Here is a 60948-nt window from a genome sequence, read left to right on the forward strand (position 1 = left end):
CTACCAAGACCTGTTTGATCAAGGTCTTGTCTGTGTCCTGTTGTTTCCGGATGGCCCAGCAAACAACCTTCCTTCCCTTTGAAGCCCTGGACCCCTATCCCCGTCTCCTTAGTCCAAGATGACACATAGTCTCGTCCTGCCTGTCTTTGGAACCTCTCAGGTGGATGCCTGGTTAGGTGCATAATTAAATTTGATTTTCTCCCGTTAATCTCTGCCATTCCAATTTGATCCTTAGACCAGCCAGAAGAATCTTGGAAGGACAGAGAAAAATGTTTCCTCCCCAACACGATAATATCATGTACCCGCTTATAATCTGCCACCCCTCTCTTCCCCTGCAGCCTGATTAACAAAGTAAGAACGTTGCATGTGAGGTGATGTACAGTCAGTATACAGGTGAGCCTCATATGTTTCCATAGTCGTGTGTATAATTCCACATGCATTGCATAAAAGCACAACAGCACATCAAACTCATCCCTTCAATCGAAATGTGAAGTTTCTTGGAAATATTGTGCTTAAAAATTTCCTTCCTAAAAATATTTAAGTGAACAGCACATTTTTTTAATTGTTTTTTAACGTTGTATTAGTTTTTGAGAGAGAGAGAGACAGAGACAGAGACGGAGCGGGGGAGGGGCAGAGAGAGAGAGAGGGAGACACAGAAGCCGACACAGGCTCCAGGCTCTGAGTTGTCAGCACAGAGCCTGATGCGGGGCTCGAACTCACAGACCACGAGATCATGAGCTGAGCCGAAGTCTGATGCTCAACCGATGGAGCCACCCAGGTGCCCCACAGTGTATTTTAATTTAAAGAGAAAACAACAACTTTAAGTAAACAGTACTGATATTATGTGTGGGGGAGGAAGAATATTTCTCCTCTACCCTTCTAGATTTTTGGCTGAGACCCCCCTATAATAAAAGATAGATTAACAGGAGAAAACCAAAGAGGGATTTCATAAAATGTATACCTCCTGTATACACAGGCGATACCCAGGAAAACTAAGCAGCTTCCCCATACGGGGGTTACCAAGCCATCACCTTATATACCATTCCCAGCTTAAGACAAAAGATGTTGGGGACAGACGAACCAGTTATGGGGGGTCACCAGGAAAAGAAAACACAGTAAAGAAGGCTAAGGCTATGGTACAGATGTAGATCCTTCTCTTGTGCATTGAGAAGAATTTCTGGAGAGGGAGAGTCATCTTTCTGCGCCCGGTACAGAGAGGAAAACACTCTTACAAACAGAGATTTCTCTCATAAACGTAAATTTCCTCTACTCAGTTTTCAGGGCTTTTTCTACGTCTGCTGTTTCTTAAAAATAATCAGCCTCAAACAATCCTTATGGCAAAGAGGCACCTTTTGGGGTGGTATATTCTGCTCTCCTTTATAAGTATATAGAGAAATATCATGGAAGATGGTACTTGAATGGCTGAAATTGGGTTTTGGAAGCACTGACCTATAGGAGAATGTCTGATACTGGAACATCTTAAATGCCCATCACAGCCTGGTCCGCTTTAAGGTTCCCAGTCCCACCTAATGCCGCTAATCACCATGTGTTTCAGAAGACGGTTTGGCTTTCTGGGAACCTGCATGCTTCTTTAGGCCTCAGGGCCTTTGCACATACATATTTCTTTATAGCTGAAGTCCCTTCTGCTCCCCTTGCCACCTGGTGAACCACCACCCAAGCTTCTCAACCCAGCTCACATCTTACCTACCTTAGGAACTCTCCCCAGCCTTGCCAGGCAGAATTAAGTCCCCACTTTGTCCCCTCTAGTTTTGTGGTATGCACTCTATTCAAGCATGCAATCGTCTGACATTATTTGTTTATGTGTCTGGCTTTACAACTAGGCAGAGATTAAAAGAGGTAAAAAACTGTGTTACTCATCTTGTACACAGAGGCACTTAATAAACACTTAGTAAATGAATGGACACTTTTTCCAATGAGCTTCAAGCTAAAGCAGTTTTTCATTGTAGTGCCTCCCTCCCACTCTCACCCTGGTTCTTAATTTACTCTTCCAAAGAGGCTTTGGAAGCAACGTGATACTCACTTAAGGATATGAAAGCTGAGGGGTGCCTGGGTGGCTCAGCTGGTTGAGCGTCTGACTTCAGCTCAGGTCATGATCTCGTGATCTTTGAGTTCGAGTCCCGCCTCGGGCTCCGTGCTGACAGCTCAGAGCCTGCAGCCTGCTTCAGATCTGTGTCTTCCTCTCTCTCCGCCCCTCCCCTGCTCATGCTCTGTCTCTCTCTCTCCGTCAAAAATAAATAAACATTAAAAATAAAATTAAAAAAAAAAAAGAATATGAAAGCTGAGGGTGATATTGTAACAAGCCTCTGTCTCTCCCAGACAAATGACAGGACAGGAATCCACACTGGTGACTCATTTGTATCCCAGAACACTAGGCTGAGGATTTAGAAGGGATCGCTATTCCCCAGAGACTCATTCAGGAAAAGAGATAAGACACCATCATGAGTCATTAAAAAACTGTAAATGCTCACAGCAAGGGTAGTCACATAGAGATGGGGGAGAGGAAAATTTTCCCAAACTTGTCCCTTCTCTACCCAGCCACAGCCGGGGTCAGGGGACCCTCCTCTCTTCCCAGAACAGGTGTTGCCCACGGCTGTCCCACCCATCCCAGCTCTGCTCTCTCCCTCTGCACTCAGGACAACCTCAAAGGCCTCCTGTGGTCTTCAAGTGGCCCTCATGGTCCCCCATAGCCCCTCACGGGACTCCACGGCACCGTGAGCACAAGGCAGGCTGGCCTTCTCCCGCATGGGTCTGTTCTACCTGGAATTTTCTCCCCGAGCTCTGCTCTGGGCTTATCGTTCAGATCTTGGCTTCAGTGTTGTGTCCCCAAAGGGTCCTTTCCGGATCTCTCCGTAGAAGGTGAGTACCTCTTTCTTTCCTTATCAACTCATTCTGGTTATTTTCTTTACCATTTTCATAAGCATCTGTGCGTGTGTGCACGTGCACATATGAGCGTGTGTGTTTTTTAAGACATTTGTTCTACGTTTTAAAAGTTTTAATTCCAGTACAGTTAACATACAGTTTTAAATCAGTTCCAGGTGTACAATATAGTGAGTCAACAATTCTATACATCACTCAGGGCTCGTGATTTTGCTGGTTTTTAAAAAGAAAGGACAGGGGCGCCTGGGTGGCTCAGTCGGTTGAGCAGCCGACTTCGGCTCAGGTCATGATCTCGCGGTCCGTGAGTTCAAGCCCCGCGTCGGGCTCTGTGCTGACCGCTCGGAGCCTGGAGCCTGTTTCGGATTCTGTGTCTCCCTCTCTCTCTGACCTTCCCCCGTTCATGCTCTGTCTCTCTCTGTCTCAAAAATAAATAAACGTTAAAAAAAATTAAAAAAAAAAAAAGGACATTTAAGTCCGAAGGTCCCCTCTCCCTCATTCTCTTCTGTATCCTGCACCTAACTTAATGCCAGGGGCACTCTGAAGACATAATGTGTATCTGAAGGGAGGGAGGGAGGGAGAGGGAGGGAGGAAGACATCCATAATTTCCAGGAGTTCTGTTCTTTCATGCGGTGCGTTCATTTTCCTACAGCAGAATTACACTGCGGAATTTGAGAATTAGCCGAAAGCCGGTTAGGTCAGTTGGGGTGGAGAAAGGGGAAGAAACAGGCGGAAAACTGCTCTCTGTCTGGAGTATCAGTACCAAAGATGTCAAACCGTATAGACAGAACAATTTGGCTGATAAACGCAGTTATGCTTCTAAACTGTTTTTCACCCAGGTAACGGTTACCCTATCCCTTGTCTCTTCCTGTGTCTTGTTCAGTGGGAAGGAGCCATCAGAGTTAGGTAATATCTCTACACACAGTTGGCTGTTTCTTCTGGGCTCACCTTTCACCAATGTTTTATGTGTCTCCACCAGCTATGTAACATTGTTTTATTTTACTAAAAAAAATTTTTTTTTCAATATTCATTTATTTTTGAGAGAGAAAGAGAGAGAGCACAAGCTGGGGAGGGACTAAGAGAGAGAGAGAGAGAGGGAGGGAGACACAGCATCCACGCAGGCTCTAGGATCCGAGCCCCACATGGGGCTCAAACCCACAAACCACGAGATCGTCACCTGAGCCAAAGTTGGATGCTTAACGCACTGGGCCACCCAGGCGCCCCTATATCATTGTCTTAAAATGACCATCAGGCTGAGGGAGAGAAAGAAGTCTTTACCATATGTCCTCAGTGCATTCTGAGGGCTGCGTAAGAGTGCGATAAAACTATCATTCCTATACGCTAATAAATTTAACAAAGGCATTTATCTGGGAGTACTTTGTCTCAGTAAAATATATTGAGTTGATTTCTCCCTTCGCTCCTGTGACATCACACTCACGCCCTTTCCTCCGATGTTGCAATTGCTCATTCACGTTTTCTGTCTCGTTCTATTTCCGTTTCATCTTGAATGCTGGAGTTTCTCAAGTCTTCTAGATCCTACGTGCTTCTCAGTAAGATTAACACCAGGAATAGAACAACAACAAACACTGCCTGTGAGCCACTCTTCTATGCGATTTTCTCAAGCTTTCTCTTTTACCCCTACCAAGGTAGTAAGGGACCAGCCCCTACTATTGTCTCTGTGCCAGAGGAAGAGCCAGACACAGAGAGGTTCAGTGAGTTACCCAGCCTGGGTGTTGTGTCCGGTCGTGGACAGAGCCGGGCCATCAAATGCCACAACACCAGGTCATAACCATAACTCTCTGCCCATGGTTCGCAACCGGAAGCAATTTTGCCCTGCCCTGGAAATAGTTGGTTATCACAACTGGGGGGGTCCTGAGGCATCAAGGGATCAGAAGTCAGGGATGCTGTTAGACATCCCACAGTGCAGGGGGCAGATCCCCCAAAGAATTATACAGCCCAGGATGTTAATGGTGCTAAGTGGAGAAACCCAGCTCTATGCGTCTTTTGTTAACCTTCTACCTTGAGCTATCGGTGACTCAAAGTCCAACCTGCAGGCGGAATATACTAGAACTTATATTCTTTGCCCTGACCACCCCTTTGATGTTTACAACTTTCCTGCATTTTGTGATACAACTTGACATCCCCATTAGATGTCACAGATTCACTGTATCCAAAACTGAGCCCACGGGCCTGCCTCCATCACAAATCTCCCCCCAGGGCTCCCTATCTCCACCAAATGGCACCACCATCAAATTATCCACACAAGCCAGAAACCTGGGAGACCCCTTGGGACCTCCTTCTTCTCCCTCTTCTCCAATTCTATCCAGATTCTACCTCCCGAGTGTCTCTGGAGCCCACCCATTCCTCTCCATCGCTGCCGACACCACCCTCTGGGTCCCAGTTTCCCCGCAGGCATTTCCAGCTTGGGTAATCACGGTCACCTCCTGAGCTCGGCCTCACTACTCTGCACCAACCTGGGCACCTCTCGTATGTTACGATCCCCTAGAGGCCATGACTTAAGAACCGCTCTGCTTGGATTTAGGAAAAAAAAAATCTTGAAAGCTATTAAATAGCTATCTTCCCCAGCTCTGAAAGCATCCTTCTCAGAGCCATTTCCCAGTTTGCTCATTGTTTATCCGTGGGTATCTGAACAGATGGCACATTTGAAACAGGATGGTTAGGACCAATGGCAGAGCAGGAGACCCAGATTTTGTCCCCCAACAGAGAACAGTAATTAAACAGATATCCACGAATGGAGATAGCTCTGGGGGAGCTCAGGAGTCCACCCAAGAAGGTGCAGCCACATAGCAGAGCAAAAACCCCGAGATTCACCGGAATATGTACATCTGTCTTTATTCTCAGTCTTAACGCTGTGCCTGACACATAGTAGCACTTCATAACTTAAAAGTAAAAAGATCTGCATACATTTTTTTCTATTTTTTAAAGTTTATTTAGTTATTTTGAGAGAGCGAGAGAGAGTGAGAGAGTGAGAGAGCACGAGTGGGGGAAAGGCAGGGAGAGAAGGAGAGAGAGACAGAGACAGAATCCCAAGCAGGCTCTGTGCCCCCACCCTGAGCCCCATGCGGGGCTTGATTTCAAAGACCACGAGATCATCAGCTGAGCTAAAATTAAGAGTTGGACACTTGGGGCGCCTGGGTGGCTCAGTCGGTTAAGCGTCCGACTTCGGCTCAGGTCACGATCTCACCGTCTGTGAGTTCGAGCCCCGCGTCGGGCTCTGGGCTGATGGCTCGGAGCCTGGAGCCTGTTTCCGATTCTGTGTCTCCCTCTCTCTCTGACCCTCCCCCGTTCATGCTCTGTCTCTCTCTGTCTCAAAAATAAATAAACGTTAAAAAGAGTTGGACACTTAACTGACTGAGCCACCCAGTGCCTCAAAAGACCCTGGATATATATTGAGCGCTTAGTAAGCACTGGGTTCTACCCTGAATGATGGCATTACATTAGTGGAAAAGATTGGTCTGGTTCCAAAGACCTGACAGTTAAGGGCTTTTCTGATCACGAACGAAACGTTTTCACAATTAAACTGTTCCAGTAGGGAAGCTGTTCCACTTGCTTCCAATAGCCAGAGTCCCACTGGCCCCATTCTCCCGAGAACGGTGGCTCTGGGTCCTTTCCCACTTACCTTAAATCTTGCATGAATTTCTCTCACCCACTCTGCTGTTCGAAAGGAATATTTTTTACAATCTTCACTTTTTGTTTCTTCCCCCTAGGACTCAATGCCTGGCCAGAGTCATCACGCAGAATATGAAAAATCGATGATGCATTGTTGCTCTGAGCGTTCTCAAAGAGGTTATGTTCCTTATTGATTCACTGGAACACATTAAAGCCCTGTACTAAAATCCTGACGAATCCCTGCCTATTTTCATGGATTTTTTTTTTTTAATCAGGCTAAAAAGATATCTTGTAAATTTTCTGCCATAATAAAATTTCTGCAGCCTGCAAGAGCTTCTGGTTTCAGACCGCCAGAACTATTTTGTTCGAATCCTGTATAAAACGCTCTGGAGCATAATCGATTTATGGCTTAATGATTTTCCAAACACAGTATGTCCTAGGACAAATTATCTGCAGGGAACAGCAAATCGTGGTTGAGGGTAGAGAAAAGCTATGTTAAGGATTCTTAGTACCTGCTCCTGTTGTCAGAAATCGTGTGAATTGCTCTGCTCTTAAATATCACCCAAGAGGTCCTTGAACCTTTGGCGCTTGATTGAAGAATGTCTCCAGTCCTCATACTTCTATGCATATAGCTTAACGTTAAGGATGCTGCTTGCCCTCCGTGCAAAGTAAAGAAGGCGAGACAATGAAATTAGTGGAAGAGGATGATAGAACAGGAGTAGAAATAAATCGAAAACCAGGAGGCCTGGCTTCAATCCCCTAACACTTTCACTAAATACATACGCACGTGTCACTTTCCCGCTTAGCATCCTGGCCTGTGAAACGAAGGAGCTGAACCAGATCAGAAATCACAAACCGGCAGCCAGCTGGCAGGATTTGGCTGGCAGGCATGTTTTCTTTGGGTCACACGGTATAAAATAAAACCAAACAAGCAAACAAACGTGAAAAGCCAACATAGCCCAAGATGTTTCGCGTAAAGAGATGGCCACTCAAATTCTACGTATCAAGGTTCTCCCGAAAAATCAGAAGATCGGGCCATCTCCAATTGCACTCCTTGTGGCCACAGCTGTCAGAAGTGTGTAGCTGCTAGCCACGTGACCTGGGGGCCCTGGCAATCCAGTTCGTGACCATCTGCACGCCCCCTCCCCCCCATATCAATCCCTGGTACTGGTAGGGAGGTAGACGTTATTTTTCATTTATGTTCACGTTACTCTATTGTTCTCTTGTTGTAGAGAACCATTTCATTTTCCAACGAGTGATAGGAAAAAAAATTGCACAGGGGCAGAGAGACAACGAAAGCCGCCTGCTTCAATAAAAGTGGCAAAGAAAACACGCTCTTGTGGAACTGAAGACTATTTCTAAGTGTGTCAGATGCAGACAGAGTGCGTCCTCATCGAACAGATACAACAGGTTGATTTCACGCTTTCACGCTACCTACCCGGAAGGTAGGTATTGGCGATTATATCTCCCTGATGAGACGATCTCAGGGGTCCCTTCTAGTTCTAGAAACTGCCTAAGAAAAATATGTGTTCTGCTACTAGAAAAGCCATTTATTCACCTTTTAGGGCTCCCTCTCTCTTTGCCTGGAAGAGTAACTCAAGGGGCGCCTGGGTGGTTCATTCGGTTAAGCATCCGGCTTCAGCTCAGGTCATGATCTCACGGTTCGTGAGTTCAAGCCCCGCAACGGGCTCCGTGCTAACAGCTCAGAGACTGGAGCCTGCTTTGGTTTCTGTGTTCCCCCCTCTCTTTTTGCCCCTCGCCCTCTAATACTTTGTCTCTCAATCTCTCTCTCCCTCAAAAACTAAACAAACATTAAAAAAAGAAAAAGAGTAACTCACGATGTCTCTGCAAAAGTAGGACCTGACAAAAAGCAACAGGGCTGGTGTACAGAACACATTATGTGGGATGTGACCATCCACATAATACTCTGCGTCCACGAGGAAAAATCACCTACACTCTTCAGCAGGGGCAGAAATGACATTGCAAGAGCCACGGACGGCACATTGACAAGTTGTATATGGAAAGGCAGCTCATTTCTCCATGGGCACATCAGCATCCATCATCAACAGCCAGAGTTCTGAATCTGGAGTCCACGGATCCAATCAGGTCCTGCAATGCAAAGGGCTTGAGAGTCTCTGAGACATCCTAGAAAAATGCAAATTTTTGCACGCCTGGGCCCACGTGCATCCACAGGTTTCACAAAATTCCTGAAAGCCCCCTGACTCCTCACCGCCCCCCACCCACCCCGCAAGTTAAGAACCTTTGAGATACACAGGGCATCGATTAAGCTAACCAACGGTATAGGTGTTCTCGCTGGGGCATAATTACAACGACCGTATTTTCAAAACCAAAAGCTGGGTGCAGATTTGGGCATGTAGCTGGAAACCAAGACAGGATATTGAGATGACAATTGTTCCAGGAAACCCAAGACATTCAGTCACTTCAGATTAAAAAAAATTTTTTTTAAATGTTTATTGTACTTTTGAGAGATAGAGACAGAGTGGGAGTGGGAGAGGGACAGAGAGGGAGGGAGACACAGAATCTGCAGCAGGCTCCAGGCTCTGAGCTGTCAGCACAGAGCCCGACGCAGGGCTCGAACCCACGAACCATGAGATCACAACCTGAACCAAAGTTGGATGCTTAACCGACTGAGCCACCCAGGTGCCACCAGTCGCTTTAGAAATTAGACCGTGAGGAAGTGATGAGAGCGGCGGGGAAATGTGGTTTGGGGGGCGGGGTTGGCCATAGTCATACCAAAAGACTTAGAATAAGCAGTCGCCCTGAGGACCGCAGTGTTTCCGAAAAATCAGTACCAGATTCGGGATCTTTTATCATCCTTTTCAGTGGCCTTTTCCTCAACTCCACCCCTGGCATTTATTTCAGATCAGACCCTCTCCCCCCACCCCCGCCCCCCAACCTGTCCCTTCTAGTTCTATTTCCCAGAGAAAGCCTAGCAAAACATTTTCTCTGTTGTGGCCTCCTGTCTCTGGCTTTTCTTCTAGGCCAGAACACATGTCACAGTGATTGGACAGATCCTGTCATTTTTTTTTTTTCCTTTCTTTTCTCTTATTTTTTCCTCCTTCTCCTTCTCTCTCTCTCTCTCTCTAGCAGCTGTGATTTCGAAGACGCTTTTCTGATGTCAGACCTCATTTTAAATCTCACAACCCAAATTTTGATCAGCGTCCGTAGCAGAGTAACAAACAGAAAAAAATGGCAAGAAACTGAAAACCTCTCAGACAATACGTTCTGTCAGTTGTCAGTCAACCCACAAAAGTTTCTTCTGCCCCTCACTGGTGCACCGAACGAAAACCTCGCTCTTGTGAGTGTGGTCCCAGAACCGGCGGTATCAGTTTCACCTGGGAACTGGCTAGAAATGCAGAGTCACAGGCTCTTCCTCTTCTTCCACAGGCTTAGAGAAAGAGAAGCTGCATTTAGCAGGAACCCCGGGGAGATTTGGAAACACATTACAGTTGGTCAAACTGCGTTAAAGGCAGGCGCCCGGCTGTTGGTTAGAGCGCCCCACCTGGCCAACAGCTGTTATTACAACCATCTTGGAGAAACCAGGAGAAAATCGAATGTACCGTGTGAACTAGCTACGCACATATATCATAGGGGTGTCCCTTTTTCCTTCATGAAAAATCGAAGATGGTCCCTTTCCAGGACATGAGTGCAGCATGATGAAACACCAAAAGGACCGCCGTTCTAAGTGTCCAAAACCTGGGGCTCCTGGATGGCTCAATGGGTTAAGCATCCAGCTCTTGATTGCCACTCGGGTCATGATCTCACGGCTTGTGAGTTCAAGCCCCGCGTGGGGCTCTCTGTGCTGACAGCATGGAGCCTCCTTGGGATTCTCTCTCTCCCTCTTTCTCTCTCTCTCTGCCCCTCCTGCTTGCGCTCTTTCTCTCTCTCAAAATAAATAAACATTTAAAAAAAATAATAAATGTCCCAAACCTGTCTTCTAACTGTGGCCCTGCCACTTACTTACCTGGATTTCCCTAAGGTCCTGTCTCATCTGATTCAAAATAGAGCGAATATTACCCTTCGTGTCCATGGGGCAGCGTTTTTGGGAATGTCAAATGGAAGGGGTGCAGGGTCATGGTTAAGGAGGAATCTAGAGCCCTAGATTTAGCCCCAAATACAAAGTATTTGTCCACCACTTCTTAGCTGAGTCGCCTTAGGTAAGTAGTTTGCCCTCTCTGTTATCAAAGTACCTCCCACGTAAGGTTGTTGTGCGGAGTGAACATTGTAACATGTTAAGAAGCAAAGGCGCCCTGCGGGCTCGCAGGAAGTAACCGGTAAGTGTTATCGCCTATGTGAAAGCAGTTTTGTGAAGAGGTCTACATACAGGCTGTATCCTCAGTGGTGGGTGGGCAGGCAAGGCGATCCCCAGATGGGAATTAAAGATGTCACCCTGTGGCTCACCAAGGAACTTCCCAGACCTCTGTCCAGGAGCCCTACTGTATACATGGCGGCACCAGGACTTTGGGAATAACTCGGCGCTTCTCCACGACACGCAGGTAGCAAAGCCGCGAAGTCACAGGCCTCTTTGTAAAAACCTACGAAACGGTGTTCAGTTACGAGCGTTTGCTCATACACGCTCACAAATGATCACTGCTGGCATTGCTGCTATTTTATGTTTAGTTTCCTGGAAGACTATCTTGAGATAGATTCGAAAAAACCTAAGAGGGAGATAAGCACCAAAGGGTGTAATCAACAGGATTTCCTCACTTTTTCCAAACAGGACTTGATGAAACTCGTCCACTGTGAAAATTAAAACAGACCCCTCTTCCTTGTGAAATTCTCGTGTCTTAAGGGCTTTACAGGCAGTAGAATCGCATTTGATGCTCTTCTGGGTTAGAGAGGAATAATATCCCCATTTCACACACGGTGACACTGAGACCCGGGGAGAGAAAGAGATTTGCCTCGGGCCACGCACCTGGTTGCCTCTGAAGCCGGACCCCGGTCTGCGAGCCATTGTGCTTTCTGGGCGTGAGCCAGACTCGCTGTATTGTTTGGCTCCGGCCAAGGTCCAGTTCACTGAACATCCGGGAGGAAAAGAGCGCGAGGACCACCAGGCAGACGGAGGGTCGCATAGCAACCTCATGCTTGAGCCTGGTGAGTGAGGCTCCTCAAGTTCTTAAAGAGCCATCACTAACAACAGCCTGAGAGGGGACAGCTACACACGCCGTCCTCCTTCTCCTACCTTGCCACTGAATGTCTCTGCTGGGTCATCCTTGAGAAAAGCATGTGAAATCATGGGAGGCGAACCCCTGCGGCTTTTATCCAGCACACACACCACCTGACTGCGTTCACTCACCTCCTGGGTGAGGGTGCGGCCGTGTGGATGGTACTCGTGAAGTATCTGCCTCCGTTTCTCTCTCTCCCCTCCAAAGCTGGGCTTCCATCCAGGTCGGGGAAGCCCAGCCTGCTTGATTGCCAAACACACGGTCCTCAGCCTCCCCGTATTAATCTCCCCGAAATTAATCACCTTGGCTGGAATCACCTTAGGGGCAAACGTTTCTAATACCTACATTTGTCACTCTGGGAGAAGCCGTGCCAATTACCGTGGCACCAACTATAAATCTCATGGCTTCTAAAGAATATTAGATATTTAATTAGATCTTGAAAACCCTCCTCACCTAGTACCTTAAGGGTCTCCGGGCCCTCTTCTGAAGCTGATAATTAAAGAAAGAACTCTTCCCTGAGTCTGCGTCTTCCTCTGGGAATCAGAAAACGCCCATCAGAATGATTACTAAGCCTCAATATTGGTCTGACTTGGGTAGGCATAAGGAGCAGCAAAAGAAATTTAAATGCAGCCATTTGCCCCCAAAGAACTTCCAACCTAGTTGGCCATTTATTTATTATTCAAGTGTTCCATAAATATTTATTAAGGTGGAAATAATGGTCTCCCTAGATGTCCACCTCCTAATCTCCAGAACCTGTGAAGGTGTTAAATTGCATTGCCAAGGAGAAGTAAGGTTGCAGACGGAATTAAAAGTCCTAATCCACTGACTTTACAATAGTGAAATTAGCCTGAATAAAATGAAAATAAAGTAAAATACAGTAAAGTAAAATAAGATAAAATAAAATAGTGAGACTAGCCTGGATTATCTGGATGGGCCCAAGGTAATCACCAGGGTCCTTGAAAGTGGAAGAAGGTGAGGCACGTGGGTGGCTTTGTTGGTTGAGTGTCCAGTTCAGCTCAGGTCATGATCTCACAGCCCGTGGGGTCGAGCCCCGCGTCAGGCTCTTGGGAGCCTACTTCGGATTCTGTGTCTCCCTCTCTCTCTGCCCCTCCCCTGCTTGCACTCTGTCTCTCAACAATAAAAAAATGGCACAAAACATTTAAAAAATAATAAAACATTAAAAAACAAACAAACCAGGATTAAAACCTACTTTGCTCAGAGGCTCCTAGCAGGGGCCCTCCTCATAGCCTCTGGCTCAGAGGGGTGGTTCTCATTAGTCATTGGCGATCCCCCTGGTCTCTGTTCTAGAACTAAGTCTGAAACGGGAAAATTAAAGACTCTGCTGAACGGCTGTCAGTAAGATACATTCCTCTATCAAGCATGTAGAAGGACCCAAACAAGGAGTCTGTCACCATGATCTCTTTCGCCCTCCAGGACTCACCGACGTATGGCTGGTTCAGATGTATGCATGAGCCAAAGCACTTTTGCTCGAAAGCGTCCGAGGGAAACCAGAGCCACCCTGCTCCAGGATTTAACAAACAGGCCAGGGCAGAAACACGCAGGCCAGCGGCAAGCTTTTGGGTGTTCAGGTCACGTGATCAAGTAACATCTCTTCCCCGAAACAGCGGCTGGAGAAGCTTCTCAAATGTGCAGCGTGAGAAAGATTATTAAAGTGTTTCTTTTAAGATGACTTTTTAATTGCAAAATAATAATCTCCCGGCATCTCTGCCTCGCCGAGCTTAGGGAAATATTCAGCGAGCGTTTGTGTGTCCTAAGAGAGAGGCTGATGCATAATTGCAAATTATTACCACTTCTTTAGGTCACGATGCCCAGATTATCTCCCAGCAGGTTGACAATCAGAAATCTGCTTCTAATCTGGTGGTTTTTCACAGCTGGTAACCTTTTCCTTTATTCCTGGATAGAATGGAAATTAGTGTTGTATGCCTCCGCCTTTTGCTTTCACGGACCATTTATCGTATCAAAGCCCATTTGTCTGTGTACCAGCCTCACCGAATTAGGTAAACAGAGTTCCAGGAGGAACCAACAGCTGTTACCCAGACAAGTAATCACAAAACACAAAGCTTCAGTTCAGCAGCTGCCACATAAACATCGTTTTCAAAAATACGGCAGCTAAGAGGCAGCGTGAGGAGAGAACCTTCAGGGGACTGTTTATAAGCGCTTGGTTTGAAACGGAGGCTTGAATTCCCAGTTCCTTACTCGGGCCAAATAGCGCTCCAGTTCTGGCCCTGCCCACCTCTCTGAGCTCCCTTCTCCCCCTGAGAACCTTCCTGGCCATCAGGGTGTCAGGTCCAGTGCTAAATGCAGTCCCAGCATTGCTTCCCTTCATTCTCACAGCAACCCTTTGAGGCAGACACAAGGACGGCTAAAGCCATTCAGAGAGGTACAGTAATCTGCCTGGGGGTGCACAGGTAGGAAGGGGACGGGCTCCTCGTATCAGTCTGATATTTGTGAAAACGGTAAGGGAGACTTTTGCAGGGGGTGTCAAGACTATCACCAACCATAGAGGAGAGAGACCAGGCTCAACTCTGGAACTCGGGATTTATGTCCGGTGAGCTTAGTGTGAGGGCGAGTGGATGGAAAGTTGCTAGAAGGGGACCTCGGGGGTAGGTCGCGGCATCCTTGCTAAACTGACTTCACGGGATTCTTGCCGACTGCCTTATACCTCAAGGTGGAGGTCAAGGTCAAGGCCTTATAAGGTCAAGGGTCAAGGACATACCTCAAAGTGGGGGATGAGGAACTTGACCAGATGGCAAGAGCGGGGTGATCCCCACTAAGCTGACTTAGCAGGCTTTCTCGTAAAATTGGGCTAGGCAACCCAGAACAGGAAGGGCAGGGGGGTACGGCTGATGCTTCGTAGAAAAGAGGGCTCTGAGGAACCTGAACTAAAATCTGGGCAGAGAGGGTCTTCGTCAGGGTGCAGATGTGAACCGGGCAGACAGTTCCTACCCTCATGAGCATGGAGTCTAAGGTCAAACGGTGACTGTATTGTTGTCTATGAGGTCACAGCCATCCATAGTGGGCCAGGACCCTCCCGTGGGTTTCCTTTCCTTTCATCAGTGTCTGACCAGGTGGTAGAAGGTGGAGGTGATGGTAGCAGAGAGGGGAAGCGACGAGAGGAAATGTGGCAGCCTGCGTGGGTAGCTTGCGTGTTGCAGGACCTGGCAATGATCCGCTCACCCCTGGGAGAGGCTGCCAGCCCAGGGCTGGTCTCAGCCCTGTATCCCTTGGCTCCTGGCCCTTTCTCCCTGGTTTGTCTTGTCTGGGGGGTGTCGTCTGACTCCGACGTACCACCGAGATTTGGGCGGCGCCTTGACTTGCCAGGCCCTGATGGAGAGTTAGTTCCAAGGGCAGGAAGACTGGGGAGACCGTTTCTGGCTTGATTATACTGGATTCTTCTCAGTCCTGCATTTTGTTAAACCCGGGGGGCCCCGGTCCTCGCCGGCAGCAAGGAGAGCCTGTTGTCTGTGGACATACTACAAGGACACTGTAAGCTGAAACTATTTAACAGGATGTAGATGTGGGATGAAAAAGTGAGAGGCTTCTTGTTTTCTTCCCCGGGCTACCTGGAGGTTCACCGACAAACCTGAATGCAATGGATATCTTGCCACCTTGCCCTCAGCTTCTAATGCAATTTCCTCCTCTCTCCCACTTAGACAACTCGTGTCTCCGGTCTTCTTCAGCCTTATTATCAAGGCTGAAACAATTTTCTCATAATTAGATGCGGGGCTTGAACTCACGACGCTGGGATCAAGACCTGAGCTGAGAGCAAGAGGCAGACGCTTAACCAGTTGAGCCACCCAGGCGGCCCTAAACCATTTGCTAACAGGCAAGGTATACATTACAAATGAAAGACATCTGAGGGCATCTATTTATGTATATGTATATGTATATGTATATGTATATGTATATGTATATGTAATATGTATATATTAAGTAGCAGTCAGACACAAAAACACAGAGAAAGTATAAAAAACCACATTCTGTAAGGAGCCAAACGTCATAATGTCGATTTTGCCACTGGAGTCAAACGACTTTTATGCAAATCCCAGCTCTATCTGTATCTGCTCTATGTTACTTAGCTGTTTACCTGCTCTCCGTCTCAGGATGTTTACCTGCAAAGAGAGAGAAGTGTCTACCTTGCAGGGTGGTTCTGGGATTTAATTCAACCCATCCATGTAAAGCAAGGAACACCCTTTCCTCAAACGCCTCACACACGGGGCCCTCGTGCGTAAGTGGTTGTCGTTGATGACGATTTCTGATACAGAGAGACTAAAACTCACAAGGTCACGGTGTTAAGGAAAGGAAATCGAGTTACCCCCGGGATGCCGTGGTGCAGGAGGATGCCATCAGGAATACATTCTTCACCTCTCCCAAACTGACACCCGTTTTAATCTCCGCACAAGGTCAGAGTTAGACTCCGGTTGAGGCAAAACTGCCGACATCTCGTTTCCCATGAGGCTACGCAAACTAGCCCACTTAGGCGCCCAGCACCTGTTTGGGGGGACACAATGTTACTTTTGACGATGAAGAAAGGCAAACAGCGTTCAAAGAAGCGAGTTCTGCTTTGTACCCCTACCTCTGAAGCACATCTGTATTCTGAATGACAACGCAGAAAGGAAATGCATCCCGACAGCAGCTGCCTCTTCTCAGAAAGATGACTCACCCCCTCCGTGTATGTCCCGCCGAGACTTGTTTATGAGGGTGGCATCCTTCGAGAGCGTCTGGTTGGGCGTGTTTCATGCTAGGCATTTTGCTTCCGTGTAGATACACTGAAGCAAGTTCTTTAGGAATACACGATTGTAAAAACCGATAAAAGCGAACCCCATGCGTACATCATGTGTGTATATGTATCCGTGGGTATGTGGCAGGCCGGTCGCCAAGCCAGGACGCCAGAGGAGGGAGTGGCTCCCTGTCCACACTGCCTCTTCCCCAGTCGAGAACCCACCACTCTCTGGAGAGAGGGTGCCCCCCACCTCTCACCGCCCCTGCCCCCCTTAGGGGCTGCCCCTATATAGCAAGCCAGCCTCTCTCTCTCTCTTTCTCTCTCCCCCCTACCCCACTCCCACCAGCTGGCCTCCATGTACCCCGGCAGGTTTTCCCCCACTATTTGGCTTCCCACCCTTTCTTCAGGCAAAACCAGCCTCTCCATAACCCCCCAAGTGCTTTATTCTCCGGGCTTCTGCCTCCTGGAGCGACTGTCACCTTCACTAAAGCCCATCAAAATCCTCCCTGCCATTCAAAGCCCAGATGAAATCCTGCCTTTCTACATTTAGCCAAACACTATGTATTGATACCCATGTGCGGAGGCAACCGTGGTGGGGAAAAGAGGCATCGCTCTCTGTCTCCTGGAGCCGAGGTTTTCGTGGGGAGAGGCAGAGAATTACGGAAAACGAAACATTAGGTATCATGTAGAGAAGAGTGGTTCAAAGAGAAATAAAGTGGGTTAAGGGAACAGGGAATGGCGGTGTTTTAGCTACTCTTTGGGGCAGCAGACCAGGCTCCCCCAGGAAGGTTCCCTTTATGCCCGGGAGGAAACTGCATCCCTCCCCTGAACCCCTACTCATCGCTCTAATGGGGCACCGCCCCAAGTGCCTTCAGCAAAACACGAGGTCCGATCACTGCTAGTGGGTCTTATGGGGGCAAAAAAGAACTCCGGGGCCAAGTACATCCGAGAAAAGCTGGGGTCCATGAAATAAAGGAGGCTTCCTTACAGCCGGACTTTGGGGGAACTTTGCCATGTTAATACAGAGCAGAGATCTGCAAGGGGAGGCATCAAATGCCACTGTCCCCAAACGTTGTTTGACCACAGTGCTCTCCTACTGGGTGCTTCACAGGGTAAGTTTGCTTGGATCCCCTTCTAGAACATTAGCTCTTCAATGACAAGTATGACAGCCAATCTCTGTGCCCTACATATGACAACACAGCTCACGCCATACAGTAGGCATCAGCAAATAAGCTTTCAGGAGCGCCTGGCTGGCTCTGTCGAAAGAGTGTGCGATTCTCAATCTCAGAGTTATGAGCTTGAGCCCCACGTTGGGTGTAGAGATTACTTAAATAAATAAATAAACTTTAAAAAACAAAAAACAAATAGGTACTTTCATTGCTAGAGGCCTGTTTCTTCTTTTTTCTTTTTGAGTACTTTTCTTCTTTTTTTTAATGTTTATTTATTTTGAGAGAGAGAGAGAGAGCATGCACAAGCAAGGAAGGGGCAGAGAGAGAGGAAGAGAGAGAGTTCCAAGCAGGCCCTGAGCTGTAGGCGCAGAACCCCATGCGGGTCTCAAACTCACGACCCCTGAGATCGTAACAAGAGCTGAAATCGGGAGTGGGAGGTTTAACTGACTGAGCCACCCAGGCGCCCCCTAGAGACCTGTTTCAAATCCTCTCTGATGTGCTAGGAGGGAGATCAGGGGCAGGTAGGAGACTGCTGGGGGGAACGTGAGCTCACATTTGCTGTTGTTGTAAAAGAAAAGAATTAATAAGGATGCCTGCTTCTAGGATCCATCTCCCAAAAATACCCTAGGAAGAAACCTCTAAGAATCACCCCCAAAGCGTGCGTTTAAGTTAGGGTACTCTGTGTGGAGGACTGGAGCTGCTATTTCCAAGAAGACTGCAAGATAATTGGAAGTGAAGAAACTACAACCCTCAGGTTATGCTCATTTGGTGGCCTCTAGACACATGTGGCTAAGTTACCTGAAAGTAAATAAAATTCAAAAAAATTAAAAAAAAATTTTTTTTAATATTTATTTTTGAGAGACAGAACGCGAGCAGGGGAGGGGCAGAGAGAGAGGGAGAGACACAGAACCCGAAGCAGGCTCCAGGCTCTGAGCTGTCAGCACAGAGCCCGACGCGGGGCTCGAACCCGCGAACCGCGAGATCGTGACCTGAGCCGAAGTCGGACGCTCAACCGACTGAGCCACCCAGGCGCCCCCCAAATTAAGAATTTTTAGTTCTTTAGTCACACCAAGTAGTCAAGCGAACAACTGGTCAGTGGCTGCTGCATTAGAGAACACAGGTAGAGAGATGATTTCCCTCACTGCAGAAGGTTCTATTGGACAGTGCTGCCCGAAGTATAACCCTCCCCCCACCAGCTCCTTGAAACTGCTCCAAAATAGCCTGTGTCCTTTTCTGGCTTTTCCGCCGAGGACCTCACCCTCAATAACCAGCACCCTCTGTCCCCAACAACACCATGATGTGGCCATTTTAAGGTAGCCAGCCGTGGGACAAACGTGAGAGCAGCGGCTAGCAGCAAATTGGTGTGGTCTCAAAGGGTTTGTCTGTCTCTCTCTCTCTCTGCCCACCCTGCAGTGATTATGACACCAGTTACACCATACTCCGCGTGCCAGAGTGTCATTCCTGCGACCAGAGCTCAGGGAGCATGGTTCCTGCCGAGGTGTCAAGAACGCGCTGGATGAGGCACCAAGATAGGTGGCTGGTGGAACCTGTATCCGAGGAGAGATCTGAGTCCCTGCCTCCCCTCGCTCACCAGAACGGGCAAGAACGCTTAACCAGGTTGAGCTGCGAGTTCTGGGTGGGCAGACCTCGAGGCCAAGGTGAGGACACAAAGGGTGAGTTCCCTGTGCGGTGGAGTCCGTGGTTCTTCTGCAGACGCCGAGCTTCCCACATGCGCTGGAAAATCTGAAGCCAATTTCACGACTAATTCACAGGCTAATTGGGACCAGACTGCTGGTCGCCGTGTGGCACAGTCACGCCATTACGTGCATCCTAGACCGAGCCTTCATTTAGATTACAAATTTTCCCAGCACAGTTGTTACTGGTAATTAAACCTACTTGATTGTTCCATTATACAGAGATTACATGACGGTAAAGGAATCAGACATAACTAATCTTTATCTCATTTCTAAAGGGGCACAGAAACGAGAACCAACAATGGTATAAAATACAGGAGTGATGCCCATCCATTTTTGTGGGGTTTTGCCAGCCTGGCTCATGGAAACACAGAGATTCAAGCCATCTTAATATGCAAGCATGTATCTGTTTTATTGTTGCACAATGAAAATTAAACATGGATGAAAACACCATGAATTGCTTTGAAAAATCACATTGGCAGCGCCTGCAAATAAATTCTCAGCGATTCACATTCTTATAATCTAGTTCTAAAAGCATTTCCCTATAATCCCTACCTAAACCTTAATTCACAGTCCACACCTGCTGCCAGAAATCAAGGGCTGTCTCAAGTCATTGACGTTTTGGCTGAAGTGACTACCCAGGCTTCCCGGGCCTGGCTGATTTCCACTATTTTTTAATTGAATTGAATTGTATTGTATTGTGTTATTTTATTTTCAGATTCAAGTTCCATGTCTCCTCCTTTCAAAGTGTACACTCCGAACAGAATTACCCGAAGGTCTGGATGCAAATGCAGATGCTTGGGTCCCACCTGAGTCAGGATCCCCGAGGCCACAGCCCAAGAACCTCCATGTTGAATCAGCCCCCAGGAGATCCTCGTGCAGACTGAGACTACTCACCAACACATCTGACACCGAACCCTCAAGAGTAAGGACCAACTGATACGTGTCTTTATGTCTCTGACATCCGACTCCATGCCTAGCTGAGAATGGGCACTTGACCAGAGAACGTACTGAACCAAACCCATAAACTCTTTCCTTTCTAATGGGTCCAAAAAAAAAAAAAAAAAAAAAAAGAAAGAAAGAAAGAAAGAAAAAGGCAAGGACCACGTTATGTAGGGATCAGTCCACTCCAGCCCACTTTCTACAAAACAATCACTCAACTTTCCCCTGGGGCCTCCCCTGAGAGGAATCTGCCCAAATTGCCAGCTCCCAAGACCAGAGAGGAAGAATGTTCCAGTGGCACGAGAAATGGTAGTTCCTGGCCCTCGTGGCCACCACCTGTCGTCTCCTCTGAGGATGCCACATCAGCAAGTGCTACAAGGAGGGGGCTTTATCTTCTCAATATCAAACGTCTCCCTTTGAAGCCCTTAAACCAGTGTCTTCGACCTTTACAACAGAATCATCTAGATGCTCTGGCACACCTGGCTGGCTCAGTCAATTTTGGCTCAGGTCATGATCTCACAGTTTGTGAGTTTGAGTCCTGTTATCGGGTTCAGTGCAGAGCCTGCTTGGGATTCTCTCTCTCTTCCTCTTTCTGCCCCTGCCCTGATCATGCTCCCTCTCTTTCTCTCTCTCTCAAAATAAATAAAAATTGTTTTTAAAACCTTAAACAACAAAAAAGAAATGTATGTTCCTGGGTGGGTTTTACTCTGAGATAAGTGACTGTGGGGTGGGATCTGGGGCACTGAGGTGTCCATGCAGCATCCCTTCCCCCAAATGATTTTGATGCTGAGCTCCCCCCCTCCCCCATCCACCCCGCCGTCCCATCTGCAGAGAAATTCCTATTGAAACCCGGTCCTCAAAGAACTCCTTCAACTTCCTCTCCTTAAAAGTGGGGGAAGACTGTGGCTCCTTAACTCTGTCTGATTTCGGGGTGGGGGAGAGTTGATGGAGGATGGGGCTGTGCGTTGGCAGAGTTGGGGGGGTGGGAAGCGTCTGCTTTGCAAATCCCCAACCCAGCAGTTGTAGCCAGTATACTCAGATCGGATGCATTGGGGAGACACTCCCCTGTGACTTCCTTCTAAGGATTTAGAGCCCCTCCCACAAACTGAAGGTATGGAGGAAACTCAGATTTCCCAGGAGAATAATGCTCAGTACGCGTTCCCCAGTAGTTTCCCTTCTCTCCACAGCCTACTTGGACCCCACTGCCTGTGTCCGGCAGAATTCATTGTTTGCTATACCCCTCGTCCCCCAGAGCATTTAGCCCTTTTCCTGGATTAAAGCACTCATCTGGCAATAAAGTTAATTGTTTGTCGTAGGTCTTTTCCCCAGATATCCTTTGCTCCTGAAGGCTGATTGGTATTTTCTTATCTCTGTGCCACCCAGGCCTGGCCATGGGGTGCTGCTCAAATAAAGGTTCCAGATGGGTGGGCTGCAGATAAGGTCCACCCTGCAGCCTGGGATGTGCTTCTTTGAGAGAAACACCAGGGAGGTGTTGGCTTCGCAGGCTGGCCTGGACCTTGTTACAGCTTTGCCTCTCTTTTACACATTTTCCAGAATTATGTCACTACCAACAAATGTGTGCGCAGAAACTACAGAGACAAGCCATTTCCCCTAAAAGACATTGCCCGTTAACCTTGAAGCCTGTGTTGTTTTGCAGGTGCGGAGATATACACACACCCATACATACATAATCTTATTATGATGCACTTCACCTTGTGATGTTCCCTGTGGCTGTGCCTTCCAGCCTTACAAAAGCCATAAAAACGAAATGTTTTTACAGCAGTATATCTGATCTTGAAAGAAGATGCTGTGGACAGGGCCTTGGTACACAGCAAAGCGTCTCGGGATGCCGCATTTTACGTTAAAGCAACCTGGACCCCTGCCACGCTCTTTCTCATGTTGGGATTATGTGAATTTTTCTGGACGTCCAAAGCATCTTTTTCTGTTCCTTGGGTCCAGACTTTTGGAAGAGCCCTCTGCTCGCCCCCCTACTTTCACTCCCTACTTTCAATTCATTCCCACTCTGCTTCCACAGAGATCTCCTGGGAAACCCAGACCTGTTATTCTGCTCCCTTCTGGAAGAAGTTCAACCTCCATTTTGTTTTGGCTTCCAAAGCCTTTTCATCTGTGCCCAGAGATCCATTCTGAAAAATGTCCCTTTCTGTTCCCGTGTGCTATGCTGAGCAAGACCCCTCCCACGCTGCCTTCTGCTGTTCCCTTCGCCCAGAATGTCAACTTCCCCGCCTGGGCCTCTTGAAATCCCACCTACCTCTCAAATCTCACTGGAGTGCCGGATGCAGTTAATCGGACGGGCTCAAAACTAGGCTCCCACCATTTACTTGCTCTGAGACCATGAGCAAGGCACTCAACCACGCTGAGCCACAGTTTAGTCATCTTCAAAACGAGGATTCAGACAAAGGACGCCTGAACAAAGAGCAAATCAAATCCTCAGGCGGTGATGTTCAGCCCTCCATTTCATTCTCGGAACCAGTCTCCCATCCCCTCTCATACAGAGCTGAGAGAATACTGTGCATTACTAGAGCTGAGAATCATGTTGATTATCACCCGCAATAGACCAGGAGGCTTTAGAGGTCAAGGGGCCCCATCTTAGACATGTCTAGCCCATAGTTGCTACACGGTGGGTATTGGATATTGATCTCCTCACTCACAGTCAGAGCCACATAATTCATAGTCACTTGCCTCTGAGAAGTGATGTCAAAATAAAAGAGCACAGAGGTCAGAACCGTCTGATCTTGAACTCTAGCTGTGTGACCTCACCAAGACATTTTTTTAAATTTCCTAATCTGGAAAGTGAGGAAATAACTCTCTGTGGAGATAACTCTCTGTTGTGTGGTTGCTCAAAGGATTAAGTTCACACTAATGTGGGTGAAGGTGCCATTAACATTATCATTTGGATGCCAACAAGCTTTTAGTTTGGGCTCTCAGCCTTGCCAGGACTGGCAAGGTGAACATCTGAGTTCAGTGGTTTTAAAAGTCTTAAGAAGTATGGCTCAACTGTCCCACGACTGAGGGCCACACAGTGATACTTCATGGGCTCTAGACAATTTTGGTTTCATGGACCCCATGAAATAATAATAACATATTTTATGACTGCACTGATATAAAGATGGATATAACCCAGGCTGGACTGATTATTACATATTGGTTATTATTGTATCCATCTTTTTTCTTCTGGTTTTAAAAGAATTTAAAGGGGCACCTGGGTGGCTCAGTCGGTTAAGCATCCGACTCCGGCTCAGGTCATGATCTCACAGTTCATGAGTTCAAGCCCTGCGTCAGGCTCTGTGCTGACAGCTCAGAGCCTGGAGGCTGCTTTGGGTTCTGTGTCTCCCTCTCTCTCTACTCCTTACCCGTTCACACTCTGTCTCTTTCTTTCTCTCTCAAAAATAAATAAATATTAAAAAAATTAATTTTGAAGAAATTAAAACTGGAACATTTTTGTGAGCCCCCAAAGTTACTGTGTACCTCCTGGGCCGCCAGTCTTTGAAATCTGATGTCTTACGAGTATCAGCTCAAAGCAGGCTCCCTGCCACTCGCTCTTCTCCAGACACTTCTGGGGTCTCCGTACAAACTTAGTCTTCTTCCTGGAACCCTCTCCCCTTATTTACTTTCCAAACATACCTTAGAGCAGTAGCTCTCTGAATATCCCACTCTCCGTGGGATAACCGTGAGGGCAGGACCCGAGGCTAAGCCCAATACTTAACAGACTGAGCCACGCAGGCACCCCCAGAATATACATTTTTAATAGCGCCCAGGTGATGCTCATGCTCTGGTCCCAGGACCACACATGGAGCACAGCTGCTCTAGAGGACGGCGGGTGTCCATTCTCTCTGGTGAGCCTTCTCTGACCTGGTTCACTCGCGTTTCTCCCTCATATGCTCTCCAAGGACAAAGGCATCTGCTTTATCTATGAAATGGTTTGATCCACGTTTTTCTCATGCACTTGTCTGCAGGCTGGCTCCATGCGTCTTTTTGCTGGCCAAGCACATAGTAGGTGCTCAGTAAACATTTGTAGACTGCTGTTCAGAGAAGTTGAACCAACTTAACCTCCTAGCAACAGTGAATGCGGTTTCAGAATCCTTTTAAATCACCTGCACTGCATTTTCCCCCTTCAACCTCAGAATTCTCATAGGCTCCCCATTCTTGTGGAAGAGTAAGGAGCTTGCAAACTGGTGCAGCCGCTCTGGAAAACAGTGTGGAGGGTCCTTAAAAAATTAAAAGTAGATCTGCCCTATGACCCAGCAATAGCACTGCTAGGAATTTACCCAAGGGATACAGGAGTGCTGGTGCATAGGGGCACTTGGACCCCAATGTTTACAGCAGCACTTTCAACAATAGCCAAATTATGGAAAGAGCCTAAATGTCCATCAACTGACGAATGGATAAAGAAGAGGTGGTTTATATATACAATGGAATACTACTTGGCAAAGAGAAAGAATGAAATCTGGCCATTTGTAGCAACGTGGATGGAACTGGAGGGTATTATGCTAAGTGAAATAAGTCAGTCAGAGAAAGACAGATACCATATGTTTTCACTCATGTGGATCTTGAGAAACTTGACAAGATCATGGGGGAATGGAAGGGGGAAAAAGTTACAAACAGAGAAGGAGGGAGGCAAACCATAAGAGACTCTTAAATACTGAGAACAAACTGAGAGTTGATGGGGGGTGAGGGAGAGAGGAAAGTGGGTGATGGGCGCTGAGGAGGGCACCTGTTGGGATGAGCTCTGGGTGTTGTATGGAAACCAATTTGACCATAAAATATATTTAAAAAAAAAAAAAAAAAAAAGGAGCTGGGCGGAAACTGCTTTAGCGAGTCCCCTTACGGCCTGGCCCTACGCCCCGCCCCACCCCGCCCCCTAAGGCCATAGGCCCCGCCTCTCTCCCCGCCCCAGGTCGCGGCTGCTCTGCGCATGCCCACTCGGCAGAGCGCGAGCTAGGAGTTGCGGTGGGGAAACAAACTTTGCCCCGGAGATGTCTCCAGCTCGTCCTTCCCCGGAGCCTGTCAGGTAAAGTCCCCCGGTCCCTGGCACTCCGAGCAGGGCCCGGCCGGCCCCGAACGCGGCTCCGGGGCCGTTCGGCCGGGACTTTTCTTGCCGCGCCCATCTACCCACCTGCGGAGCCCGCGCTCGGTGCGCTCGCCTCCCGGGCCGCCCGCGGGGCCGCGGGGCCTCTGCACCCATGGGCTCACACCCGGCCCCGCAGGGTCGCACCCCTTTCTCCTGCCCAGCCGCCTTTCCTCTTCAGCTTAGGGCTTCTCCGGAGTTCCATCCCAGAAACCAGGAGCCCGCACCAGGCAGCTCCGGGTTCAAGGCCGCGGTGGCCACCTCCAGGGTCTCGCAGTTACCTAACCTCTCTGAGCCTGGGGGGGACCCAGTCCTAACCACGCCGGGGCTGTTGTGAGGACAGAAAAAGAAAAGCGTGGAATGCGTGGGACGAGCCCTTGCTCAGAACCGGGTGGCTGCTACGGTGGTGTTTTTTTGGTGGTTATTCCAGCCAGCCCCTAATGTGGACACACACGTTTTTGCAGTTTTGCTTCTGCTGGTCCCTCTGATCGGTTCTGGGGCCTCTTAAAAAGCCACAGTCGGTGGGTCCAGGGCACACTCTGGCGGGCCAGTTTTCTGGACGTGGGCCTGTGTGCATGGGGTACACCCAGGAGCCCCCTCCAGTGCCCGCTTGCTGTGGTTCTGAAAGGCCTTTGGTCGTTTTTGAAATCCACTGCTGGCACCCAGCCAGCTTTAGTGAGCATCCTGCCATGAAGAAAGAGGCAAAAAAAAAAAAAAAAAGCAAACACCTTCCCCAAACAACTTGCCCACCTAATGCCGGAGACATTTATGACAGCAGTCACTACTCACTGGGCACCAGCAGAGTGCCAGTCACAGTGTGCGAACGATGTCATGACGTGTTTACAGGTACCTTCAAGCAGGTCACAGATGAGGAAAGCAAGGCCTGGAGAGGTCCTTCCTAAACACTTTACAAGCAGTTCTGGCCCCCCTTAAATATCTGACTTCGCCCACTCTGCAAAATTGCCTTTCCCAGAGAAAAATTAAAACCAAACTGTTAGTTTCTAGGGCTGCGGTAACAAAGTATCACAAACTTGATGACTTAAAACAACAGAAATTCATTCTGCCATAGTCCTGAAGCCCAGACGTCTGAATTTCCTGCCTGTTGCAGCTTCCGATGGATCTTGATGTTCCTTTGGCTTGTGGCCACATCACTCTAATCTCTGCCTCTGTCTTCACATTGGCTTCTTCTGTGTGTGTGTGTGTTTCTATGTCCTCTCTTCTTATGAGTATGCCAATCATTGGATGTAGGGCCCACCCTACATCCGGGATGATTTCATCTTAAGACTCGTGATTCCACCTGCAAAGACACTGCTTGCAAATAAAGTTGCATTCTGAGCCTTCTGGGTGACATGAATTTGGGGGGGACACTATTTAAGCTACTACACAAACCAGCAACAAAATACACCAGTCAAAAAGACCAGAACATTCAAAGTCATGAATTCGGGGCACCAAATGTGGTTACAAATCCAAATACTTGCATATTGTCAGGTAATGGCTCTCAAAGGGGGTTCCTCTGGTCCACAGTATCAGCATCATGGTTGCTTGGGAGTTGGATGCTAAGTTCCAGGCCCCACCCCAAACTTACCGAGTCACGCTTTAGGGGTGGGCCTAGCAATCTGTGTTGTAACACGGTGAATCTGTTGTCACTAGATTTTTGGGACCTTTAAGGCAATTGAAGACATAAGGGTTTTTAACCCTTTTTGAAAAACTTTATAAGGCAATTGAAGACATAAGGGTTTGATAACATAAGGATCAGGCTAAGAGAGTTCTAACTTAACGACAGCGACCTGTTTACCAAACCTGTCTTACTGGAGTATTATCAAGGATTGCAACATTTAACTGTTGCAGTTTTGAAAGAATCTTTTACCATAATTTCTACTTAATTTCCAAAGTGAAACCATGCACTAAACTGTATTCTTAGCCTTTTTTTTTTTTTTTTTTGCTCATTTTATCTTGCCAACAGTCATGCAATTGGGGTGAGAGTATTATTCCTGCCATGTTATCAACAAATACAGTGAGAGTCAGCCCTGGTAAGCTCCGAGATGCACAACACAACAGAAACATAGGCAGGACTGGGAGCTTTTTCCCACAACTCTGGTTACTGAAGTGTTTTGTTTGTTTCCATTTCAGAAACCGTCTGATAGATGATGCGAAGGCCCGCTTAAAAGAGCATGATGCCGGGACCAGATATTCTCATTTGTCGTATGACAAATACTCCGTCCTTTTACCGTTGCTGGTGAAAGAAGGAAAACTCCATTTGTTGTTCACCCTCCGGTCGGAGAAGGTAGGTGACAGAAAGGTCCCTGCCATTAAAGTTCCAGGACCTTCGAAAACCCCACCAAAATCCGTCACTTGCACGCATTTCGAGGCCACGGGTTCTCAAATGGACTTTGAAGATTGTGATGTTCAGGGGGACGAGAAGCCGCAGGGTAGCATGGCAGTTTTTGGAGAAGTTTTAGAAAGAAAAATAAGTAATTAGCAAGTAATTTGAAATATGTTTAGGTCAGGGTTTCTTAACCTTGGCTGTATTGGATGGCATCTGGGCTGGATAATTCTTTGTTGTAGGAGCTGTTCTGTGCACTGCGAGATGTTTAACATCATCCCTGGGTTTTACCCGCTAGATGCCAGTAATAGACAGACAGACACACACACACACACACACACACACCCCTATGTGACAACCACAGGTGTCTCCAGACGTCCCTGCCCTGGCAGGGTTGGGGGCCACAACTGCCACTCCCACTAGCAAATTCTCGACCACAGAAATGCACAGCCTGGGCCCTGAAGCTGGCTGCCCGCGTTTGAACGCAGGCTCTCTCCTGGCCAGCTGTGTGACTTTGGTTTAGTTACTTACCCTCTCTGTGCTACAGTCTCTTTACTTGCAAAATGAGGACCAACCACTAGTACTTGCTTTGTGGGGCTACCCACGAAGGATTTCCCAGGGAAACAAACACAGAGCACCTAAACCCACCTCTTACTTGGCAAGGACTCGGTAAGTTTCAGCCGCCACCATTGTTACTGTTCGCACACACGGCCTGGGCTTTTAAGATAAACTGTTGTACTTTAAAGAGGTGTTGGGCTGAGAATGGAGTTGCCATGGGTACACCCCCTGGATACAGTCATTCTCCTTTGCTGTTGGGGTACTTCTTTTTTTTTTTTTTAACGTTTATTTATTATTCAGAGACAGAGACAGAGCATGAGCATGGAGGGGTGGGGGGTGGTGCGGGCAGAGAGAGGAGGAGACACAGAATCCAAAACATGCTCCAGGCTCTGAGCTGTCAGCACAGAGCCCAATGCGGGGCTCGAACCCACAAACTGCGAGATCATGACCTGAGCCGGAGTCGGATGCCTCACCGACTGAGCCACCCAGGCATCCCTCTATTGGGGTACTTCTGAGGTAAAATTGGGGAAGCAATAACTTCAAAGTTATCCAAGTACAAAAATGAAAATGGGCCATAATAGCCATGGCTTTCTAAGCAGAACAATGAACAATATCCCCTCAGGGGGACAAAGAAAGCTGAGGAATCAGCTGAAGTTTTTTGGGTTTGGGATTAGACTCGTATGGATTCTTCTTCTTCTTCTTTTTTTTTTTTTTTTTTTTTTTTTTTAGTTTTATTTCTTTAAGTCATCTCTACACCCAGTGTGGGGCTGGAACTCATGACCCCGAGATCAAGAGTCGTGGGCTCTTCCTGACTGAGGCAGCCAGGCGCCCCTAGACTCGTGTGGGTTTTTTTGGATCTGGGTCAGGCAACGATCACATCAACACAGGAGGTAATGAAAATCCAGGTTCCAACAGGAGAAACCTAACTGGAAACCAGGGGACTGGGTCTGTTCTCATTTCTGCCAAAGAGCAAAGAAGCACTTCAATATATTTTTTGAACAAGGAGACAAACTAGTGTGGAAAATCGAGGCAAGACCGAAATGGATCTCCAAGTTCTGTATCACCCAGACAGCTTTGCCTGTTGAGAATTACAGGAGAATCATCTTAGACCATAAACTCTGGTGTGCAATGGTCACATTTCTTTAAAAAAGAATATTGAGGGGCACCTGGGTGGCTCAGTTGGTTGAGTCTCCAACTTAGGCTCAGGTCATGATCTCGCAGGTCATCGGTTCGAGCCTCGCGTGGGGCTCTGTGCCAACAGCTCAGAGCCTGGAGCCTGCCTCAGATTCTGTGTCTCCCTCTCTCTCTGCCCCTCCCCCACTCACTCCCTCTCTCTTTCTCTCTCAAAATTAAATAAACATTAAAAAATTAAAAAAAATAAAGAAGAAAATTTAAGTCTAATTAGATCCGACTATATCCTATCTGGCTCTGGAGGGCAAGGAATTTCCCTCCCAGGCATTACTGGAGCTGCACCCCTCCCTGGAGTCATGCAAGCAAAGGCTCATGGGTTTCCCACCAGTAAATGGGGAGGGGGTGCCTGCCTCAATCCCTCCTGCTTCCGTGTGGGCTCCCGTCCTAGCTCCGGAACCTACAGCAAAGTTCTTCATTTCTGTGAGCCTCAGTTTTCTATTCTCAAAATAGGACTGAAAACAGTGTGTAATGTTTGGAGGGTAAAGAAGCTCTCCCTCTCCCTCTTCTCTCCCCTGTTCTGTCCCCCTCTCTCCTTGCCTCCCTCTGTCCCCAGCTCTCAGGGCTTGAAACAGACAAAAGGAAAGGCAACAACAAAATGTGGACTGAAGTTTTAGGCAATCAGCCTGCAACCTCATTTGCCTTCTGAAGAGAATTCCACAAGGTTTTATTTAAGAAAAAATGTTATGCTGTTAAAAAGAAAGATGGGGTGCCTGGGTGGCTCAGTCGGTTAAGCGTCCGGCTTTGGCTCAGATCGTGATCTCGCTATTCATGGGTGTGAGCCCCACCTCGGGCTCTGTGCTGACAGCTTGGAGCCTGGAGCCTGTTTCAGATCCTGTGTCTCCCTCTCTCTCTGCCCCTCCCTGGCTCCCACTCTGTCTGTCTCTCTCCAAAATAAATAGACATTAAAACATTTTTAAAAAAAAAGAAAGATGGAAACCTTGCGTATTTGATAGGGGCCTTTTTGGTGCTGACAGTCTGTGAATAATCATTTTTGTGAATGTGTCTGTTCCTTGAAAACAGCATAGCATTTTCTTAGGAGTATTCAGAATAACCCATTACATCAGGTCAGTATTTCTGTCAAAGCCGATGATTCCCTGTAAGTGCCTTCTGCCAGTATCGCTTTGATGCTGAATGAGCTAACAGAATGGAGGACTTCTTTCAGAGGTGATCTTACAGGACGTCTCTTTCTTGGGCGAATGGGTGGTCATCGTCAAGACGGTAGAAACATATCCCTCAACCTTGTTTTCACCAACTCATAACCCTGATACGAAGATGTGTGCGATTTCTCTGTACTATGGCAATTCCTGCAGTGTTATTGATTTGTTAGCAGAGAAGAACTTTAAAATGTTTCCTTTTGCTTTTTAAAAAGCTTGCTCAAATAGGACTTTCAATTCTGGAATGCTGCAGAATTGATAAGGGCATCTGGCTTGTTCTTACACAGATATATCGGCCCTGGGGCTAAAAATGCCAACAGGACCTTTTGATTTAGCTTCTAAACATCATGAACTGACCTTGCAAGTTGATGTTAACAAATATTTCACATGGGCCAGGCCCTGTGCCATGACATTCAGCCGCTAGCTCCTGTGACTGGCCCTGTGACCTTGGGAGGTACCTGACCCTGGGAGGTATGTGGAGGACGTTACCTCCCCCCACCCCCCACCCCCATGGTGCCCTGTTGAGAAGAGGCCCACCCGGGACTCTTGCTGACCCTGAGGCCTCCTCGACAGTTGAGTAGAGAGAGGATGGTGGGCACTGGGTGGGAGTGAGTGTCCACGAAGTTGAGGTCACATTTGCTGAGGAGTTTGGTCCTGCACAAGGGGATGTGCTTCCCCACCTCTGGCCAAGATAAGAGAGAAGTCATAACAAGACAGAGACAAGAGAAAGGGAGAATGCTATAAACGGAGCCACAGTTCTGAAGTCAGGAAGGCATGGAATCAAGGATGGAGGTGAAAGGGGCAGTGCAGGGAGAAGGGACTCCTGTCCCTTCACGTGCATGTGCAGAGGGACGCAGAGGCACCCCCACTTGTCACCGCTAATGGCTCAGGTGGCCACAGTTCCTGTGTTTTAGTAAGCCCTTAATTAATGCTGGTATGCTGGTTAAGAGCCGGGATGGAGAAGTAAACACTCCACTGCGTACCTTGCATGACCCTGGTCGTGTTATTTAACCTCTTTGAGCTTAATTCCCTTGCCAAAAAGCGGAAGTGATAATAGAATAGTAGCTTATATATCCACAAATGGATAGAGAGATAACTTGTGGGAGCACCTGGCTGGCCTGGTTAGTTGAGCATCCGACTCTCAGTTTTGGCTCAGGTCATGATCCCAGGGTCATGGGATCAAGCCCCACGTCAGGCTCCATGCTGTGTGGACCCTGCTTAAGAGTCTCTCTCTCTCTCTCTCTCTCTCTCTCTCTCTCTCTGTCTCTCTCTCTCTCTCCCCCTCCCTCCCTCCCCCTCTCTCCCTCCTCCTCTCTCCCTTTCTCCCTCTCCCTCTCCCTCCCTCTCCCCCTCTCCCTCTGCCCCTGTCCCCCACTTGTGCTCTCTCTCTAAAATAAAATAAAAAAAAAACATTTTGGAAAAGATAACAAATTGTGATATATACATACAGTGGAATACCGTTCTGTCATGAAAAGGAAAAAGTACTGATAGGCCGTGGTACAACACAGAAGAGCGTGAAAACCTCACTCCAGTGTAATGTATATATAATTGTTGAATCACGACATTGTACACCTGCAACTAATTTAATATTATATGTCAACTATACTTCAGTTGAAAACTTAAAGATTAAAAAAATTTTAAAAATTATGCTAAGTCAAAGAAACCAGACACGAAAGGTCACATGTCATATGATTGCATGTATATGAAATAACCTGGGGTAGGTAAATCCCTAGAGACAGAAAGGAGGGGCGGGGTAGGGAGGGGTGGGGAGCAGCTGCTTAGTGAGTACAGGGTCTCCCTCTGGGATGAAAATATTCCGGAACCAGAGAGTGGCAGTGCTCACACCCCACTGTGAATGTATTAGATGTCACTGAATGGTTCGCTTTAAAATGGTTCATTTCATGTTATGTGAATTTCATCTCAATTAAAAAAAAATGCTTTAAAAATAAAAAATAACAGCATGTGGAGCCGATCTGAGGGCTCCTGTGAAGCAACGTGCCCAGAACATGGTGGGACTCAGTAAAGCTTATCTGCTGATCACAGTGCCCTTTTTATTACCCCTCCTGCTTTTCTTCCCCCGTCCATGTAAATCTGTATCTTGTGGGCAGATACAGATTTTTCTGAGAACGATTACAAGTAAAGGGAGTTCGCAGAGTTCATTTTTTAAAAGGATTCAAGTAAAAACTTTTTTTTTTTTTTTTTTTTTTCTGTGGTGGGGCAGTCTTCTTTCCACTTACTTCCACCAGGGTGGTGGGACTGGTCTGTGACACAACATAGAAGTTCGGTAAATCCTTGCTGAGTGAGTGAACGGTGCCTGAGTGGGAATCCCGAATTGCGACTCTGCCCTTTCAATTCCCAGCTCCGCAGGTCTCCTGGAGAAGTTTGCTTTCCTGGAGGCAAGTGTGAACCCACAGATGTGGATGATGTGGCCACGGCTGTCCGGGAAGCCCAGGAGGAAGTGGGGCTGTGCCCCCATCAGGTGGAGGTCGTCTGCCGCCTGGTGCCGTATCTGCTTGAGGTAAGTGTCGGGGTGGATCTGGGTGGCTCGGACTCAGAGCACCCAGCGGATCCACTGTCTCAGCATTCCACGCGTGGCCAACCGTGACCCTCGACAGCGCCTCACACAGAGTCAAGAGCCTGGTTCTCATGCGGACTTTGCCCCTCGTGAACTCAGTGGCCTTGGGCAAAGCTCCATTGCCCATCTGGGCCCCTCTTTGACCATCCAGAAATGAACGGGTCGAACTGCATCAGTGGGTCTCAAAATGGTTTATGTGGAACCCTGTTCACAGAACAGAGTTCTTTCCTTAGCATTCGGTTTCCATTTACTTTGCACCGGTCAGCATTTCTTTTGAGAATTCTGTTGAAAAACCACCACACACGTGAGCATGCTGTATACCAAATTTTCACCCCTTGGAGGCCACCAGTGCATCACCTTTGTCCTAAATATGCTCCGTTTTATTATTTATTTACTTTTTTTTTTTAATTATTAAGTTTATTCATTTTGAGACAGAGTGCAAATGGGGTGGGGCAGAGAGAGAGGGGGAGAGAGAGAGAGAGAGAGACCGACCCAGACTCTGAAGCAGGCTCCAGGCCCCAGGCTGTCAGCGCAGAGCCCGACGTGGGGCTCGAACCCACAAGCTGTGAGATCATGATCTAAGCCGAAGTCAGATGTTCAACCAATTGAGCGACCCAGGCACCCCTAAATATACTCATTTTGATACATACCATGGAATCAGGCTTCTTTTCCATATATTCATTGAGTAGTACCCTGAGATCGCCAGGCAAGCTGTTCAAAAACTATTACTATTTGTGACTACATTTCTGTACGAGTCAGGATTTCTTGAATAGTATACACCAAAAACCCATAAATGCAGCAAAATGAATTCTGGAGCTGATCTAGCCTGATCTTATTTCATATGAACTTGCGACTATTTACTAATTGACTTTAGAAGGAGTAAACGTAAATTTGTATTTGGATACCAGCATTATTTTACAATTTATTTATTTTTGAGACAGAGAGAGACAGAGCATGAACAGGGGAGGGGCAGAGAGAGAGGGAGACACAGAATCTGAAACAGGCTGCAGGCTCTGAGCGGTCAGCACAGAGCCCGACGCGGGGCTCGAACTCACGGGCCGTGAGATCATGACCTGAGCCGAAGTCGGACGCTTAACCGACCAAGCCACCCAGGCGCCCCGATACCAGCATTATTTTATTGCTTTAAAAATTTTAAAGTAAACTTGCAATGTCAGAATAGTTGCAGATTTACAGAAAAGTTGCAAAGATACTATGAAGAGTCCTCATAATCCCGCCCCCACTTCATCTCATTGTTAACATCTTGCATCCCTGGTGTCTATTTGTCACAACTAAGAAAGCAACGTTATTACATTGCTGTTACCTAAATTCCACATTTTATTTGCCTTTTACCAATTTTTCTACTAATGTCCTCCTTTTCTGCCCTGGATCTCATCTGGGACATCATATTGTATTTGCTTGTCATGTCTCCTTAGTCTCTGCTCTGTGACGAGTTCTCAGACTTTCCTTATTCTCATGACCTTGACAGTTGTTTTTTTTTTTTTTTTAGTATTTACTTTTGAGAGAGAGAGAGACAGAGTGTGAGTGAGGGAAGGGCAGAGAGAGAGGGAGACAGGATTCCAAGCAGGCTCCCGGCTCGGAGTCATCAGCACAGAGCCCGATGCAGGGTTCAAACTCACAGACTGTGAAATTGTGACCTAAGCTGAAGTCCGACGCTTAACTGACTGAGCCACCCAGGTTCCCCGATCTTGACACTTTCAAGGTGCACTGGTCAAATATGTTGTAGAATGCCTCTCCATTTGGATTTATCTGATATTTTCCTCGTGGGTAGGCTACGGTTATGGGCTCGGGGGAAGAATACCACAAAGGTAGTGTGCTCCAACCAGGTATCGGAGGTAGGTGTGAGCTGTATGTTTTATACATTGGGCATTCAGGTAAATTTTTATTTCGGGAGGAGAGTCCCACTCATGCATACAAATCAGAACACCCATGGGTTAGACCATTCTTTATGTTCCATTTGGCCTCAAGTCTTGGTGGTACAGCCTTGTCACAATCAATGATGCTGAGACATCTATCTTAATCTGGCCCATTTGAAAAACAGAAAGGTCACCACTCAGGGGAGATTGAGTTGAGAAGAAGCTAATGGCCTCTCAAATAAATGCTTCCTAACTAAGAGGGGAAAATGTGGGATTAGGACAAGAAATGTGTCAATTACTTAATTACTTTCTAGGCAGCTCTGTTCTCTCTACAGGGAACCCTTTCCACTTGGCATCTGCAAAATCCCCCAGCACGTTTTGGGGATTTATATTAAAACTCTATTGCCAGATCGAACCGTCATGGTTAAAAGTTGCCCCAGTGAGAGGAACTCCATTTCCAAGGTGCCCGGGAACTACTGAGTTCTGCCCAGAGCAGTGGAATACAACAGTCTTCACAGGAGTGTGTTGGGTCTCAGGAGATTTCTGTGGGCCAGACGCTCCTGGGGCCGGATGTTTCTACAATGACCAGCTCTTGATATAATAATGCCAGTCACATCATCAAGAAATTAGGAGGAACACAGGGCTTTCTGGAAGGGTGTACTGTCTTTGGAAGTGCTGGCGAGGATTGCTTTGTTCTTTGAGCCTTGCAGTTCTTTTAAATGTAGCACAAAAATGCCATGTGTTAAACACTTAGAAGCATAATCTAATTCATTGCTTCCTACCTAGGGGCGATCTCGTCCCCCAGGGAACGTGGCAATGTCTGGAGATGTTTCTGGGTGTCAGAGCTAGAGCGGGTGCTGTTGGCTTTTTCCCACCCCTGCACTAACCCCTCTCGCCCCCCCCCCCCCCCACCTAGGCAGGCTGTGGCCCTCTGAGCCCACCCCAGTGGTCTTTTCGTCATACGTGTGTGTACTTCCCTTTGCAAAAGTCTCAGGAGACATTTCTTCTTTTTCTCTGTCTGTGGCCCTTACGTTTCCATTCACTCCTTCACTTTGCCATCTCTGCAGCTTCAGCTCCTGGAAACGTTTCAGTGCATTCCAGTGGCATGTCCCTTCTTGGGCATGTTTCTAAGATCATGTGGCTTGGGACAACTGGGTGGCTCAGTCAGATGTCTGATTTCAGCTCAGGTCACCATCTTGCAGTCTGTGAGTTTGAGCCCTGCTTCGGGTTCTGTGTCTCCCTCTCTCTGCCCCTCTCTCGCTCATGCTATGTCTCTCTCTTTCTCTCTCAAAAATAAATAAACATTAAAAAAAAAGAGCATGTGGTTTCCTCCAGAGACCCAGAAGCATGCCTTTCCCCTTTCCCACAGCCTAAGCCAGTCTCCACGGGATTCCAGCCCAGCAGGTGGCCGAAATTCAGTCTTTTCTTGGTCCTAGAACATCCGCCATGCACCCGCCATCTTTCTTCCTTCCAAGATGGACACCCGTGTCTAGGAACTGGGTGTCCAAAGATGCTGCTTCATTTGCTGATTTCCAAAGTCTCTCACTTTCCTAAACTTGAACCACATTGAACGTGCCTGACTTCCCTTCTGAATCATTCAGTCTCAAACCGTTCTCTCCCTTCGTGGCTTTGATATTTTTCCCCACCAATTTCCTCACGCTTGGACACGCCGGTCCAGGAGCCAGCACTGGCCTCGCTAAGTTGCTCGTTCACACCTGTGCCTGTAACGGTTTGGCCCTTACAGTAAGGATGCATTTGTGTCCCTAGCTCAGCCCTCAGCAAGAGCTTAAGTCTGAGCTGCAGCTGAGAACTCTCCAGAGCGTGTGTAAGCCACGTGCAAGGCTGGTGTGCCACTCGGAGATAGGGTAACATTTGTGTCTTCACCGAACATAAGTGCTCTGCTCTACAGTGTGGGCAGCGGGCCAGGTGAATCCTGGTTCCTGCCAAGTATTAGCCGGCTTTGACCTTGAGCAGGTTTCCTCAGGTCTCTGATTTCCATTGTTAAAGCTTCCTCAAGGTCAGGCTGTCGTGAAGAAGCAGGGAGAGGGTGCTGCAGACGAGACCAGGGCCCCTGAGGCTGCGGTCACGGCATGGTGACAGCAACCACAGATGCGCCCTGGACGAACACTCCGGGTTCTTCCAGACCCTTTCTTACCCTCTTACTGTATGTCTGAAAGCTCACACCCGCAGCGTGCCACCTTCCCCTGCTCACAGAGAGCCTGGAGGGCCCGAGAATTCATGCTGCCAGGCGCCCCTTCGCCGGCGACTGTGCTGAGGGTCGTCAGAGTCCAGCTCCGAGGTGAACGGCCGCAGCTGCCCTTGCCCGGGTTCCTCCCTGCCTCATGCACCTCCTGGGAGCTCCTCCTTCAGAAATCACTTGTATCTGAACGTGTCATGTCTCAGAGCACTTCTGGGGGGCCCGTGACCCGAGAGGCTGAGCATCCACTCGGGGCCAGGTGGTGGTTACTGCTTCGGCCCTGGGGCCACTTCTGACGCCAGATTTTCCTCCCAAAGGACAGCGAAGGCCTGTGCTGCCACCTTCCCCTCCTGGCCCGCACAGTTGACTTTCACCATGAATTCCGTTAATGGTCTGAGTCATCACTGCTCTGAAACATATTTCAGCTCTCGCTCCCCTGAGAAATTTTCCACAGGCCTGTGTATCCTGGTATCCTGGGTCGGTCTCCCAGTGTACCCCTGGCTTCTCCCAGCCGCTTTCTCTCGGGACGCCCCCCAAGAGCTCTAGACTTCTCTAGCTTTCCATTTCAAGGGTACGCAGCTCTTCTCTTCTTACGCAGCTCGTACCTGAACCCGGGCCTCACCCTCCAGGTTCCCGGTGGGGCCTTTCACTTCACAATACTTTGCATTCCTTTGCAAGCAGTTGTGGTTATAAATAGAAATCCCCCCTCCCATACATAGACATCTGTGTTATGTAAACTGGTTCATATGTGATAAGTATAATTCCCCACAATTGGGTCTATGCCACAGTTGATATGTCCCTGGACTTTGGTATTGATCAGATGGGCACGTCCTTGTCTGCACTGATGGGGACAGGTGGTGTCTATCACATTCATTTTAAGGGCCGAGAGTATCCCCTTACACAGATACCCTCCTAACTGACCTACGCTGCACGTCCGTCAGCGGATGAGTGGAAACTTCAGAGCCTGGGGCTAGTGCAGATAATGCCTCGGTCTTGTATCTTGACTCACTGGTAGGACTTTATCATACAGATACGTTTGCGCAAATGCGCTTGCGAGGTCAAAGGGACCACGTTTTTATAGTGTCGCCAGGCCGCCCTTGCCAAAGATGATGCCGGTATGTTCACAAAAGAACATTTTCAGAGTCGTTTCAAAGATACTGCCCACGTATGTCCCCCCCATTTCACGGGGAGCATAAAGTTCATGTCTGGAGCAAATTCCCCCTCCGTCCCTACCCACCTTATGTGATTGGCCGCTCTGGACCGTTCTCTTATTTTCCTAGACGTGGCAGGATTTTAGTGTCTGAAACAATTCCCTCTTCACTTCTTAATTCGTGTGTTTTGTTTTCTGCTTTCAGAGAGATACGCTGATAACCCCCGTTGTAGGATTTATAGACCACAAGTTCCAGGCCCAGCCCAATCCCGATGAGGTGAAGAAGGTGTTCCTGGTGCCTCTGGAATATTTCCTGCATCCGCGGGTCTACCACCAGAGTCACATAACACTTTCTGGCCACGATGTTGTTGTTCACTGCTTTGAGTACAGACATCCGGAAGATGGTGTCACCTACCAGATCAAGGGAATAACGGCGAAACTCGCCCTGTTCGTTGCCTTAATTATTTTGGGGAAAAAAACCCACCTTTGACGTTGAATTTAATCTCAGCGATCTAATGTCATCCTCTGAAGAGATCTTCCTGAAGCGGCATAAACGTGCTACAAGCAAGTTATGATTTGTGAGACGAACATCCAAATAACTAAAAGGATTTGGTGTGTGCTTATCCATAAGGACAACAATAACGCCAGCTGTCGGAAATGGACGGGCACGAGTATCGTTCCCACAGTATGAAGGTAAAAGATACCTTGCCTTTTTCCCACTTGCCCTGTATTACCCAAAAGAGCAAAACATCCTTCAAAAGTGGAAAAATGTGAGGGGCGCCTGGGGTCTCAGTCGGTGAAGCATCCAACTTCAGCTCAGGTCATGATCTCGTGGTCTATGAGTTCGAGCCCCACGTCAGGCTCTGTGCTGACGGCTCAGAGCCTAGAGCCTGCTTTGGATTCTGTCTCCCTCTCTCTGCTCCTCCCCAGCTTGTGCTCACACACACTGTCTCTCTCTCAAAAATAAATACACATTAAAAAAAAATTTTTTTTTTAAAGTGGAAAAATGTGTTTATAGTGTTGCGTAATTTCACCCACAGTTTGTTAATAATACATTTTTTAATACTTGTAAGAAAAAGTATCTGGCACATAGTAGGTATTTAATAAATATTTGTTGACCATATGACCATGTGGCATTGATCTTATTCTTAGGAGGTAATATATCCCTTTCGTTGTTGTTACATGTGACTAGAAACTTCAAGCCACCTGTCGGAATCTAGTCGCCTTCTCCTCGCTGGCAGCAGAGTTGAAGCTGAGCTGCGAGCTTCCCAGGAAGAAACAGCATTACCCAGGACCCCTCGTAGTTAAAGGTGGCTCCGGAACTTAACCTGGGCCAACGGGATGTGAGTGAAAGTTGACCTTGCAGGCCATCTCCAATTAAAAAAAAATGTTTTAATGTTTACTTATTTTTGAGAGAGAAGGAGATATAGAGTGTGAGCAGGGAAGGAGCAGAGAGAGAGGGAGACACAGAATCCGAAGCAGGCTCCAGGCTCTGAGCTGTCAGCACAGAGGCCGACGCAGGGCTCGAACTCACGAACCGTGAGATCATCACCTGAGCCGAAGTCGGACGCTTAACTCGACTGAGCCACTCAGGTGCCCCTAAGGTCATCCCTGATTTAAAAGATAAGCCAGCTTCCTCGGACTCTAGTTCCCCTTTCCGAGGGCCACAACACGGATTTATCTGCAACCCAGCCTTGACCATACAAATGAGGACAATTCTGGAGGGGGGGGGGGCGGCAGCCCCAGAGGTGGTAGGAGTTTGGATCTCTAAATGACTCTCTGTGGCAAAGCAACCTGTCACCCTGCACTGTGACATGAGGGGAGAATTAAAATTCTGTCATTTTTCTGCCACTGTTATCTGGGGTCATTTTGTTAAAGCAGAGCTGTTCCCCTAAGTAATCGACTGTAATACTTGGAAATAGCCGGCTGGATAGTCACCCAAACTGGAAGGACTGCCAGCAGTTAGAAGTTGCAACGATCTGGCGTTGAACGTATGGGTTCTGTGACATGCACAAGATGCCCGGGGGTATTGCCTGGTTTGGCACTCATTATCCAGAGCAACTGAAAAGAAGGAATCTGAGGCCCCTATGTCCACCAACCGAGAGAGAGGATGTTCTCTTGTCTTAAGATGATGAAAGCACAAAAACACTGGTCTTGAGCACCAGCCCCAAATCCAAAGTCAAAAAGACAAACGTCCTGAATTGCATGCCTTGAGATCTACCACTTCTTACATGGGAATCTCCAGACCTCATGCTTCGGAGGCAGCAGGAAATCTCTTTAATCATGGTAACTGTCCCGCACGAGGCCAAGGACACCAGTGTGCAAAGCAAAATGACCTCAAGTCCGTGATGGCAATTTCCCGTCTTACTGGCAGTCGCCGGAGGTATAGGAAACCACACCAGTTGTAGGAAGACTCTGGGATAGCTGAAAACAGAATGCCCACGCCAAAGCCACCAATCAGCCACACAACTGCCCATCGCCTCGGAGTTCTTCTTGTCTGCGAGCTGGCAGGGGAAAGATACCCGATCTGGTGCCTCATCCCCAGAAACATTGAAATGGCATAGATCTGGCTCCAACCTTGAAAGCACATGCTGGGTAAGCCTCCCCATTAACATGCAGTAGCTGGCCCTGCGTGAAGAGGCCCACACTGTTGCCAAACAATTACAGAGGCATTTGCGAACGTGTATTTACAATCTGACAGCAGTGTAATCGCCTGGTAGATTCTTGAGCCCTCTGACCATCCAGAAAGCCGCCTCTCTGAACTGTTTGTTTTCGTGAACCCTGCAGGCCTGCCTGGTTTCTAAGAGGACGTGGCCCGGCCAAAGTCTACAGTCTGAAGCACGCTCGTGGCCACCCAATTTAAGGGGCCAAATATTTAGCACTGGAGGTATTACCCAACCCTGAACATACACCTTTTTTTAACGGTGTATTTTATGACATCTATGTTCGGGATTCCAGGGAAACGTCCTTTGGTTAAAAGGAACAGAAGTCTAGCAAATCTGGCTCAAAGGAAAGAAGGTATTGGGAGCGTACAGATCTCAGGGAGTCTGCAAAACCACTGAACCAGTCAACCTCAGGGAGCTTCGCAGTGGGGAGGGAGCAAGCCCAGCTAGCCACCTCTAAAGCAAGAAGTTGTAAACCTTCCTTTTTGCATCCTGTTATTTACTTTAGAAAATTTTTTTTCATGTGTGTTTATTTTTGAGAGCAAGAGAGAGCACGAGCAGGGGAGGGGCAGAGAGAGAGGGAGACAGAATCCGAAGCAGGCTCCAGGCTTGGAGCTGTCAGCACGGAGCCTGACGCGGGGCTCGAACCCACAAACCACAAGATCACGACCTGAGCCGAAGTCAGACGCCCAACCGACTGAGCCACCGAGGTGCCCCGCATCCTGTCATTATTGTGACAATAACTGCCTGTTTGAGTTGACTGATACAGACATAGAAAAGCGAGAGGCCCTCACTGCGTCCACCTCTGGTTTCTTGGAGGAAGCTTTGTTTAATGGAGCTTGGGACACCTGGCACGTTTCCAGTAACCTGTGGATACGTTCAAGGGCAGGGGTCAGGGTTGGGACCACAAATGCACACATCTCCCTAAGTCCCCTGAGTCAGCAGGCAGTGGGTGGGAGCGCTTCAGAAGAAAGTGGGCTAGGTGGCCATCCCCAAACATCTAGTGTCTCTGGTCCCTGAATTCTGTGGATTGTGCCATCCAGACAGTCAGCTGTCTCCTTCTTTGCATCCCTGCATCCTTGGTAAGCAAGTGGCTAAGAGCCTTGAGTCTGAGAGTCAGGATGCCTACATTTGAATCCCAGCTCCAGCATCAGCCTATTTGGTGACCTTTAGCAATTACTCGTACACTCTATAGGCCTCAGTTTCTTCTTCGGTAAATGGGAGAAGTCAACCTTTTGTTTTAGGTCTTTTGGAGGGTTTAAAGGAGTGAATACATGTGACCCCTTTACTCACAGCACAACCAGATGCTCGGAACAAGCATCTGGCTAGTAATTATGGCGTTCTAACTGCAAGGTTATATTGTAACAATAATGTCAAGTATTGTCCTTTCTCTGGTTCAGAACATTGTCATTTTCCTGTACAGCGGTGCCTGCACTTTCTTGGTTCATCGTGAGCACCCGTGGCCTCTCAGTAATTTTTTCACAACACAATATAGGCCAAAAGAAACCCCTAAGACTTGCATTTGTTATGTCGTTCTAGCCAAACAATCTAGTAAGTGTTTATGTCCTACTAACTTGGTAGCTATTTGAACATACACTATATACTAGAAAAATACTGTTTTTTTATTTTTGTTTTTTATTTATTTTTGAGAGAGAGAGGGAGAGAGAGACAGAGCATGAGCATGGGGGGGGGGGGGGGCAGAGAGAGGGAGACACAGAATCCGAAGCAGGCTCCAGGCTCCAAGCTGTCAGCACAGAGCCCAACGCTGGGCTCGAACTTACGCACTGTGAGATCATGACCTGAGCCGATGTCACTGAGCAAAGATGCTTAACCGACTGAGCCACCCAGGCACCTCTAGAAAATACTGTTGTTTTTTAAGTTTATTTGGGGGGGGGGGTGGTGAGGGGCAGAGAGAGAGGGAAAGAGAGACTGAGAAACCCAAGCAGGCTCTGTGCTGTCAGTGCGGAGCTCGATGTGGGGTTCGATCTCCCAGACCATGAGATCATGACCTCAGCTGAAATCAAGAGTCAGACGCTTGACCGACTGAGCCACCCAGATGCCCTTTAAAATACAATTTTTATTTGAATCTTATAACCACATTTGCTTACTAATGGGATATGTGCATACTAGTTGGGCATAGAAATAGACGAAAGATTCAAATACCGCCATGTGGTAGGAATAAACACACAGACACAGAGAAGAGGGATGGATGCCTGACTCAGATTTAGGACCCAGGGAAGCCATCTCAGAAGAGGTGGTGGCTGAGCTGAGCCTTGATGGCCGAGTGAATGGGGTGGTGGTGTTGTTGAGGGGAACTAACATTGATTAAGTGCCTGTTACATATTTGGTCCTTTACTTTGATTACTCATTTAACCCTCACACCAAATCTCTGCACTGAGGATTACTCCTAACTCCCAGTTTATTTTATTTTAAATTTTTTTAATGTTTATTTATTTTTGAGAGAGAGAGACAGAGTGTGAGCAGGCGAGAGGCAGAGAGAGAGGGAGAGACAGAGAATCTGAAGCAGGCTCCAGGCTCTGAGCTGTCAGCACAGAGCCCAATGCGGGGCTCGAACCCACGAACTGTGAGATCATGACCTGAGCCGAAGTCGGATGTTTAACCGACTGAGCCCCCCAGGCGCCCATACCTCCCATGTTAGATGAGGACCACAGAAGTTAAATATTTGCCCATGATCGCACGATTCATAAATGGAAGAGGCAACATCCAAACCCACACGTATGAATTTCGGACCCTGTGCTTTTTCTACTGTTACCCACTTACTCCAAGACAAGGGTCATTTCAGAAGGACACGGGCAAGAATAGAAGGTTAAATTTACGTTTCCCTTGATTCGCTCCGTCTGAAAGGGAAGACAACACAAACTTAATAAATTGGAGGGGGAGCAGTGTTTATTTTTGCCATCATCGTGTCCTCCCGCTTACTCAGCTGGCGGTGCACACAGTGAAATGACTAATTAGCTAGGATGATTTTAATTAAAATGGAACCTACCAATTAATAAATGAAAGTGCTGGCATACTTGCTAATTTAACAACTCTGTCCGTGGTGCCAGCTTTTCAGTTGAAGAACCGAGACGGGGAAACATTGCCTTCACCCCGAGACAAGACGATTAAATTGAACTCAAGTCGTGTTCTTGTTTCCAGTTGGTTTCTTATCTGAGAATAGCACAGCTTTTGATAAGATCATCGGAGTGATCCTCACTCAGTCCAGTTGTCTTAGATGTGGTGTGCGGGGTCGCCGATGGGGTCTGTGTGTACACGGCATTCAGGATTCTTGACTGCCTTGCCATCACCCCTCAGTGCCTTCCCGTTGTTGAACAGGACTCAGACTCTGAGTTCATTCCCGGGTGCCCACTGCCTCGACCACCCACGCTACGTCGTGGCACGGACACATGGATATTGCCCTGCGTTGGTTATCTGTTGAGTATGTGTGTATCTGTGTGCTTATTCCAGCCATGACCCTGAAAGGGACAGATCAGCATTCCATGAGACCTCTCAGTCTGACTTCCCCTGGCCCTAAAGGAAGCAGGGATGGGGGCAGCTGGGTGGCTCAGTCGGTTGAGCGTCCAACTCTGGCTCAGGTCGTGATCTCACAGTCTGTGAGTTTAAGCCCCACGTCGGGCTCTGTGCTGCCAGCTCAGAGCGTGCTTTGGATTCTGTGTCTCCGTCTGTCTCTCTACCCCTCTCCTGCTTGTGCGTGCTCTCTGTCTCTCAAAAATAAACATAGGAAGGAAGGGAGGGAGGGAGGGAAGAAAGAAAGGAAGGAAGGAAGGAAGGAAGGAAGGAAGGAAGATGGATGGCCAACCCAAAGGGAGTATTTAATTTGATGGCCAGTGATCTATGACTTGTGTGGTCTACTTAAATGACTAAGCTAAGTCTATTAGATTATCCAAAGAATTTGAACTATGCCACAACATTTGAACTATGCTCAGGAACTACTCTGGGCCATGTGCATGATGATGAGTAAGCCCCAAAAGTCAGAGTTGAAAGGTTAGTTAGCCAGTAATAGGTGGAAATGTGTCTTGAATCTAGGCAGTAGCTGTCCTGTCAGAATCCACCAGACACAACTGGAAGAGGAAGGAATATTTCCTGATGCAATTTAAAGATCCCTTTTAAAGACCTCATATTCAAGTCCATAAATTTTTATTTTATAGGTGTAGCCTTGGTTTGATATTTCCTCGACTATAACTTTCCCCATTTTTCATTTTATATCGTCGAGCCTTTGTTCGTTCCTTCATCATGGCTGTCAATGGCACTTCTGTTTCCTTTTTTTCTTTTCCCCCTCTCTTTTTCATTTCTTTCCCACGTGAAACTGAAATTTGCTGGTCATTTTGTTCTACTTTCTTAATTTATTTGTGTTTATTAATTTGTGAACAGATGCCTCTCTGGGCTCATTTCCTTTCCTTCAACCAGCCTGGGTTTTTCTTCTAAATCTGCTATATCCCATGGAGCCCATAAAGCATTCTGAGAAGTTGCCTACCTTTTTTTTTTTTTTTTTTTTTTTTTTTTTCTGACTACAAATCTGTATGGCCTAACATTGAACCCAGTGATAAATTGAAGATAGTTTTGCTAGAGTTCCTAACCTCTTATAAATGCGTATCAATCTGTCTTAGCCCCCTCTAGTGAATTGAACAGTGGCCCCAAAAAAGAAATGTTCGGTTCCTAATCCACAGTACCTGTGAAGGTGACTTTATTTGGAAAGAGGGTCTTTGCAGACGTGATTAAGGATCTTGAGATGAGATCATCCGGGAGGTAGGGTGGGCCTTCTACATGGATGGAGGGGGAGATCTGAGACACACACAGAAACACAGGGAGGAAGGCCTATGAAGATGAAGGCACATGAGTGATGTGGCCACAAGCCAGGGAACACCAGGAGCCACCAGAACCTAGAAGAGACAAGGAAGGTGCCTTCGCTAGCAATGTCAGGGGTAAGTGTCAACCCTGTCAACACCTTGATTTTGAACTCTGGCCTCAAGAACTATGAGAGAATACATTTCTGTTGTTTAAGGCCACCAAGTTCACGGTTCTTTGTCATACCAGTCCTTGGAAACTCATACCCTCGGCTCTGAACCCCTCCCCACCACCAGTTTTGAGGAATAAGTCTCCCCTCTGCCTTAGGATTACAGTCCCCTGTCGACCGTCCACGGGTTGGCATGCAGCCCACGCCGTTAATCAGATTTACTTGCCCAGTAACTCCCCTGAGATTAGGACCACGCAGCACCAGCACCTTCCTGCTCTCCGGAGAACGTCCTTGGGTGTTCTTACTAACTAGCCTAGCAGTAGTCTGTAAGTTCCATGAAGGCAGTGACCTGACCTCATTGGCATTTCCAGGGCATGACAGTACCCGTGCTGCAGCCCTTCCCGACGTTTCTTATCTCAACAGCTCAGAAATCTTTGTCGTCCTTGACACTATCCTCGCCCTTACCCCCAGCAGACACAGTCGGTAGCCCACTCACACCCCCAGCTCCCCATCGATGCAGTGAGCTCCAGACCACTTCCAACGGCCAGTTCTTCCATCTGTGTTCCCGAAGGTTTTTCTAAATCCGTAGCAGGTAGGTTGGGAGCACCAGAAAACTAATGGCCCCCATGTCAGTCCTCAGTGAGTAACTGGAAGAATTTGGTATATCAGTCGCCCAGTTTCTTCACCCCTCGGGTGGGATAATTCTGAGGCATAATTCTTCATGGACTCGGAGAATGAAATGAGTTCCAGTTGTCAGCTAGGGTAGCCGACTAGCCTTTTAGTAGCTGTCTTCTTTTTCTTGTCCCCTTTCCTCACTCCCCTACGGATGTGTCCTGCATATTCCACCAAATGACTTGAGTCTTTCTCTTAGATTTTCTAGGTAAACTCAAACTAAGATACTCCTGTATTCGAACTGTCACCCAATTCTGCTGAATTTACCTTCTGAATATTTGTCAAAACTATCTTTTCACATCTCTACTGACATTAACTTAGTTTTTTTTTTTTTATTATTTTTTTTAACGTTTATTTATTTTTGAGACAGAGAGAGAGCATGAACGGGGGAAGGTCAGAGAGAGGGAGACACAGAATCTGAAACAGGCTCCAGGGTCTGAGCTGTCAGCACAGAGCCCGACGCGGGGCTCGAACTCACGGACCGCGAGATCATGACCTGAGCTGAAGTCGGCCGCTTAACCGACTGAGCCACCCAGGCGCCCTGACATCAACTTAGTTTAAGGCATCATAGACTTCCAGAAAATATCTACCTGATAGCCACTGCTCTGTACCATTTTCCTCCCTAGCCGGAGTTATTTTTTCAACATTTAAACATTTTCTTTGAGACACCTTGATGACTTCCCATTGTTTTTATGAGAAGGACTGATGGAGCTTAGAAGCCCTGTATTCTGGCTCCTGCCTACCTCTCTAGCTGTGTGTTGTACCACGTGGCCCCCTCCCTGTTCATCCCACTCCTATACCCCTGGCTTTGGCTCAATTCATGGATGCCACAGGACTCTTGCACAAGCCGATCCCTCAGTCTGCAACAATTTCGCATTGGCCTTTGCTAACTCTTATCGTTCGGATCTCAGCTTCTCAGAGAAGCCTCCTCTGGCACCATAAATAGGTCAGCTCCCCTGGTGATAAATTCTCTCCGTATCATGTACCTCTCTGCCATAACTCTTATCACAGCTACATTATTACACCCCTTTGTCTGATTCCTCGATTGACGCATCCTTCCTCCTCTAGACTCTGAGCTCCGTAATAGCAGGATCGTGTCTCACTTTTGGTCCGTCACTGTACCCTACCGTTTAGTGTAGCCCTTGGCAAAGAGTGGATGTTCAACACATATTTACTAAGTGCAAGAATAAAACTAAATGGGCAAAGAGGCATGTCTTTCTAATCAAATAGCCAGTTTGGTGGGCTAAGGAAAAATCCAGTCTCTTCCAAATAGTGGACTTGACAAAGAGCAACCCGAGACGGCCCGATGTGGTTCGTCAACCCCATTTACTACATAACTGGTGGAAAGTGCCCTACCAAGAGTCAATCAGGGAGCAGCTCTTAGCTTCAATCGGTCACGTGGTTGTTTCCCTACCTAGCTGTCTGGATGCCCTTTCCCATGAGCACTGGAGCGCAAGAGTGAGACCCCCTTCAGCCTGCCTCCAACACCAGGCACACGTTTGGGCCTATGCCCCTTCAGATCTAGATGAACTTGACTTGAATCCCCACTGTGATTCCAGGGCAAACTCAATGTCCTCCCGAGATTTATTCTAACCCTTAAGGGCTTACAGTTCCTCGAATCACTTCTGGCTCAATCTCCAGCTTTGGCGAATCTCAGTTCTGTGTTCTATATCTTGAGGTTTTTCCTTCCTCCTTCCTCTACCCCGGTGTCAGCCCAAATCTGGTCACAGACCATCATCTCTCCTTGTTTTTCGCAAGATGCCTTTTATGTAAACCTCTGAGTGCCTTTGTTTGCTTGGAGACAGAGGGGTATCAGCCAGGAAAGCAGACTGTAACACGAGAGAGCAGAACTTAAATCTGAGTGTTGTGTTTTCCTGTTGCGAAAAAGGTCCCGTCTGCTTCTGCCAAATCAGGCTCCAGGTGGACACCGCCCTCCTCAGCCTTCTGGCCCTTGCCTTCTATTCACTCGTACTCCCTAAGTGGCACTCGTTTCTTTTCTGGAAGGTCATATCTGACTTACTTGCCTCCTTGCATCTCGTGAGCACCAGGACTCACCTTCCACATCCAAAAAGCCTCGCAGTGAATTTTCCTAAATAAGAAGAATTCATCTACATATGGTACATGGATTCCAATCACATTTTTTTTCCTCATCCCCTTGGAATTTTTTTTTTTTTTTTTTTTAATGAAGTGACAGGGTCAAGTGAGCACAGTCTTAGAGCAAAGCCCATGGATGCTGGATGGAGAAAAGCCCACATTTGTGCAAAACGTATGTGGTGTCTACATGCATCGATTGTGTAGAGAGATAGGTGAGCCTGAGAGATGGTGGTGAGAGTGATAAGATCAGACATTGGAGTAAGAAGCTGCATTTGAGGGGCTGGGGTGGGGGGTGGAAGGACGAAGCAATGGGGTCACAGTGGAGTACGAAACACGGAGGCGGAAGAGAGCGGGAAAGGAAGAATTTATATCGAGGGGGCAGTTTGACTTTTGGGGGGGGGTCGAGAGGAACAATCTGGACACACAGAGAGACGATACTGGGTCACCAGCCAGGGACGTGGGCACTGGCCCTGGCACTGTCCCTTACTATGCTGTGTGACCTTAGAGACATTAACCAACCTTTCTGAACCTCAAGTTTCTTATGGATAAAGCAGATTTGAACTAGTTGCTCTCTGAACAACTTCTACTTCGGCAATCTCTACTTCTGGATCTTCTCCAGCCATATCTGAGCACCTACAGGTAACTAAGCAGTTTTGCTTACCGTTTCACAAAGGAAAACATGTGACTGAGGAAAAGAAAAGAATCGCTTTTTGTGTACTGTTTGAAGCCAGCGGCGTGCAGAGAGCTCATTATGCGAAAATACCATGTGGGGGAGATTAATTAAACACTCTGACATTCGGAGCAGGGATTTGGGGCAGGAACGTACACGTCCAGAACTCTAGGTAGAGCTAGGCCTCAAAACGGTGAACCTTATTAGGTGTCTATTAGGCACGAGGAGGCGGACATTTAGAAGCCAATATTCGAAACCCGAATGCTGGTTTGTACGTTTTGTTTGAATTATTGCACATTTAATAGGATTTGGCTTCGGCGACTGTGCTTAATCGTCTGTTTCCTTGACAATTCAATCCCCAGAGGGGCAGAGGCCACGCGGAACACATGGGCCATTTTGTAACTTAGCAAGTGAGGTGAACGTGTATCCCTGCCCCCACTCACACAGTAAGGAAAAGAATGGCCAGCACGTGGTAAGTGCTCAGTGATGGAGGCCTACTGTCATTACTATCAGAAAAAAAATCCACACTATCCTTCGTATCATAATAGATGCCCAAACAAGCTATTTTTTTTTCCTCCAAAATGCTTAGCAGACAAAAGACTCTTTTCAGAAGTTCTACTGGCACTGTCTTTGATTCTGGGTGATTTTGCTCCCCCTACATCCCTCACTTGCTTTCCACCGGCCAGTCTCGTCCCAAGTCATATCCCAAATCCATCCAGTTCTCCCCATTTCCCCCGTGACACCTGGACTTAGCCGCCATCACCTCCGACCTGGACCCACAACAGCCTCCTAACTGGCGCCCTCCTTACGCCTTTTCTTGCCCCCGCACTCACCCCGTCCTTCACTCAACATCCAGGGTGATCTTTTGAAAACAGGAGCAAAATCATGTCGCTTCTTGGCTTAACCCCTTCTCGTACCTCCCAACCGGGCCTATAATAAGGTTCAAGCTTGTTTCCTGGCTGACAAACAGGCACATTCTGGATCCTGCCTGCCTCCGACCCCCCTCACCCTCGGCCACTTTGCTTCCTTCAATACATTCTTCCTTCTCTCCCAGAAGCATGCCAGCGTCGTCCCTATGACAGAGGTTTTACACCAAGCTGTCCCCTCGCCTTGGGATGGTCTTGCCCTGGTCTTTGAATGTCTGGTGCCAGCGTTATCACCAATCGTCAACACTCTTGTCCTTTCCGGGGAGAGTGTTATCCTTACAAACCCATGCGTCAGTTTTCTACACCCGGCTTCCCTATCTGATATTTTTGTATATTTATTTTATGTTTCTTCCTCTGTCTCCCACTGGAACATAAGCTCTGTGAGTGTGGGAACATTTTATTAAATTTTATTTTCTGCCAGGACTCAGTAAATCTATCTGCAATGGATGATGGATTAATTTTGTTGAAAACGAGGTGGCCGAGTCCTTTTGCCACAAAGAAGTAGGTCAGCACCGTAATGAGATCATATCAATGATTAGGTCAAACAATTCCCAGGTATTCCGATTTTGATGTTTATTATATTTTAATATTGGTAATTGGGTCACCAGGGGGCAATTCTGTCACGATTTATGCATCTTTAATTACGTTTTAGAATTGTTAATGTTTTTTTTTCCTTCTTAAAAAATGTCTAATTTATTCCAGCTAATTAGCCCATTTCTATATTTGTATACGTTAGGAAAAAATTAGGACAGCCTAGACACCCGACAACTTGCGAACGGCTTAAATAAATTATCGTAAATTATGGAAAAGTCTATATGATTCCATTTTTGTCTAATAATCTTACCCGTGTTTCTCGTTAGATATTCACCAAGGTGTTTGAAATTGTCTTCTCAGGAAGGGGGTTGGGATCATGCTACCCTTTAACCCAAAAAAACTTTGAAAGGCTATAAAATGTAAGGATTTGGGATGTTTGAGTAGGAGGAGAGAACTTAAAAAACAAAACAACAACCGAATGCCTAGTAGAGAAAAAGGGAGGTAAACGTCCAAATACCGAAATCAAGATTTGCAACTACAGCATTCAGCTGGGGTGGTCGGAGAACGGTAATTCCGGCTGTGTTTCTGGCAAGCACTGGCTCAGCCAACCGGGCAACACCATGGCACGCTGTGGGTGGCTTTGAGACCATCTTCTCTGATGTCCCCTCTCTGACTCCATTCCTTGCACGCCCCATGTCACCCCCATCCACCCCAGTGTATCATATTCATGTACCTGTGTTACAAATTGGTCACCTGTAAAACAGAGAAGCTTTGAGAAGGTTTGGTTTTGCTTTCTTTCTTTTTTTTTTTTTTCCAGTTTATTTACTGATTTTCAGAGAGAGAAAGCACAAGTCAGGAAGGGGCAGAGAGAGGAGAGAGAGAGAGAATCCCAAGTGGGCTCTACACCATCGGCACGGAGCCCGATGCCGGGTTCGAACTTACCCACCATGAGGTTATGACCTGAGCTGAAGTCAGACGTTCAAATGACCGAGCCACCCAGGTGCCCCACCACTCATCCCACAACAGCAAATAGGGTTGATATATATCTCTCCCAAGACCATCCCCTAAGAATGGTTCTCCAAGATGAGGAAGAAAACACATTTTATACTCTCACAAAATTTCCAGGCCACTCACTAATCACAGATGCTCTGAACTGAAGACATGGGTTTCAATTACGGCCAGATATAGGTAATTATTTGAGAAAACAAAATATTGTACCTAAAAAAGAGTCTGAGCCTTTGCATACAGAAGACACATGCTTCTCATGCCACAGATTTTTTTTTTTTTAAGCAGGCTCCACACCTAGCATGGAGCCCAACGTGGGGCTTGAACTCATGACCCTGAGATCAAGACCTGAGCTGAGATCAGGAGTCAGACGCTTAACCGACTGAGCCACCCAGGCGCCCCTCCACAGATTTAAAAAAAAAAAAAAAACAAGGGGCGCCTGGGTGGCTCGGTCAGTTAAGCGTCCGACTTCGGCTCAGGTCACGATCTCACGGTCTGTGGGTTCGAGCCCCGTGTCGGGCTCTGAGCTGACAGCTCAGAGCCTGGAGCCTGTTTCAGATTCTGTGTCTCCCTCTCTCTGTGACCCTCCCCCGTTCATGCTCTGTCTCTCTCTGTCTCAAAAATAAATAAACGTTAAAAAAAAATTATAAAAAAAAAACCAAAAAACCGCAAGCTGGTCCTTCCATGGGGCTCACAGATTTTGAAAACCTTCATCATCAGACAACTTTTCTCAATGGCCTCCTCTTCTACCCACTGCTACTGGAAATGGCTGAGTCTAAAAGGACCCAAGCAACAAACGGAATGAACAATAACGAGTGTTTCCGGGGGGGCTTTCACTCTCTGCTCCTTGCTTAGTCGTCCTTATGTTCCTACGTGCAAGACTGGAACAGTTAGCCCTGTTGTACACAGCGTGAGTAAAGAGATTTGTGAGGTCGAATGATTGCCAAAGGACACAGGGCTCTTCAAGTGAGAATCACTACTGCAGGACCTACGCCGGTCCACCTGAGTCACCTTTCCCAGGAAAGACAGACGTGGTAGCTGTGGTTTTTGATGGCCCTAGCATGTTTTCGGGTCTCCGTTAGCCGACGGTCATCGGTGACTTTCCTCAATCACTCCTTCTGAGCTTCTCGTCATAGGATCCCCGTGTGGTGTTTCCTCTCTGGGAAGAGAACCCACAGACCTTTCTAAGGACTTTATCGAGGTAAGAGGAGAAACAGAATACTATTCAGTCTTGTGCCCTAAGAGTTCTGGGCAACACTAAGTTCCGAGGACCCCCAGGAATAACATTAAAACGACACCACCAACAGCAACAACACTAAGCAGCTGACAGAGTGGAAATTGTCTGCCAATGAGTTCTATTTCTCTCTCTCTCTCTCTCCTCCAGGCAATCTGACAAAATTTATTAATTTTGACCTCCAGCTAATAACACATCGGGAGATAAGCTCGCTGATGAACGTTTTCATTTGGAACATAAGGCCATCGGTGTTTGGAGATCATGCAACACTGTTAAATTAATGCTCATGCTCTGTTAGTAGGGGGGAAATAAAGTTGTGGATCTAGAACTGAACTCATCAGATAAATTCTCTTGGCTCCTAAGCACTCAGACCGCAGGGAGAAGCTGAAAGTAAACCACTGGATTATCTTGGTCTACTCGCATTTTTGCAGTGAGTTGTTCCATATAAAATTTCCCTTCTCCAGCCCTGAAGTTGAATCTTGACTGTGTTAATGAGAAATGAACCGGGCTATCTATTATTTATTTCTCAAATTATCCTCACTTACTACAAGTTTTGGTCAATAAAAATGGAATCGTTAAGGGGCCAGCATAGCAAAAAAGTGATACTCAAGAGGCAAACATGTTTAAAAAGGGATACGCCAAAACACTGGGATTAGAGAATTTTGTTGTCAGATTTAAAGCCCGAAGGAAAGAATCCACCCCCTCCCCACCAGCACTTCCAAATGCAAAAACACTACGCCAAAGAGGATGAAAACGAATGGCACCAGCCCCAAATTCTGAGAACCCGAACCCGGCAGCTGAAAGAATAAGGGTTAGGCCACTATGAGATACTTCCAATAATAATAGCACAGAGTCATAATTACTACCACCATTTTATTATTTTATTATTTATTTATTTATTTATTTTTCTAAACGCGAAATTTATTGTCCAATTGGTTTCCATGCGACACCCGGTGCTCACCCCGCATTTTCCTGTTTAACCCTCACAAAGACTATGAGGAACGCTGACGCTATTTCCAGTCCCACTTGCCAGATGAAGAAACCGAGGCCCAGAGAGTATCAAGTAACTTGCTCAAGTAAAGCCGGGGCTCAATCCACTTCTCATTGTAACAAGTCCCCTTTTTAATGAACCCCCGGGGGCTGCCTCCCTCCTGCCTCCCTGCTATTGTCCTTCATTACACCGGTACCCTCTAAAACCTATAAATCTGCTTCCCCGGGCCAGAAAAAATAGCTTTGGGAGCGAAGGTAGAAGAAGGGCGGATTGTGGGGTGGGTGCGGGAGACCTTGCTGGGAAGTCCGTTCTGCATCCTGCATGAGATAAATATCAGCCAGTAACCAAAGATGTCGCCACAAGATCAAACCTTCCCTGCCCAAACATCCTCTCCCCTCTCTTCTCCCACCCCACCTCTGATCTTTAATAATTTAGGAAAAACTCAAGGATTTCCCCACATGCCCTAAGCCAGAGAACCACAGGACACAAAACAACACCAAGACGGAGCTTGCGAGAACTCTGTGGCCAACTCCCATCTGAGATCACCGTGTTCCAACTCGGACGATAAAACCAAAGACGCGTAAAGACCGACAGACAGCATGGCCGCTTGAAGAATCTGCCATTTTCGTGACAGCTCGAGAACGACGGGCGCTTTACGTACGTTAGTTCTGACCGTCACCACCACCTACAGCATCGGTACGACGGTTGCCGTGCTGCCTGTGAGGAGAGCCACCAGAGCCACGGAGCTGGCGAGGGGCGAAGGATGTGATCTCTCTCCATGCCCCCCGTTTGGTTCCAGACGCCAGGGCTCTTCCGTTCTCATTCGGGACGTGGCACCTTTTCTGCCCATCTTAGCCCTGCCCCTGCTCCCTGCGCTTGCCGAATGCCCTTGGCTTCTCTGATTTGACCTTGTGGGAGCTCTTTGAGGGCCGGGTCGTGCTCTCATGTTTAGTCCTCCACTTCCTTCTCTACTCACTGGCAGGAGGGGGATGCCTTTGACCTCCTGCCCCATGCTCTGCGGGGACTCTCTCTGCCCCTCAGCGGTCACTTCACCTGACAAGAGTTCTGGCTCCCTCTCGGTCTCGGTCTTGGCAAATCCAATTAAGATCCCCGGTAACGTGTGCATATTTCACCGTGAACCTCTCCACTGAAGGGCTCCGACACTGCAGGGAAACTGAACATCGCTGTTCCCTCTGTGGAGCCCACAGCGCAGGCATATGCGAGAGAAGGCGGTGGACGGAAGTAGGGGGGAAAACCCACTTGTTTTGGGCCCATCAGGTCTGAATCTATGCAGGCATGGCCAGTCCTTTACTACCGTTGGCCCTCACGTCCTCATGTGTCAAAGAAGCATTGAGGTACCCAGTCCGCAGGGGGATTGGAAGTAACAGAGACAATAAATTGAGCGACCTCTGGACTCCTGACCAAGAGGGCGCCGAATGGTCACCGGTATCATCATACACACTGCATAGACCCCTGCCCAGGGGATTTTTGTCTCTAAAACTATGTGCCCAGAGCGACCTCTCTAAACCTCTCTCTTTGCTCTAGTCCGTTGCTTCTCAAACTGTGGCCCTCGGGCAAGCAACATTGGTCCTCACGCAGGAGTCTCTGTGAAATGCAGAATCTCAGGCCCTTCTTCAGACCTCGTGAATCAGAATCTGCAGTGAAATAAGATCCCTGGTGATTCTTGTGAAGTTTGGGAAGCACTGCTCTATCTTATTCTTCCCTAGTAAATATCTCCTGTAATTTTTGTCCCCTCATACATGTTATCTGGTGTATTACATTCCTCTTGCTGCTGTAACAAATCATCACAAATGGAGTGGCTTAAAACCCCACACGTTTATTCTCTTGAACTTCTGGAGGCCGGAAGTCCAAAAGCAGTTCTCCTGGGATGGATCTGTTCTGCTCCCTTTTCCAGCTTCTAGAATCACATTCCTTACGATTGTGGCTCCTTCTCCATCTTCAAAACCAGCAGATAGCCTCTTACGTCAGCCTTCCCATGGCTTGTGCCTCTCCCTCTGCTTCCTCTTTTAAGGATTCTTGTGGCTACATTTAGGGCCCAACTGGATAATCCAGGAGAATCTCTGTATATGAAGACCCTTCACATCTACAAAGTTCCTTTTGTTATATAAAGTAACATTCAAGGCTCTAGGGATTAGGACATGGGTAGTGGGGAAGACCATTATACAGCTTGTCTGGGTCTCTGTCTGGCACTTGGTAGGGTCTTTGATAGAAGTTAGTTGACGGTGCTGTTCATTTAGAGGATGTCGCAATTCGTACGTGCCCACCTGGAGATGACTTCACGGAGACAGGCAACTAAATGAATTGACTATAATCTGTCTTCATCAAATATTAATGAACATGTCTCTCAGGTTCGTATGTTTTCAATGGAAGAAGTAATTAACCTTCAAGGCTTCACACAAGAGGCGAACTAAGTCCTGAGAAATGAATAGAAACTCTGCAGGTGACTGAGACAGGCAGAGACACTTCAAGCAGAGGGGAGAGCGTTTAAACAAGCATGGCGACATAAAATAGCAAAGCCCATTCAAGGAGCTGTAAGTTTTCGGGGAAATAAAGCACCAGTATGAAGCCCGGAAGATCAGAAGATTAAGCCAAGGCAGACAGGAGGGATCACACGAGGGAGGGCTTTAAATGCCCGACCAAGCAAATTAGTGTTCATCCTGCAGACAGCAGGCAAGCATGAAAGAGTTAAAATCAGGGTATTGACGAGATCGCACATGGCTGAAGAAAGTCCTTCTGGTGACAGCGTGGAGGCTCTTTTGCAAAAGCTCAGCACCATTAAATTAATGTTCAGTGCGTTGTGGGTGTTAGAATAAATATCTGCTCAGTGTTTCTCATGCACCATCACTCTTGAACTGCCGTGGAGAAAGGGACCCAGAATCACAAGATGTTCTGTTCCAAGCAGATGCCACTCTGATCGGAGTTGGGGGCACAGCTGTTCAGTGGTAATCAACATGCCGTTGCTGCTTCAATCCTTTTTCACTAAAGAGGGGACGCCAGGTATTAAATGGCAAGAGAGCTCTTGGCACGGCCCGCCTGGAAGGCATCTTCATTCCTTCGAGGCGAGCTCAGTCTGTTCTCCGCTCAGGGCTTCTGAGCCTCAGAAGATTTGTGCCAGTCACAGTCATCTGCCTTTTGAATGGGCACCTGCGGGCAGTTCTGGTGGTCAGCAGGGTTGAGGAGCACTGGGCTGGCCACTTGAGTTGTCCTTGGGAAGCTTGAGATCCGTGAATCATCTGGGGCAGTGTAGGTAGACAACCATGACTTTTCCTGGCTTGTCTGGAGACGGGGACGACAATGAAGAAGCTGATGGTGACAATGACTGTTCAACCACTCCCTCTGTGCCTAGCTCTTGCTTTACCTACACTGCCTCTAGTCTTTACAAGAGTGTTCCTAAAACTTTTGAGTGTCACCCACAGGAAGGAACTCATTTTATACCGTCATGCATTATACCCATCTATGTGCGTAAACGCTGCACGAAACTACACGCTCTGTGTAATCCGCTATGGCATTTTCCACTCCATTCTATTTCATTTCATATGTTTTAAATTTCTTTGAATGTGTATTTATTTTCGAGAGCGAGAGAGAGACTGAGCATGAGTGGGGGAGGAGCAGAGAGAGAGGGAGACACAGAATCCGAAGCGGGCTCCAGGCTCTGAGCTGTCAGCACAGAGCCCGATGCGGGTTCGAACTAACAAACCGTGAGATGGTGACCTGAGCCGAAGTCGGGCGCTCAACCGACTGAGCTACCCAGGTGCCCTTATTTCATTTCATTTTTTAGATGTTGGTCGTCGTGTCCTAAATTGATTTAGCGATCTGCGTTCAAGAGTCAAAGGGGAGTATGCTTGTCCCCACCCTCCTAGCAAAACAATCAAGGGTGACACGTATTGAGCACCGTGCCTCGGGCACCAAACATCCCAGTCCACTGCAAACTCTGTGTTCCTCCCATCCTGTCACCCTGTGCCCCAAGGCACAGGGCCTCTGCTGTTGGGAGAAATGCCTCAGCGCCACAGAGAAGGGACAATCACAACCACAGCAGTGACATCATAAATATCAACAGCCGGCACCATTTAAGCCTTGTTGACACAACAGCCGCTGTGCTAAGCGGACGTGTAATGTGCTTCCTGCTTCGAGTGTTGGACACGTACCGCCAGAGACACAATGCAGCACATGGAGCGTGCACTGAACTAAGCACCGGAAGCTTTGCCGTCTGCCCGGCTCGCATCCCTGACCCGTCCTCACCGATTCCGGCCTCAGATCACTTAACTGGGCACGGAGGCCAATTACTGGTGCGACACCAGCAAAAACATCTAAGAGTCACATTAAGGATCAGAAGCGCTAAATCCCTTTGTAAACTGGACAAATGTCAGTTCTTTACTCGTTTACCATTCTCGAGAGGCCCCCTTTGCAAAGAAGATGGAAAAAATGCCAAGCCCTCAGCTTTGTTCTCTCATCAAAGAAGGCAAATAGGAGTCTTGGCGTTCCTTGCTTCAGGAAAAAAAAAAAAAAAAGCCTGACACAAGTGGGGATTTTGCCAAAAACAAAAAAAAACAAAAAAACAAAATCTGGTTTCCTTCCAAGAAAGGTACTGCCGCGGTCATCCGCCTAGCTGACACTTCAAGTGGGGATCGGTCCCTTCCAGAGCCTCTGGGGCTGGAGGCCGGGAGTCTGGCTCTGTCCATGCGCCTTCCGCCTGTTCTCAGCTCTTCCGGCAAGGCCTCCGCTCACCAAAACTGGAGGACAAAGGGGCAGAAGGTACATGAGAAATCCAGAGCCCGGTCTCGGGAGGAAAAGCTCTAGAGACTCTTGAAGAACAGGCCCCAGATGGAGAGACACCAGGAACTCCGCTAACGGAGCCTGCTGAGATCGGGGTGCGAGGGAAGCGTGGGTGGGAGAGGGAGACACAGAACCCGCAGCAGGTTCGATTATCCGTTGGTCGTGTCCCTCCGCTGCCCTCTGACCTCCGACCTTTGTCCCCGCTGTCCCTTCCCCTGTATGTCTGCTCCGTGCTCCCGTCTCATCCGCATGGTGGCCGTCCTTTGGTGCTGCCTCAACTTTGTTACGCCAACCTCTGGACTTTCTCTCTCCCCCTTCTCCTTCCCCTTCCCTGTCCCTGTCTCTCTGTCTGTCTCTTGGTCCACAGCACTTTTCTAGCACTTCAATTCACTTCGTTGTAAATATAGCCTCCGAGACTGCAACACACTCAGGTTCCTAAGAAACAGAACCGTAGAAAGAGTGTGGATTCAAATCTCGCTCTGCCTCTTGCCAGCGGTGTAGGCAAATCCTTTATACGATTCCGCACGAGCCCTGATGGGATAACACCTGGGGTCTGGGCCACGGGGCTGGGTTTTAATCCTGGTTCTAGCACGTGGCACATAGCATGCATTCAGAAGCCACACACTAACATCTGTAGGTCTTAGCATCCACATCTGTAAACTGAGGAAAGGAGAGCACCCTCTTCCTGGGGCAGCTCCGAGGATCGGCGAGGCGACTGCACGCACGCGATGACACCATGGCTGTCTGAGGGTCACCTTCGCCGTCCCTGGACCGCTGTGAGGATGGAAGGAAAGGCGGTGTGTGACGTCCCTAGCACGGTCCACGGCAGCGTGAGCGACTCGACAGCCGTGATCCCTGTGCCTGGCTGGGCAAAACAGACACCCTCCCTCCTTCTTGCTCATTCTTGAGGGTCCTCTCTGTGCCTCACGATGTGCTTTGCCCATAGCAGGCTCTTGGCTGGCATTTATGAAGAGGAGAACACCGCTTCGGGAGCAAGTTAATGGAGACCCGGCCGGCCCACGTCTCCTAAGGTGGGTTCCAGGAGGGGGGAAGATGCCACAGGAAGTCAGCTTGCCGCCGATGAGAAGTGTTCAGGAGATGTAGGGGCGGGGCACTACAACCAGAGTTTGGCAGGCGAATAGCTCACATCTCCTTGAATGAATCCATTCATTCACTCACTTACTCACTCATTCATTCATTCAGTAATAAATGAGGCCACTCCTCTCCTTCCCTGCATTTACTAAACCCAAGGAAATCTTTTGTCTCCCATCATCTCCCCCTGAAACATCAGCTTGGCCAGACTCAAAGGCCTTCCTCTCAGCAATCCAAAACACCAGAGTCATGAGGACAGACCACTCTTGCCAGACAGACTGCGGAGCAACAAGGAGACTTGTAGCTGACGCAGCATTTCCCCTGCGTACAACACAACCAGCCCACGGCCTCGTGGAAAAACACGGGGCATGACGCCAGGTTCCTGCGCTGTGGCACCAAACGCTCTCAGCTTGCTGTGCGCCTGCGGGTGAGTCACTACCTCTCTGAGCGGACAATGCCACCATGTCTGTTCCTACGTAGATATGACGCCACCATCAACAGAGCCCCCACACTCTGCTGGGTACTTTGTATTCATTATCGCGTTTAATCCTTACAACAGCGCTGTGTTGGGATTTGAACCAGAGTGGATCTGACTCCAGATGTCACGTTTTTCGATTTTTCAGAAGCCAGTTGGCTTGTGTATCACCTCCATGATTTTTGCCATAAAAAAATGCCATCCTGCACCCCCACTGATATTTTCAAACTTACAGACACTTATCCTAAAGGGAAACTATATTTCGCTACCATGGAAGGAACACCAATATATCGCTGGCCACCAAGAAAAGACGAACTCAAAAGGAGGAACAAAACAACGCTATAAAATGCTAGCCAGATATCGGTATGAATCCAGGGCTCACAGAAAACAGCTGATGCTCTCACATGGGAAAACCGAGGAGGATTTAATGGGGACATTATTAACTAAGATGTAGA

The 60948-nt window shown here is 47.8% G+C and overlaps 1 protein-coding gene across 1 annotated transcript; it reads left to right on the forward strand.

Annotated features, from left to right (window-relative positions):
- The first annotated feature begins 25191 nt into the window (after positions 1 to 25191).
- Positions 25192 to 39491, forward strand: NUDT7 (nudix hydrolase 7). The gene is given in 5 exon segments (XM_019413116.2): positions 25192 to 25289; positions 27477 to 27630; positions 32932 to 33090; positions 38574 to 38837; positions 38839 to 39491. Coding segments are annotated over 5 exon segments (717 nt in total). The 5' UTR covers positions 25192 to 25254; the 3' UTR covers positions 38944 to 39491.
- Positions 39492 to 60948: the final 21457 nt, after the last annotated feature.

Source organism: Panthera pardus, unplaced genomic scaffold (genome assembly GCF_024362965.1).
Source record: "Panthera pardus isolate Hobbes unplaced genomic scaffold, ASM2436296v1 HiC_scaffold_19, whole genome shotgun sequence".
Lineage (NCBI taxonomy): Eukaryota > Metazoa > Chordata > Mammalia > Carnivora > Felidae > Panthera > Panthera pardus.